Here is a 72,089-nt window from a genome sequence, read left to right as displayed (position 1 = left end):
TCCTGAAATATCAGTCCTAGACCCAGGATTGAGATTGCACTGTTTGTCAGGTTCAAAGGAAACTGCCATTCACCAGGTATAGTAATTCAAAAAGGTCTTTCCAAAATGAGTTCTCCATGAGAGATGCTCCTTTGGGACCCAATAAGTATACAAAGCACACCTTAAAATGGGCATATTGTTCATTTCAGCTACCAAATAGGCTTATGAACTTATTACAGAGGAACACAATACTAACAAAGGGAAAAGAATTTCTGCTTTCCCATTTGTTCTGTGAGTCTTCGTTTATAAAGGTGACTGAGTGGCTACATAGAGGACCACATGAAAAACATCAGATTTTGGACAAAACACAGAAGCAGGATCAGGGGAGAACTTATACCAGGGTGAACAGTTCAGTACAGGCTCATTTGAATAACAACAGCTGGCTTTGGGCTGCAGGGAGGAAAACATTCTATTTGACCCTCTTATGGTCCTTGGTTGGGTCTGAAAATTAAACTGACAAAGGCAGATTACCAGAAGAAAAGCATACAAATTTATTTAATATAAGTTTTATAGGACATCAGAGCCTTCATTAAAATATGAAGGCCCCAAGAAAGTTAAACCTGTGTGTTTTTATTCTAGGCTGCATTAAGAAGGGCAGTGGGAGAGAAATATAGGTTAAGGAGTATAAGGTAATTGTAGGAAACCAGGGGAAACAGCAAGGGCTGTTGGTTAGGTTCTTCTTGGCATCCCTTTGTCTTCAATGAAAAAGCTGCTGCTTTCCTCCAGGTTTACAGGGGACAACTTTCACATGAGGATTCTAGTGTCTGTTTTGGGGAAGAAGGGTGAGGTGGGGAGGTTCTTAAAGTGATCTTCCTGCTCCTGCTGTTTTCTCAAAACTCCTTCAGCTGAAAATTTTCAGTATGTAAAAGTGACATATTTAGGGAAGTATGTTCTGAACTGCATCAGGGCTATCGAGGTGCTCTCTAGTTGCCTGGTACCTGGCCCTGGGATAATGAAGGCAGAGGAGTATTGCCTCCTGAGGCTTCCCTGATAGCTCAGTAGGTAAAGAATCTGCCTGCATTGCAAGAGACCCCGCTTCATTCCTGGTCAGGAAGATCCTCTGAAGAAGGGCAAGGCTACCCAGCCCAAGTACTCTTGGGCTTCCCTTGTGGCTCAGCTGGTAAAGAATCTGCCTGCAATGAGGGAGACCTGGGTTTGATCCCTGGGTTGGAAAGATCCTCTGGAGAAGGGAAAGGCTTCCCACTCCAGTATTCTGGCCTGGAGAATTCCATGGACTGTATAGTGCATGCGGTCCCGAAGAGTTGGACAGTACTAAGTGACTTTCACTTTTCTGTGCAGGCTGCAGAGAGGAGGTAGGACTCTGGATTGGTTAGTTTTCATATCAAATAGCATGTTTTTTGCTACCTCTCAAGATTGACTAGCTTTGGAAGAGGCAGTCCCTTCCCTGCAAGAAACGTGTTTTAAGATGTCAGAACATCCAAGTATGCAGAAAGTAAAAAAAAAAAAAATTATTAATCTGTTTTTATTAAACAGGAATTTAGGAGTGAGATCATTTTCAGCATGTGCCCAAAGAAAGAGGAGAGTGGTAAGGAGCATTTCCAAAGTCGAAAAACTATTTTTAAATGAAGTAAAAAATAATTTTAAATGAAATGTTTCAAAATAAATACCTTTCTAGCAAAGAAAAAAATGCATTCATCACATGGTAGCTAACCAACTAAATTAGAAACATATCAAATTGGCTCTCAATCCATAGTAATTATATTCAGTAATCATTGCAACATTTTTTCAACTTTTTATTGAGCACCTATTCTGTGCCAGGAATTGTGCTGTGTCATAGGATCTCAGCACATGGTTGTGCCTTCACTAAGCTTATCTGAGAGTGGGGCGGAGAGAATACAGGTCAGAATCCCTAGAGCAGTGCAGCGTGAAGATACATGTCAAATAAATGTCCTCACCATCCTCAAACATCTAGTCACACAACAGTATTATGTGCCTAACTGTCCTCCTCCTCAGTGCTGGGTTATGCACCTTCTAAAGTGAAAGTGAAAGTCGCTGAGTCATGTCAGACTCTTTGCCACCCTATGGACTTCACAGCCCATGGAATTCTCCAGGCCAGAATACTGGAGTGGGTAGCCTTTCTCTTTAAAGACCAATAAATTTGCAAATTTATTTTTAAAAATTGAGAAATTTCTTTTATTGCCTCTACGTTATCAAATAAAGCTCAGAATTTTGAAAATACTTCTTGTTCCGTGGCCTTCTACTCTCCCTTTTATCATATCTACTCCTGTGGGCTATCATTTTCCTGTTAGTCATTTTTGTGTTAGCATAATCCAACAACTAATTTTCCTAAATGAGTATATTTATCCAAAGTTCACTCTTAGAGGTTTTTAACACTACATCTCATTACTACTTAATACCCTTAATTCATTGCATTAGTGAATGTCTGTTTACTTCCCACAATATTGAATTATATCTATGCAGTAAATCCAGAGGTCTATATATTATTCTCCTTTCAAATTCACTTGCAGAAATAAAAGCATATGTTCTCTGTATAACTTTGGGACCGAGCCCTCTGCTGGAAAGGAGACAGGTTTTGTATGTTAGCTGAAAGTTCAGAGATGCCATCTATATCTAACAAATTAATTCCCTATCTTTTGAAATGAAATTACACAATTCCTTTGTACTCTGTTAATTAGACGAATCTGTGTTCTCGTAGCACTTTTTTTATACTTCAGAATTATGCCACATTCTGTGGACAAGTTCTGTTTACACACCTAGCATTTCTATCATTGTGCAAGTTCATGAAGAGCAGGGGTACTGTTCTACTATTCTCTTTGTATCTCAGATACAAGGATGATTCCTGCAAAAATCCTGGATCTAAAGGGAAATACAACTTTGCCTCTATGAACCTAACCATATACAAAGTTATATAGAATATTCCTGCCAAGTCTCTTTCTCTGTTTAATGGTCTCTTTTCTCATGGGCTTCATGGCTAAGTCTGCCATGATGGAAGTTTACTGTTTGGACTTTCCCCCAACAATAGTAATATAAGCATCTTCCATACTCATTGAAAACATATCCACCCCTCCCACAGACATTTACTGTGTTATTTCTAAGGCCAAATGCTTTTCATGTGCTATTCAATAATCTCAAGAACCTCTAAAAGGTATAATTATTGCCATTAAAACCTAGAGAGCATATTAAAAAACAGAGACATCACTTTGCCAACAAAGGTCTGTATGGTTAAAACTATGGTTTTTCCAGTAGTCATGTATAGATGTGAGAGTTGGGACCATAAAGAAGGCTAAGCACCGAAGAATTGATGCTTTCGAACTGTGTTATTGGAGAAGACTCTTTAGAATCTTTAGGACAGCAAGGAGATCAAACCAGTCAATCCTAAAGGAAATCAATCCTGAATATTCATTGGAAGGACTGATGATGAAGCTGAAGCTTCAGTATTTCAGCCACTTGATGCAAAGGACCAAGTCATTGGAAAAGACCCTGATGCTTGCAAAGATTAAAGGCAGGAGGAGAAGGGGACAACAGAGGATGAGATGGTTGGATGGCATCACTGACTCAATGAACATGAGTTTGAGCAAACTCGGGAGAGAGTGAAGGACAGAGAAGCCTGACATGCTGCAGTCCATGGCGTCTCAGAGCTGGACATGACTGAGCAACTGAACAACAACAAAATATAATAGGAACTGATCCAAGTTAACATCAGGTTCATATAGCTAGTCAGTGTTGAAAGTTGGTATTTGCCCTTGTAACTGTCTATCTCCAAAATTCATACCTTTTTCAATTCATCTTGCTATCTCCATTCTATCACCTGACAATCATTTATGTATTCTAAGGAACCTAGTCCATATATAGCGTCCTTTTCAGAGCATTATCAAATTGTCTCTTTTTGTGGCTTACTTGTGAAAACATGACTTTCACAGTAGAATCATAATTGGAGAAAAAACTGAAGGACAGAACTAAGGAAAAGGGCAGCATCAGTTGAAGATGATTCAAGTGACTATGACAACTCCCACACTTAAAATTCTTTAGTGGCTCCCCATTGGCTTTGATTTGTTCAACAAATATTTTGTGGGCATCTACTAAGTCCTGGAGAAGGAGATGGCAACCCACTCCAATATTCTTGCCTGGGAAATCCCACAGACAGAGGAGCTTGGTGGGCTACAGTCGATGAGGTCACAAAAGAGTCCAACATGATTTAGTGATGAAACAATGATGACTGAGTTTCAGATGCTATTCATTACACTGTGAATTACAGCAGCAAGATATTTCCCTTATAGGAAGGTGATGGGAAGTAAAAATGGAGAAATATGTCATGCTATGATATATGTCAGAGAAGGCAATAGCACCCCACTCCAGTACTCTTGCTTGGAAAATCCCATGGACGGAGGAGCCTGGTAGGCTGCAGTCCATGGGGTCGCTAAGAGTTGGACACGACTGAGCGACTTCACTTTCACTTTTCACTTTCATGCATTGGAGAAGGAAATGGCAACCCACTCCAGTGTTCTTGCCTGGAGAATCCCAGGGATGGCTGAGTCTGGCGGGCTGCCGTCTATGGGGTCGCACAGAGTCGGACATGACTGAAGCGACTTAGCAGCAGCAGCAGCAGCATGATATATGTGCATGGGGAAAAAATGAGGTAGGTCAAGAAGTTTGGGAGCATCTTCCTTGTAAAGTCCAGACATCTTAGTATGTTTACAGCAGCCCTCACCAGGTGACTACCATCTACATCTACTGAATACCATCATAATAACCACATTCAGTATTCTGTTCTACTGAAATTCCATTTTTCTCATGTACTCACATGAGCTAACTGCTGTTCAACCTACAACGCAAAGGACACATCATCTCATGATGTCTCTGAAATCTTTCTTTTCTGACACCCTCAGATTCTTGTTTGTATGCCAGAGCATACTGAGCTATATCTGTGTTGTAATTTTCCACTTTCAATGTCTATCTTCAAATATACGGCAAACTCATTGATGGCAAGAAGTATACTATTTCACCTTGAATCTGGGACTCTTAATTTTATGCCTAGCAGAGAATAAACACTCAATAAATGCTCTATGAAAGATGCAGATGCTTAAATGAAATAAGACATTTTAATAAGATATACAAGATTGTCAAATTTGACAATCAAGGATGAAAAGAAAATTATAATAATTTATATAAGAATTCTAAAGACATATTAAACCATGTACAGAAGTTGACAGGGTAATCACTTTTTAAAGATTATCTTTTTATAAAACAGAACGAACACATTATCAAGGTAAAATAAAAAAACATGATTCCATGTTTCAGACAGACTAGTACACTTAGGATATTACATTTTAAAAGATAAGATATTGGAATTAATATTTTCTTGACAATTTTATTACATACTACAAACTACTTGTAAAGATATTTTATTTGCAGTAAATTGGTATTATTCACATCTTTACTTTTCTCAGAAGAAAATTAGGCCTCTAAGTATTCTAGGCCTTATATAATCAGTCTTTGGTAGAATCAAGAATATAACAGGTACCTCTTAGTATATATACATTCACAGTATGTAAAATATTTGCAATACACTCATGGCAATTGGGCTTCCCTGGTGGCTCAGCTGGTAAAGAATCCACCTGCAAAGCGGGAGACCTGGGTTCAATCCCTGGATTGGGAAGATCCCCTGGAGAAGGGAAGGGCTACCCACTCCAGTATTCTGGCCTGGAGAATTCCAGGGACTGTATAGTTATGAAGGGTCGCAGAGTCAGACACAACTGAACAACTTTCACATGGCAATTAGAAAATACAAAATTGGATATCTTACATAGCAAATTCTATCTTCTTTATCAAGTGTCTACTTTGAGTTTCAAAAGCAAAATGTGGTATGAGTGGATTTATTAACACTGCCCCAACTATGAGTTTGAAAGTTAAAGGCACTGGTCACAATTCTTTATCAATTAATAATAACTCCAAGTTCAATTTAATCATGAAAAACAATCTTTGCTCAAAAATTTAAAATACTCTCTTGGCCATGAGTTTTGATTCACATTTCAAATGTAAAAGTTTATATAGGTATCATTACTTGCCTAAAAAAAAATCATCTGGCTAAATATTAAATATAAAAATGTACAAAATATAAAAGCACAAAGCATGTAGACAGGAAACTTAAGTACTGAATTTAATTTTAATAGGTTGTTTGATTTTTAATATTTTGAATAGGTGACTGATAGGAAATGTTCTTCAATTTAACACTTTGACACGCCTTTTGGGTGACGTTGGGGATGACTTCCGAACACCTGACTTTGAGGCACTCAGGGGAGTGTTTCTCAGGAGTACATGGAGATACTGTGGCAGTTGTAGTGGAGGGTGAGATACTGCTGAAGGTGGTAGTAGATGCCTCCTGGCTGGAGGAATGATCACTGGGTTGTAACTTCACAGGGCTGTCTATACAAATGTCTTCTGCCATACACACGTTAACACTATGAACATTTTTTATATCAACTCTCTTCTTACAGTGGATGTTGGCATAACAACTGCAATAAAATGTATCAGAAAACTTTTGCAAGTCTTCAAGTGTGACTGTCCCAGGTACTGTGTATTTTCCACCTTCCCCAGTTTGAATAGCAAAATTCATTGGGTTCAGGTGAAGATAGTCGCTTGAATTCCAGTGTTTCCTTGTACACACTCCTTCATTGTGGCAAAGCACTTGGCTGCACATTTTGGCGGCTAGGGTGACGTTGATTATGTAAGGATTCAGTGTAGTGTTCAAGTAAGTGCCTAGGTTCATGCAAGATTGCTGTAAAATTATAAGATCAGATTATTAAGATCTAAGTAAATTAGTTCATATATGAATTAATTCACTACATAAAGCAATTTTAAAAAGGAAGTACCAAAAAATCAGTAAGAGGTAGGAAATATTTCATCTTTTTTGCTTTATCAAGACCATTCCAGCTATTTTTGTGTGTGTGACATTTGTAAGTAAGTTTCACATGCCATTTCATGTCACTAAATCACTGACCCATTGAGGTTTAATACATCCTAGCCACAGTCTCCTCAATAATTCCTACACTAACAGGGATGGAAGGGGCGGAATGGTACAGTGGAGTGGAGTGGGGGTGGAGGGCTTAGAGCACGGAGTCTGGAGCCCATCTACCCAGATTGGAGTCACAGTTCTATCAATGGCTAGCTATGTGAGCTTGGGAATCCCGTAAGCTTTCTAAGTCTTGGTTTCCTTTCTGGGTGACCTTGGGAAAATTAATTAACCTGACTATGCTTCAGCTTCATCATCTAAAGATAATTATAGAACCTACCTCATAGGGTTGTTGTGAAGATGAAAAGATGCAGTGTACATAAAAGAGCTAAGCACAGGGTCCAGCATATCATTTTTTACCTCAATGTGTAGCTAATATGAAGTACAAATAAAGATAAGAAGTATCACATTGCTCAGACACTTTTAAGCACTGGAAAGAGTGGTTTCTGAATTGCTAGCTCACCAGCTATCCCATCTTAACACCTGAGAGAGTGTGTATGTTGGTGCTGCCTTCTCCCTTCATCCCACTCTCTCCCTCCCCCACTGCATGCACAAGTCCATTCTCCACATCTGCATCTCCATTCCTTCGCTGCAAAGAGGTTCATCAATACCATTTTAGATTCCATACATATGCGTTAATATATTATATGTTTTTTTCTCTTTTACTTTCTTCAGTCTGTATAACAGGCTCTACGTTCATCCACCTCACTAGAAGGGGTGAGAAGTTGCTGTGTAGGTCAAGGAGCCCGATCTGACACTCTGATACCTGGAGGGATGGGATGTGGGGAGGGGAGGAAGGCTGAGGGAAGGGATCTATATATAATTATGGCTGATTTGCATTGTCGTATGACAGAAACCAACACAACCTTGTAAAAAAAAATTAAATATTTAAAAAAAGAAAAAAATTGCTAGCTCAAAACACCTAAACAGGTTCATCCGACTATATATTAAATGTTATATATAATTCAAGTATGGTTGAACTATGACAGCTGTTTTGCAGATATACTTATTTGGCAGAGTATGAGTGATGAGTCACTAAAATGATTCATCTTGAAATGGATACTTCTTAAAAGTAGGAATCCATCCTTTTCAAAACATAGAAGGTAGTTGCTTTCTTTCATGATCAACAATTCCATTGAATGAGTTGGCTGTGCTCATCCTTCATTAAGATCAAAGGAAGTGTTTGTTTGTGGTAGGCTGGCAGGCAAGTTGAGGAACCTTGGCAGCTTCCACTTGAATCTATTTCTTGTTACCTTCTTGAAATGATGCCATCAATGGTAGGCAGAATAAGATCCTTCCAAGGATGTTCATACTCGAGTCCCTGGGAACCTGTGACTGTGTTACTTTACATGGCAAAAGGGACCCTCTAGATTGGATTAAGGCTGTGGATCTTGAGATTGGGAAAGTCTAAGGCCAAACCACCCTGAATATACCTGATCTCATCTGATCTCGGAAGCTAAGCAGGGTCGGGCCTGGTTAGTACTTGGACGGGAGGAGATGGGGAGAATATTCTGAACCATCTGATGGACTCAATCTAACCACGAGTCTGTAAAAATGTAGAAACGTTTTCTATTTGGATTTTAAAAATGAGCTGGGAGAAAGAGGACAAACACAAAGGTAAGGGAGACTCAACCCAGCATTGCTGGCTTTGAATGTAGAGGAAAAGGCCAAAAGCTAAAGAATATAGTGACCTCATGAGAAATGAAATCACTTTAACCATAGCCAGACAGGAAATAGAGATCTTTATGCTATAAACACAAGAAAGTGAATTCTGTCAACAACCCAAATGAGCAAATGAGGGTCTTTCCCTAGACAGGAACGCAGTCCTGCTAACATCTTGATTTTAGTGCATTAAGGTCCATGTTGGACTTTTGAACTACTGAATTGTAAGATAATAATTTTCTGCTGTTTAAACCACTGTTTGTTGTAGTTTTTATGGCAGCAATAGAAAACCTCTTCTTAATCCTCTAATAGCTTTACATGGTGTTAAGAATATAATTCAACTTGTCTACAGCCTGCTGAGGTGTAACCTCACCCATCTCTTGTACCCTCACCCACTTGGCCTTAGACACACTAGTTGTTTCACAAGCATGGCAGGTTCATTTCAAGCTGCACTTACTGTTTCCTCTGCCCAGAATGCTCTTCCATCTCATTTTAAACATTACTGACTCCATCTTGTCATTCAGATTGCAGTTTTCATTAGACCAGACCCTTCTTAGACACCTTTCCTGTTCATTTTCTTACATCTCTCTATTTAAATTTTCTGCATAGAACTTACCACATAAAATATTTTTATTGTTTTGTGTTGCCTCTATTGGGCTTACCTGGTAGCACAGTGGCAAAGAATCTGCCTGCCAATGCAGGAGACATGGGTTCAATCCCTGGGTAGAGAAGATCCCCTGGAGTAGAATATGGCAGCCCACTCCAGTATTCTTGCCTGGGAAATCCCATGGACAGAGGATCCTGTGGCCTACAGTCCATGGGGTTTCAAAAGAGTCAGACACAACTTAGCGACTAAACAACAAGAACAATTATTTTTATCCCTCCAACTGTATGAGCTTCATGAAGGCAGGGACTTTGTCAGTATTCTTCAACACAGTATCACCAGTGCCAAGGGTATATGAGAATTTATACCAAGATCAAAGACATTGATCTGGGCTGCCTAGGTGGCACTAGTGGTAAAGAACCTATGTGCAAAAGCAAGAGACATAAGAGACAAGGGTTCAATCCCTGGATCAGGAAGATGCCCTGGAGAAGAAGATGGCAACCCATTCCAGTATTCTTGCCTAGAAATCCCATGGACAGTGGGGCCTGATGGACTACAGTCCATAGGGTCGCAAAGAGCTGAACACCACTGAAGTGACTTAGCACAGATGACATTAGAGTTGTCTACAGAGACAAGAACTAGGCAGGAAGAGGAGTGAAAGGATGAGAATGTTTGAGAGTCAGTAGCCTACACAAGATGCAGTCTTTGTAGGCTTAAAGTCTTTCTCTAAGACATAAAGTCTAGTTTATAGTATTCATCAAAATCCATGCTGTAAATACTCCTACCATGGCCAATTTTAAGCTACCAACATGACATCACCATTACATAGGACAGGATTATGGTAGGAAGAAACACACCATTGCATAATACCATTTCCACTTACACATATATGATTGATATAAATAAATCAAAAGTATGGATAATAGGACAAGTAAATAATTGATACATTTTTAGTATTTATTGCTTTTGTTTTTAGCATACTTAGCATACTTTTGTTTTTGCATACTTATTCTAAGTTTTTGTAATTTAATTTTTAACAAACAGTTCACAAAATTTCTGAATATTTAACAATGAGGTCTCATGAACTAAAGCCAGTAGAAGCTGACTCTGTCTCACAGTTGGGTCTAGTAAGATGAAATGGAAGGAATGATTTGCCTACATTTGATAACCATTGTTTTAAGTCAATTCCAATCATTGCAAGTAAACTTGGAATTACCAGTTTTTTAAGTTGTCAGTGGATCAGAGAAAACACAAGCAATCCATGACAGTATTGATGACATAGGAAAAAGGCAAAGTAATGATAGAATTAACATTCAAAATGATTGTAAATTGGGAAAGGTCTACAGGGAACAAGTTCAAATCAGTGTCATTAACTAGGAAGTCTTCATATTAAAGTTGAAGGACTGTCTCTATGTGAATACTGAAGGTGATTTGAGAGTCATGGTAGAAGAATGCGAATCTAAGATTGAAGTGCAATTAAAAAAAAAAGTGTAGCAGTTGAATTCTATGCCATGTCATACTGCTAATGTCACCCTACTAATTGGAGAAGGCATGATTCATTCCTTATCAGAGTAAGTGTGAAGTTCTCAATTAAAAAAAAATTATAAATGGGGAATTTATAAATGGTTCCATCAAAGAACTAATGGGATCCTTGAGAAGAGAGTTTATACATTTGAGAAAACAACTGATAAAAATCAGGAATATTCCTACGAGAATTATAATTCTTAAATAATTTTCTGACATATAAAAGATATTACAAAGGGGACATATCCCATTATCTGAACTTATAGTCTATATTATTTCCCTTTACTGGTGATCAAACCAGAGATAATAGAATCTACCAAATAGGTAGGAGGGCTCAGATAATCTTGAAACGAATTTCAAAAAGCTAAATACCTTTACAAATGAAGGAGAAATACAGCTAGTGTATCTGAAGGACAAGATACAAAAGATCTCTTTTGGTCTTAGAGTGTAAATTCTGTTCTTTGTAAGTCCTAGGATGAAACCTCTGGACCAAGAGCTTCATAAGACACACTCCATGGCACCTAGGTTACTAGTATTTCCACATCGATCAGAGAAGGAAAGTTCAGCTCCAACTCAGCAGTGTCCATGTGACAGCTCTATTCATGTTTTGAGTCAAGAAAACTGAAGAGGTAAAGGATAAAGACCTGATATGGAGAAGGAAAGAGAGAAAAGAGAAAGAAAGAGATAAAAGGAGTAGGTCATGATAGAATGGTTTAAGGCTTTTTGAAGTAAAGAAAATGCATTAGGAAAAAATGAATACAGTTCATACTATGTAGAGCTAAATAAGCCTTCCTTCCTGATAAAACAAGTTTTGCTTAAAATAGACACTATTAAACACAACCTGTGGAAAATAAAGTGTTCCTTTTCCTCTCCCTTAGGGAAGCTTTGAACAATCTAATACATTTTCAAAGACTAACTGCCAACTGCCCACACCATCCCAGTTGCTGACCCCCCACAGTAAACTGTCATCAACTTAGTAAATAAGTAAGTGCTTAATAAAACAGTAATTGGGTGAATGAAAGAATGAGTGAATGAATGTTGACTAGTTGAGCTCTTCTTTTGAGAAGCAACACGGCACAATAGAGTAAGTAAAAAAAAAAAACAAGAATATAGTCCTGTTTTTGCTACTTCTTAGCCAGGTAGCATAGAGAATTTCAATTAATCTCAACAAATTTCTGTTTCCTCACTGGAAAGCTGCCTTATAACACAACCATACAATTGATAGTTTGATTTAACCACTATTAATTGAGCACCAACTACTTTGTGCCAAAGATCATGTTTATTACTCAATCCCACAACAATTCTCATAAACATTCAAAGTAGAAATGTTTTCATCTGTTTCCACATCTATTTTCATCATTTCAACTTACCATAGATAAGCTTAGATTGAGACTGCCCCACATTATAATCCCAGAGGCACCTAGAGAAACGATCTCACCAACCGAATTCACAAGGTCACCCTGGCAAAGGTGATAGGGAGAGTTAACAGGGAGGAATACAATGAAGTGTTATACACAGGACAGTAACGCCAAAGCCAAGAATGCTAACCCAACAATAATTATGTAAGTATTTCTCCACTATTCATTTCTATCTTTTATGCCACCACTGTCCTACTATAACAAAAACATGAATTTTCTGCTACTATTTTAATTACTTTTATTGACAAGAGAGTAGGCCCATAAAAGGAGCTAAATTAATACATTGTTTATACTACCCAATTGTCTATGGTTGCTAAAATATTGTATGATTACATTAAAAATGAAATATATTCTTATTTTACATTCATATAAGGATGCAGAACTACCTGAGTGCATATTCCTAAAGATTATTAAAAGCTAAGTTTTACTCCCTTCAAAAATGGTGTTCCATTCCACTAAACACCATTTGTGGACAGTATTCCATAGCTTTCTTACCTTGCTTTATTTACTTACCTGAGAAAGATATGTTGAAGACCCATCAGTAAAAACTGGACGGGCATATACAAAAACCGGAAGTGGACTTTCGACACTCGCTATTTTAGACAACCGAATGGCTTCCTGGACACGATTACGAACATACAAGGCAGCATTTTGAGTAGATTTTAACCTGATATTCAAATAAACAGAAGGGAAAAGGGCAGTGCTTTCCTTCCACAACCACTCGAGATCATCATTTCTCCTTTTTTCTACATCAGGGCAATTTCCATTGTAAGTAGGTTGGTTATGATTATGATTGTAACAATCAGGAAAAAGATAATAACCCCATAAGTGATTTGGCCGAAGTAATTTTCCCAGTTTTAAAGTCTCTTGCATGAAACTCTTTCCTGCTGTCTCAAAATCCACTTTTGCAATCTTGGAAGCCTCTGGGAAACTGAGTTGCGGATTTTTTTGCAGAACCAACTCAACTGACTCATCCCTGTAAACATCTTTAGGTTTCCAGTTTCTTGCCCAGGTAGGCCTCCAGTTTTCCCAGTCAATGACCGCCAAGCCCACGCTGTCATTTGGTATGTAATAGGCAATGTCATTTTTTGCTTTCTCCAAATGACTTTTTAAGTTTCCCAACTGGGGAATTCCTCCGAATACGGTTTTGCCTGTTTTTTCATCTATATGAGGATAGTAGCCAAGTCTATCAGCATAAAATAATGTAATAAATTGTCCGGTAGCACTTTTCTGGGGGCTTCCTTTTACAGAGAAGAGTCTCAGATCTGGAGGTAGTTGAAATCTTCTGTTAACACAACGTTCAACTGGGGCATTCCAGGCCCAGAGGAAAGAAGTGTTTGAAATAAGAGGGGGTGCTCTGAAGTCCAGAGCCAAACAACACGGAAGCAGAAGGAAGGTGAACACTGCCTGGGGTGTTCCGCTAGACCCAGCAAAGCTCCGAAAGGAGATATGGTGGCGCCTCAGCATTCTCATCACAAAGAGCGATGACTGTGAAAGGCACTTTTTTCTCCTACACGCTTTGGTGTACCTAATATTTGATGCAAGATATGAACACAGAATGAAGCCACTTTGATGGATAAAAATGAATAATGATGATTTACATTTAAATATTCTTCTTCCTTCGTATTTAGGAATGTTTTGCAAGTTGCTTCATCTGTAACTGAAAAAAAAAAGTAAATGTAGAATATGTCATTACACTACATTTCCATGTCAGAGATTGTAAGCTTCACAGTCAAGTTCTTGACTTTAAGTGCAGGGAGTTTAATTCAGTGTTTGAAGATGAAGGACTCCTGTGTTTGAATTAATGAAATTATTTTCTCTTATGTGTGATACAGATTGTATAGTGACTAATGCTTGTCTCATGTTTCCAAATCACTGTTGAACCTACAGAGAAATGAAGGTGGCTCTTTTACCTTGTGCCTTCCTAGCTGTGCAGAATGCTGTACCAAACAATGCCTTAGCAACAAACTGTTAAATAAAAATAAATTCCAAGTTGAACCTCTCAGTTTGTTATTTCTTGAAAGAACATTTTTCAGTGTTCTGCCAAAAAGTGGGAAAAAACCTCTCATGGAAAGGTGAGATTTCACCATTATTTTTTTTTCCCTTTCTTAAGGAAGGCAGGTAGAAGAGGTAAAAGTCACTTCTGCCAGAGGAAATAAGTCAAAAGTTTGCTCGAAACTATTGAATCAAATAAAATCGCCTTTTGAGGGGTACGTTGAAGTGCTATTTTTTGTGCTCCATACTATATCAAAGTAATGTACATTTGTGTTTAAAGTTAATAAAATATTTTATGACTTTATATCTTCCAGTAAAAGGATTGGTTCTGGCCTACCTCATGGAAAGGAATACATGAACTTTGGCCTTTTATAGTCTTCTATAGTTGACATTGTATTATATCATTTTGATTGTCACAATGTGAAGTGTTAGGGCACATTTTGTGGTACAATAAAACATTCTGAGTCAAGGATAAGAAATTAAACTATGTATTATTTAACATTTGGTATTTGTAAAAATTACCTGCAAGAAGACGTATTTAAATGTTCTGTGATTCTAGGAGGAAACTAGAATGTTGAATTGGATTACTAGCATACTGCTATGTAACTGTATAAAGAGAATTTAACGTTTTTCCCAGGAACATGTGGTCTTACCATAAATATCCATTTATTCCCATTGCTGAAAAGCAGTTGCTCTAAAGAGACCACCACAGGCAGAATAAAATAAAATCTTAAGAACCATTACAGTCTCATGCTTTGAAGAAAATGGATTTTCCCTGCTAATGTTTAAAACATATAAAAGAACTAAAATTTTTCATAGTTTAAGCCCTTATAAACTTTCTTACTTAGGAGTTAGAAAATCTTCACCTTAAGTAGCATTGGAGGAAACACTCCTCTAAACTACCAATACAAACACCTGAATGGCAGCTGGTGAGACAACTACATGGAATAAAGAAAGGATTAGGTTAAACTTGTTGAAATAAGGTTCATACCTAATTTCCACATGATCATTTTATATAAAAAAAGCTTGGGGAAGAATGAGCCTAATGGGAAGATCTCTACTTACAGAAATTGTCAAAAAAAGAATGGACACTTCTATCCTTAATTGTGAATTTAAATTTTAAAAAGTAACAAAGCTATGACATTTAAAGGAGGATAGTTACTCTAATGGGTTGAACAGTGTGCCCCCCACAAATGCAATTCTACCTCAAACCTCATAAGAATATGACCTTATTTGGAAATAGAGTCTTTGCAAATATAAATAGTTAAAGATATAAGATGATATCGTCTTGGATTGGGGGAGGCCCTAAATTCAGTGACTGGTACCCATAGAAGAAGAGTAAAGGACACAAAGATGTAGGGAAGAAGGCCATGTGACTATGAAGACGGAGACTGAAGTAACACAGCTTCAAACCAAGGCATGCCAAGGTGCCCTGAGCCAACAGGAGCTAGGTAAAGACAAAAAAGACTCTTTTCTGGTGTCTTGAAAGGGAACACAGCCCTGCTGACACCCTGATTTAGAACTTCTGGCCTTCAGAACTAAATCATAAATGTCTGTAGTTTTAAGCCACTAAGTTAATTGCAGTTTGTTTCAGCAACCCTGGAAAACTCGTTCTAATCACCAAAGGTAAAAAGGATTGTAGTTTCTACAAGTTTCTTTTCTCAAGCCAGTTTCATCTTCAAGATTAAAAATTAGCATGTTTATATGCATCATAATGTAACTCTTTTACTCAAACTGACCTAATTATAACAAACCAGTGACAGAGCCAGAACCAGAAACTGCATTTCTGTGGAATAAAACCTTCTTGAAGTCTTCAGAGTTTAAGTAAAACTCCATCCTTTGGCCCACCTGATGATCATCAACCTAACCTCAAATGTCACTGTTTCATACATAGCAAGATGTTTGGTGTCTGTGTGAGCCAAGGCAATGACCAGAGGCAAAAGCCCATGAGGCCAGGAAGACTCACTTGAGCTTGAAACTGATTGCAGGTTTGAGTTTCAGTGGGAATCGCTCTGTGTGTGTGTGCTCAGTTGCATCACTCTTTGCTACCCCTCAGACTGTAGCCCGCTAGACTCCTCCGTCCATGGAATTCTCCAGGCAAGAATACTGGAGTGGGTAGCCATTCCCTTCTCCAGGCAATCTTCCCGACCCAGGGATCAAACGCACATCTCCTGAATTGCAGGTAGATTCTTTACTGTTGACCCACCAGGGAAGCCCTAGGAAGAGATCTACAGGAATTTAATTTTCCAAACAGATAGTTGGGAGACTGCTGTGTTAATTCATAGGTGAGAGAAAATAAACAGGAGCATTTTTAGGTCTAAAATACAAAGGCAAGATTGAGAAATCACAGATCAGAGGTTTCTGACTATAGTCAGAGAATTAAATGGATTACATTTACAGCAGAAACTTCGAGGTTCTCAACATTCACTTCTGAGACCCAGTTAAAGGAACTAGCCTAAGTCCAGAGCTTTATAAGTAGCAAAGAGCATATTTGGACTAGCTGGGATCTTCATTGTCATAAGCAACTCTTGTTAATAAGAATAAGTCATGATGTTTTATAAGTAATGTGGCTGGAAATAGGTAATAAAACTTGATTCAATAAGAGAAGTTAATGACATTTGTGGCTGCATTCCATCGACTCCTTTCCCTTCTCCCTTTATCATTATCATCACCAGTATTCTTTATTATTCATTCCTTCTCCTACTTTGTCTCAGGTTTGTCCGTATCTCCCACAGATTAAATTTACACAGACTGGAGACCCTCAAGGCTAAAGAAATTGCTAATTTTTAATCTGTGTATCCCCTGTAAGATAAGTTGCTTCAGTCATGTCCAACTCTTTGTAATGCTATGGACTGTAGTCCACCAGGCTCCTCTGTCCATGGGATTCTTCAGACAAGAATACTGGAGTGGGTTACCATTTCGTTCTCCAGGGGATCTTCCCAACCCAGGGATCAAACATCTCTTATGTCTCCTGCATTGGCAGGCAGGTTCTTCACCTCTAGCGCCACCTGGGAAGCTCCTAGCAAGCACAGGTAAGTGCCAAACAACTTCCAAACCCAGAGTGTTGGTCTTAAAAACAGCACATTACGGAACTTCTAATTTTTTTCACCAAAAGTCATACCTCATTTTCCCTATAAACTTATACAATACAATTTTAAAAGACAACTTATTTTTGAAGCACCTTTAAAAGTTTTCCTCTAAGAAGTCAGTAGGTTAGAAACTGTTTCAATCTATTAGCTCTGCAGTGTTTAACCTACTGGGTGAGAAAAGGCAGATCTTTGCCCAGTCAGTTAAAGACTTAAATCTTTTGAGATGTTATTGTATGATGGGGGGAAAGGGGCTTTTCTGTGTGTGCCTATACATGTGTGTGTATGTTTGAATATGTGTGTGTGAATCCTGGAAACTCAAGTGCCTCCTAACCAAGAGGGTTAGCAATGATGGTAAATTAACATAAGAATGCTATGAATTTTTCTATTAGCATTTGAAATGAGTTTAAGAATGCAATGATAGAACAAATTCTCATTTGCAGTAATTTTGATGTGTTTTGTTAAATAGTGACAAATTTCTGTAGTGTAATATAGATGAAGAATGGACTCAAGGCACCCATTTCAAGGAAGTACAGCATTCACTGCAAAGGTAATCTCTCCTTACAAAATTGGTAAAAATAATTAGATTTCACATTTTCAAAATGTAAAGCTATACTTGATATCTGTTAGCTAAAGGAAAATATTAATTTTCTGAATTCTGCTCCTTAAAATGGGAAGGGAGAGGAGAAAAAAAAGAGCCAAGTAAATAACAAAGTTCCTCAAGAGGAGTTCTGAAACTCTATTTAATGGCTGTAGTGGAACACAGAGATGTAATCTATACATGCTCACTTTATGCAATAAAAGTTTGTCCTATTGTGCCACGATAAAATCAGGGAGTAATATAGCTAAGAAGCTAGAAAACCACAGTATCGTTAAACATGAAAATTCTAAACATTAAAACTGTAAGCAAAGTTATATTGTTACTTTGTAAAAGATATAAATATTTCAGCTTTGGAAAATGCTTGGTAGGTCAATACCTAGGACAATGTTTAATTGAAAATAAGAAAGCAGTTTCATCTTATTCTTAAACAAAAATCCCTTTGGAAAGAATATGAATGTGCTTATAAGGACTTTCTGTGTCCAGAATACCTTTGCAAAATCCAGAGGCCTTGTAAAAGAAGTACATAATATACCTTTAACTGTAGGATTAGGTTATTGTCAACTTTCTAAGCCACTAGTTGATACACAATAGATACACACAGGGATTAGTTATTAAAGGAATGAATGACATACTTTGAATTTCAATAAGCTGAAAATCATGGCTTATGGTGACACTTTAAAGTGAAGATGTTTAAACAAGAACCAAAATGTATCATCCAGAAGCCACAGAACTATTAAATAAAAACCAGAACAAGACAGTAATTAAAGCAGTAAAAACAAATTTTGTGAAGACAAACTACTGCAATAGGGGAAAAGAGACCTCAGCATACAACTGGGCTCCATTTTTGAATACAGCAAGGACTCTGAGAATTTATAGCCGAGGAACAGAGGGCTGAGGGTGGTCAGTGGCTACAAAATTACTAAAGGAAACATCAGGGGTGAGGGGAGAGTCTGGCTAAAGACACCTGACAGGATTCTTGCTGAATGCAAGCCAGGTGGTCAGAGGTCATGTGGGGGACGGTGGCAGATGAGGAAGCTGCTACAGGTCCAGGGGACAGAGAAGGAGGATGGGGCATTCGTGGTAAACTGCCTTCAGAAGGTTCCTGCTAGAATTGGACTCTACAAGGAAGGCTACAGAAGAAGCCCAGCATTTGAGGCAATGACAAAAAGAGACCTTAGCGAGCCTGACACGTAGGGTCCAGTGGAGAATCTTTGTCAGCCCCCTGTTTGTAGATGCAGAGTGAGTTAACCAGTTAATGAAATAAATGACTTTAATGTATCTGAAATTCCAGTAAACTCAAAATCATGGCTTGTGGTGACACTTTAAAATGAAGATGTTCAAATAGACTAAAAAAGAACTGTAGCATCCATAGCCAGAATTCAAACATTACTCAGAAAACAAGTATGTCTTCTATAGCCAAGCATGACTTCCTGATACACTCAGATATGACTGAAATGAAGTAATTGAACAGTGGAATAAAGCCATGAAGAGTCTCTAAATCCTAGAGGCTAATTAGAAGTACAGTAGCTTCCCCAGGGGTGCTCCTGTCAGACTGCAGGCTGAGCGCCATGACGCCTGACTTGCAGTCATCCCACCAACATTCCATCACGTAAAGCTGGGACCAGGGCTGGTTCTTCTGTGGTTCCAGTGCCTCAGCTGCCTGGTACTGATGGACAAAGGGGGCTTAGCAGGTTGGAGTTCAGGGCACACAGCCTGCCCCCAAAGATGCCAAAGCTGCATATTGATTATTTCTAATTAATGTTACTTGAAAAGCAGCGCATATGTGAACCCTTTGATCCTTCTTTGTCTCCCTGAATACAGGAGATAAATCTCCCCTCTGAAGGCTGCTAGTAGAGATATCTTTATCACCAGAGATAATTCATTTCAGGGTTGAGAAGCTCATATACACAAACCCTGTTCCTTCTCTAATAATTTATTACACACATCTAAACTTTCCTTCGGAGAAGGCAATGGCACCCCACTGCAATACTCTTGCCTGGAGAATCCCATGGGCGGAGGAGCCTGGTGGGCGGCAGTCCATGGGGTCGCTAAGAGTCGGACATGACTGAGCAACCTCACTTTCACTTTTCACTTTTTATGCATTGGAGAAGGAAATGGCAACCCACTCCAGTGTTCTTGCCTGGAGAATCCCAGGGACGGGGGAGCCTGGTGGGCTGCCGTCTATGGGGTCGCACAGAGTCGGACACGACTGAAGCGACTTAGCAGCAGCAGCAGCAAACTTTCTTTAATTTTCTTATTTATTACGGCTCCAAACCTAAACTTTGTCCTATCCAATGCTCACAAATTTATTCTTTACATAAAAGATATAAAAGCTGCCCACTTTTGATCAATAAGCATCATTTTATGATCTCTGGTGTACACGAAATTAATTTTTCTCCTGTTAATCTATCTTGTGTCAATTTTATTACCTGTCCATGCACAAAAACTCAAGAGGGGTAGCAAGGAATAGTTTCCCCTTCTGGACAATACCAGTCAAGTTCAAATTCAGGAAGAATAATGAAAACCTCCAATCTTACCAGTGCTTTGCACAATGAAATTCACAACAGTAAAATAGATATAACATGGGCCATGAGTTTGCACTTGGCCTCCTATTAGCCATAAGCATTGTTTCTCCTCCCTTGACGAGTCAGATGACTTTTGGGTTTTATTTCTCTGAATCATCAAAGTCCCAGTTACTAAATCTTCTACATATGGGATTATAGCAGAGGTCCAAATGGTCGCTATAGTCTAACATAAACAGAAAACACCTGTCTATTCATAAATTTCCTTTCTCTAGAGACAAGAGGGACCCAATGGCATTAAATGTATGTGAGCACATTTACTCAGGGTGAAGATAAATACTGTTAAAGATGAGCTCAGCTTCAGAAGACAATACAACAAACAGATGTTTTCATCATATCTGTTTAAGATATCTGAAGCCTACAGAGATATCAGGCTTCTACATGGAAGACCCAGGATGCAGACTGAATTTTTTTCTTAGAATAGAGGACTGGTTCAAAAATGTCAGAATTTGAAGTGATTTAATATTATCACCCTAAAAAGCCACTCTCTTCAGTCTACCATAAGAATGCGTAACCATGCTTTGCTTTTGTGAAAGCAAAACCATTGGCTGAAGTCTCAAGCAGCTAGATGATTTCTCAGCAGGCACGTGTGACCATCCAGTCTAGGCCAGCTTTTCAGCCAAGATGCAAGCAAAAATAAAACTCAAATTTTTCAGTGTACCTGAAAGTTCCTGTTCCTTTGAAGGAGAAGTTTGGGGAGTTACAGGTTCTCACAGACAGAATTAATTCTATATGGAAATTCTATATGTCTTATTCCAGTGAGATCCTGCTATGTACCTTTCATGTTAATCTTTCTTAGATTTTAAAAATCTCTATTACAAGCCTAGGGATATAACTCTATAAGACTGTTCCCACTATGCAGCCTTTCCAAATATCAACAGATCTGACAAGGCTATTTTAAGCGTACCAAAGTGGTCAGAAAAAATGTACTTATTTCTTAGTACACCAGCCACAATTCCTGTTCAAATTTGAAATATCTCCCTCCCTGACAGACTGTAAATTCACTGTTATGTTCCAGTTTCCAGTAGTGTGCCTGTCATGTAGTAGGAGGTCCCTAAGTACTTAATTGAGTGGGTGAATAAATGAATCTATCTATCTGTTAATCATTTTATCAAATTATTTTTTTCCTTTGCCTAAGTTTCACTGCATCAGTTTTATTGTCCTACCATTCTCCCTGGCTTCCCTGGTGGCTCAGTCAGTAAAGAATTAGCCTGCAATGCAGGAGACCTGGGTTCGATCCTTGGGTTGGGAAGATCCCCTGGAGGAAGGCATGGCAATCCACTCCAGTAATCTCCAAACCTGGAGAATCCCTGTGGACAGAGGAGCCTGGTGGGCTATAGGCCAGGGGAGTCACCTAGAGTCAGACACGACTGAGCAACCAAGCACAACACAGCACATTCTCCCAGAGGCAAGTTATCTATTGGATAATATTCAGTTTATCTATAGCCACTATGGAAAACAGTATGGAGATTCCTTAAAAATCTACTTGGGAAAGGAGTAGGTCAAGACTGTATATTGTCATCTTGCTTATTTAACTTTTATGCAGAGTACATCATGCAAAATGCCAGGCTGGATGAAGCACAAGCTGGAATCAAGATTGCTGGGAGAAATATCAATAACCTCAGATATGCAGATGACACCACCCTTATGGCAGAAAGCAGAGAGAGGAACTAACTTGATGAAAGTGAAAGAGGAGAGTGAAAAAGCTGGCTTAAAACTCAACTTTCAGAAAACTAAGATCATAGCATCCAGTACTATCACTTCATGGCAAATCGATGGGGAAATAATGGAAATAGTGACAGACTTTATTTTCTTGGCTCCAAAATCACTGAAGATGGTGATTGCAGCCATGAAATTAAAAGACACTTGCCCCTTGGAAGAAAAACTATGAGAAACCTAGACAGCATATTAAAAAGCAAAGATATTATTTTGCGAACAAAAGTCTGTCTAGTCAAACCTATGCTTTTTCCAGTAGTCATGTATGCATGTGAGAGTTGGGCCATAAGAAAGTTGAGTGCTAAAGAATTGATATTTTTGAATTGTGGTGTTGGAAAAGACTCTTGAGAGTCTCTTGGACTGCAAGGAGATCAAACCAGTCAGTCCTAAACGAAATCAGTCCTGGGTGTTCATTGGAAGGACTGATGTTGAAGCTGAAGCTCCAATACTTTGGCCACCTGATGTGAAGAACTGACTCATTGGAAAAGACCCTGATGCTGGGAAAGATTGAAGGCAGGAGGAGAAGGGGAAGGCAGTGGATGAGATGGTTGGATGGCATCACTGACAGATGGACATGAGTTAAGCAAGTGCCAGGAGTTGGTGATGGACAGGGAAGCCTGGCGTGCTGCAGTTCATGGGGTCGCAAAGAGTCAGAAATGACTGAACTGAACTGATGACACAGAAATCCCGCTACTTGGCATATAAGCCTGAGAAAACCATAATTGAAAAAGACACGTGTATCCCAATGTTCACAGCAGTACTGTTTACAATAGCTAGGGCATGGAAGCACTCTAGGTGTCCGTCGACAGATGAATGGATAAAGAAGATATGTATATACAGTGAAATATTACTCAGCCTTACAAAGAATGAATTTGAGTCAGTTCTAATGAGGTGAATGAACCTAGAGCGTATTCCAAGTGAAGTAAGGGAATAGGAGAGCTCACTCAGTGCTTGCATAAGAGCACAGCTAATCTCTGCACTGAGATCGTCGCTGGTCAAAATCTACTCACAGAGAGCATTTCAGAGCAGAAACTAAATCACCTAAGTAGTCTGTGCATTTTAGGCACAAATGCAGGGTAACTGTGAGCATGATTATCTAAGAAAGTGATGTTGAGTAGGCTTATCCCTAAAATTTCCCTTACAAATTGTAGGTCGCAAACTAACAGTGGACCTCGGAATTGATTTAATTGGTTGGAATGAGCATTTAAAGAAAATAAGTGAAATAGACAATAATAGAGTGGAATACAATAAGATAGAATACAATGGGACAGAATAGGAAACTCAGAAAGTACTACACCCCCACACAGTAAGCATGAGTATGAATTTACAAGCCTTTTCTATATATATTATACATGTGTGCACTGGGTCACAGTGTAAGCTGTATTTTTTACTGTGGAATGGATCAAACCACTTTGATACTCAAAAGCTTTCAGTCTGACACACCTGGATACTGCATCCTCAGTCAGCTGTTTTCTAATTATGTGGTCTTGGGTAAGTTATTAATGCTCTTTAACCTCTTCAGCAACCACAACAGAATTCTGAGCTGTCTCAGGGCTCCTTCATGTCTGTAAATGAATAAACTACTGGACTAAGCAACTTGGTTTTCTATGTGAGGACCAGCAGGCCTGGAATCTGGCTTCTCAACTTGGGAGCAATGTGACTTTGCCCAAACTATTTAACTTCACTACACTTTAGTTTTTCTTGTCTTTAATTTTTTTTCCAACTACAAAAATGTGGGTATTAATAGCAGCACTTTTCTGGGTCTGTTGGGAAATTTTCATTAGGTAAAGTGCACTGACCACTTAACACAAAGCCCGTGAAGGGTTCAGAGCATGCTACCCCTAAATGTGCCACTTTCCCATATTATTGTGATTATTTTGAGCTGAAGGTGATGCAGCAACAGCAAATACAAACAGTCTCTCTAACTTCCCCCTTTCTTCCTGAAGATTTCCCATGTAAAATGTGTACTCTGTACCAGGATGCGGGGAACATCTTACCACCAGAGGAAGGTAGTTGATGCCAAAATGGATCTGCACAAACCTATGAAAATGACCCTTATCTTCCAGTAGTTTCCCTCAGATATTTCCTAGTCACAGTTACTGCTCATCAAAGCTCTTTCTCTTTGTCTTGTCACTCCTTCATAATTTATCATTCTCTATTGAAAAGATCTGTAAACTCTTGATCGTAACTTCTCCTTTGGGTCTCCCTTTTTGCTATGGAAGCTTCCATGTACATGTAAAAATATTCAATAAAGTTTATATGCTTTTCTTCTCTTCATCTGGTTTTTTTACCAGTTGAATTACAGGCCCCAGTTACAGAACCTAAGAGGATAAAGTTCCTTTTCCACTATTCACCAGACACATAGTACATACCAAATAAATGGAAGCTGTTCCTGTTGTCATTATTAATGAAATAATCCCTTGTCTACACCCTCTTGTATATGAAAGGAAAGAAGAACATGAAAGAAATGGAAACCCAAAGACCATTTACTGATTCTCAGACCTGCTGACATTAAAACTTCCCTAGGAAACCACTGCCCCCTCCCCCCAAGTTTTTAATGTAAATGTGTGACCCACAGGCAGTTGTCCTGGTGGAAATGAAATACTAAGCACAGTCATAGTACAGAGAAGCCAGATCTAATGGTGGCACTGTGCCTCAGTTTATCACTGTGCTATGTGCCCTGAGAGGGAGCCTACATGAGGTCTCCATGGATTCTGAGGTCTCCGTGTGCTTTATCAGCACATCAGACTAACTCAAGCCTTAGTGTGTGCTGTATGTGGCATTAATATGTCTTCCTCCCTTTTTCATTTGTTTGCCTCTTTGCAACTGGTGGACAAGTCTACTAAGTCTGACTGGAATGTTTTTCTGACCTGTCAAATATGACTTCAGTCTTTTAAATTGGATTATGGGACAAGCAAGTGGCATATAAGTAAGTAACATTTTAAAACAAATAGTAGCAGAACAAACAATTAGTATAGATTCCAGATCTTTTTACAATGTTAGGTTTTTAAATATTAGTATGGCCAAACAGTCTTCTATTTCACAGAAAAGAAGGAAGTAGTTACCAAAAACCAAAGCAGCAATAATTAACAGGAGTATTTCTCAACATCAAACCTACTTTGGCTGTTAGCAGGTTTATTACATCTACACAATAAGAGTCATCATTAATAACCATTATTATTGATGTTATAAAAATAAATAGTACACCTAGCACATCACATATATATCAAAACATGTAACAGGTGCTATTGAAAAACCAACTACGATGTCAGCCTTCTAGTGGCATTACAAAGGTGCGTGAATAGACCTTGTCATCTCTGCCCGTCTCCACTACTCCATAAAGAGCTGAGCACATTTACCCTCGCGGATGAGCACAGCAGTCAATTCTGTCTGTCTCCTCACCAAGAACAGAGATAAACAGGAGCCCCCTATGATTCCCACCTGAGACCAGAGAATTAGGAACACAGAGCTATTGTGACAGGCAACTAAGAATCTGGCCACTTTATGACAGGATAGGAGTGTCCTTGAGGTTCACCAACTGGGAAAAGGCACAGGGAAGACAGAACTCTGAGAAGACGGGGAAATCAGCCATAGACATATCCAGAAATATTCATTAGGATGGTAGGCTGTTCCGCCTACCATTCTAAAGAAGGATTAGAATTTTTGAAGAGTTTGAACCTAGTTTGAGATTGGGGGATGGATCAACTGAGTTTGAGGGATGGAGATAAGAGCTTCATAAGACCTATGGTTCTTGCAACAACAACAAAAAGCCAGAATAGATGGATAATAAGATAACTTCAAAGACTTAAAAAGAAATTTCAAAGGCATGTGCTTACTTGTCAACTTAATCATAAGGCAGTAGGTCTCCCAAGGTTGCATCTATTTAATACTTTAGCTCCTTAATGAATGTTTATAGTTTGGACAAAACTGTTTCTATTCATTTTTATGGCTTACTTGATTTTAATGCTTAACTTATAATAGTTTAAAAAAACCCAAGATATAAGTAGTATTTATTGATGGCCTAAACTGCTATCAATCAAGTGTGAAATATTAAATTTTAAGTGTTAACATGAGAATAGCAAGAGTTTCATCAAAATTAAAGAGAGTGTTTTCACAGGGAAGCAATTTCAACCAAATCTCTAAAACTCAATCAACAATCAGTCATGAAATTATCTAAGGACTCCCAGTAAACGGTTAATTATGGTATTTAAATATTTTAGTAATGCCCTGGTATAGGAATTATCCTCATTTCCCAAGTGAAGAAATAAGCATTAGAAAAAGATTAAATAACTGGCCCACCCATCCTAAAACTAGAAAACCCAGTTCTAGCTAATTCTAATGTTCAAGCTCTGCCCAATGCTCTCTATTATATGAGCTACTACTATAGAGATGAAAATATGAGACAAACACAGGACATTTTCCTGAATGGGTGCTTGAATACTTTAATTATCTAAGTATGTAGATGATGGACATCTTTCTGTTTGTATATTTAGCCATCATATGGCTATTAGAATTAACCTCACTTGAAAAAGGAACTAAAACTATCTAAATATCTTCAAAGGTATGCATTTAGTTAGACCCTAGTGCAGTTCTCTTGCCCCTAAACTATTATCTGCCTGGTTTTGGTTTAGATAACTTTTACAGAATTGTTAGTCCTTTTATTAATTTTTTTCACTCAGCTATTTGTGTCTGTCTGTGTGTTTGTGTGTGTGTGTGTGTGTATGCATTTACTCCAAATGATCAGGAGTGTTAGTGTGGCAATTATGTCTTACGTTTTAAGTTAGTTTACTCAGTCTTGATCCAGAAAATGGAAATGCTATATTCATATTTACTAACTTTCCACATCCTGGGACCCAGGAAGTTAGAACGCGAAGTCCTTTAAACTAAGAGACCAAAACTTTACCTAAAGTAGAAGTGAGTTGAATTATTAATCTTTGTGGAGGTCTTTCATTTCCTGGTTAATGTTGTAACCTTCTAACTCTGCCAATAGTGACTAATTAAAGTTATATATTGAAGCCTTGTTCTATCTTCAAAGACATAAAATAAAATTTTTATCATTTAAAAAATTTTGGCCACACCACTCACTTTGTGGGATCTCAGTTCCCTGACCAGGGATTGAACCTGGGACCATGGCAGTGAAAGCACCAAATCCCAGAAGCCTTGTTCTATAACTTTCTCAGAAAAAAATGCCATAGAGAACGGGCAAGTTTGGGTCATCACTACCGAGCCTACATACCTTGGGGGTATAAAGCACCACAAGGGAAAGGGAAAAGTATACTAGCTCAAGTCTGGTCTTAGCCCCAAACCTGAGAGGAGTTGAAGCGTCATTAATATTTTAACTTTTCTTCTTTTTTATTCCCTCCCTCTTTCTTCCTTCCTTCTCTTTCAGACACTCTACACATATTAATACCTTTAATACTAATAACAACCTTATGAAGTTGGTTGTCACTCAACAGATGTCACTCGATTTCTTTTTCCTCAGGCTGAGCAAATTTCAGTTGAATCCCTTGTATTCAGATTTCAGAACCATTCTTAGTCCATTGGGAAAGTCCTGGAGAGCCGTAGTACAGAAGGTCAGGTGAAGAAAAGAAACCAGTTGCATGAGGCCCTGTGGGTTCTTCAACTCAAGAGATTCATTTCATCAAAAGACTGGTTGGGGTGCTGTCTGAGAATTTCTGGCTATCTTCAAAGACATAGAATAAAATTTTTATCATTTTTAAAATGTTGGCCACACCACTCAGCTTGTGGGATCTCAGTTCCCTGACCAGGGATTGAACCTGGGGCCGTGGCAGTGAAAGCACCAAATCCCAATCACTGGACCACCAAGGAACGCTCCCTTAGAATAAATTTTTTTTAATCTGAGGAAGACAACTCAGAAAGTGCCTGAAGAGCTGTGACTGGAACCAAAATGCCAAACCAGCGGTTTGGCTGAACCTAGGCTGTGTCCGGAGCCCTCTGTCTCCTGTAGCATTGGTCTGCAGTCAAGTGTAGCCCTGGCAGCATCTGGACCATGACAGAGGGTCCTACAAGGAAGGACAGAGACTGCTCCATACCTCAACACTGCCCCTTCCATATTCCTACTAGTGGTAAAACTGGGGAGTCTCCTTTATTTCAGTCTAAAATCACTGGCACTTCAAATGCTTCCCCTTCACCCAGAAAATGGATTCTACTCTCAGCCTTGCTGTTCTCTCTAGGCTCTTGCTCTAATCTGCTGCTTCTCTGCTTAAATTGTCCCAATGCATTCAGTTTTCCTCTGTGCCCTCGCCTTCACTTCCCTGTTCAGAGCATCCTGATGGACACTGTAGTCTTCCATCTGCTTTGGTTTGGAATCTGGTTTCTCTTCTGTACTATCTTAAGACATCTTTTGTCCTACTTGGGTTGGATAATCTCCACAACCCAAGTGAGGCTCCCCACCCTCCCTCCAAGATCTGTCATCTACTTGTTTGCAATCAATTAAAATCTACTGCATGATTCTGATCTCAACTTGTCCACAGCCTCAGTTAAAGTTTACTCTTTTCTTGCTCCAGTTCCTTAGCTAATTTACTTCTGTTTATATTTTCGTGAAGGAATAGTTTAATAGGCTCTCTCTGTGTGTTCATTGACTGCCTAAATGAGAATTTCAGACATTGCAGGGGGCTATAGAGGAAGTGTTCTAGAATCACTGGGGCATGTCAAACAACACTACAAGTGCCAACTACTTAACGGTTCAACTATTTAAAGTGGGGCATTCATCACATCCAAGCACAGACATGGAGGATACCACATAGACCAGGATCTATTTTTCTGGAGTTTGCATTCTAATAGGAAGAAACAAACAATAAGAAAAACAGTAAACAAGTATTTTCAGACTGATAAATGCTTACTTAATCCATCTGATCTGCTGTAACAAAGTACCACAGACTGGGTAGCTCATGAACAACACAAGTTTATTTCTCACAGTTCTGCAGGTTGGGAGGCCCCAGATCAAGGTTCCAGCATGATCAGATGAGAGCCCTCTTATGGGTTGCAGTCCTCACTTGGAGGAAGGAGTCTTGCAAACTCTTTGAGCCTTCTTTATAAAGGCACCCATCCTTCATGATCTAAACACCTCCAAAAGGCCCACATCCTAATATCATCACAAAAGGCATTAGGAGGTCAGCATATGAAGATTAATGGGCACAAACATTCAGAATGCAGCAAATGCTGTTACAGAATTCAAAGAGAAAAATGAGAAAGGGCAGTCAGAGTTGAAAAGACAATTCTTATCTATATAAAGCTGACTCCTAAAGACATTGTACCAGTTAACAGTTCCTCCAAAAATTAGTGCTTATTCCCCATACCCAGACTACACTGTATTATGATGCTTTGCAGAGCCTCTGCCAATCTGAGTAATGTAAAAATGGTATCTCATTTAATAATAATGTATTTTATTTTGAGAAATTGGGCTATGCATCTTTTCTTTGCTTTAATTTCTGGTCCATCTCCTTTTCCCATGTTAGGTTTGAGATGTTTTGAATTGATTTGCTTAAGAGCTCTTATCGCCTGCAATTCAGGTTCGATTCCTGGGTCAGAAAGATTCCCTGGAGAAGGAATAGGCTACCCATGCCAGTACTCCTGAGCTTCCCTTGTGGCTCAGCTGGTAAAGAATCCACCTGCAATGTGGGAAACCTGGGTTCAATCCCTGGGTTGGGAAGATCCCCTGGAGAAGGGAAAGGCTACTCAGTCACTCCAGTGTTCTGGCCTGGAGAATTCCATGGACTACACAGTCCATGGGGTCACAAAGAGTCGTACAGGACTGAGTAACTTTCACTTTCAAGAGCTCTTATATATCAGGGAAATGAGTGTTTTGTCACATGTCCCAAATGTGTTTTTCCAATTTGTTTTGGCTTGTCTATGGTATTGTTTCCATGCAAAAGGCTAGCTTCTTTTTTTATGTTTGTTTGTTTTCCTAAATATTTGGAGAGTAAACGAGATTCAGCTGGTATTCCCCGTAGCAGACCCAAGGATGAGGTTTCACGTGCAAGTGATTTGTGAGGGAAGGTTTTTCAGGGAAAAAACCTCTTGGAGAATAAAAGCCACAGAAGGAAGGGCATGAAGCTAAGAAAGGGTGCAGCTTCATGTAAAGTCCTGCAGGAGGCAGCATTAGCCTGACTATATCAGGGATACATGTAAGGGCTGCAGGAAGCAAAACCACACTGAATGGGAGAGAGGGAGGAGGGAAGCACAGTGAATCTGGGGGAGGGGATACACAACAGGCAATAGTAGGGACCTTGGGGGAATCTGCCAAGTGTCTGTTAACATTGGGTGGGTCAAGAGTCAATGAAAGGATAGAATTAGAGAAGTTCAAGCCCACGTTTAATTTCAGTGTGGTTATATCTTAGTATTTACTTGTGATTAATTATTAAATGAGATGACAGAAGGAATCTACCCAGTCGGGACAGTTTAGTCCATTCCGCTTTAGCCACTAATGATTAATCATGTCTAATGAATTTTCTCCCCTTCTTCACCTCTTTTTGGATTTCCACAGTCAGGCCTGATGGTGACAAAGTTATTGGGAAAATCAGTTCTCAATAAGTTGAAGGCCAAATAAGTCACTGTAGATATTGATCTTGAGAGTTTACGCAAAGAGGTACTGGATTGAAAAGAAGATGCTTGGTCTCGATTAAGGTACATGGAATTTGGTCCTGAACTATCACTCATAAAGGACATCCTTGCTATATTTTTGGAGTAACTAGAAAATAGTCCCTGATACTGACTTTAATTAGTATCACAGATTATTTTCTTTCTGAAGGATGTGTAGGGTCCGCTAAGTAAATGTCTTTGTTTCCTTGTGGAGAAAATTTTGATCTGTAAGGTATTAAGTAGAGAGCATTGAAAGACTTACAGCTCTTTTAGTGACAAACAGCTGTATAGCAGAACACAGCTGTATAGCAGAACATATTACCCAATTAGGCCTGGTGGCCTCTCTCAAATGTCACTCCCACATATGCCCACGTGTGTTTATGCAGATAAGTGATTCCCTAAGGAGGCTGGGGATTGGGTACAATAGATAGTGACTGCTAATGGGCTTGGAATTTTTTGCTGGGAGTGATATCAGGATCAGTTCAGTCACTCAGTCGTGTCCGACTCTTTGTGATCCTATGGACTGCAGCACACCAGGCTTCCCTGTCCCATTACCAACTCCTGGCGCTTGCTCAAACTCATGTCCATCGAGTTGGTAATGCCATCAAACCATCTCATCTTCTGTCGTCCCGTTCTCCTGCCTTCAATCTTTCCCAATCAGGGTCTTTTCCAGTGAGTCAGTTCTTCACATCAGGTGGCCAAAGTATTGAAGCTTCAGCTTCAGCATCAGTCCAATGTTCCAAAATATGATGGGGTGATGAAAGCATAACTCTGTGAATAAACTAAAAACCATTAAATCATGCACTTTAAATTGATGTAATACGTGAGTTATATCTCCATTAAAATATTATAACTTTAAAAACTCTTTCTGAAGGAAAGCAACCCAAATTTTGACACTTAGAATTCCCACACACTAAGTTTAACAAAATACAAACTCATAATCAAAGGTTGGGCTTCCTGGATGACTCAGCAATAAAGAATCCATCTGCAATGCAGAAAATGCCAGGAGTTGCCATGGGTTTGATCCCTGGGTCAGGAAGATCCCCTGGAAGAGGGCATGGCAACCCACTCCAGTATTCTCATCTTGGAGAGTCCCATGGACGGAAGAGCCTGGCAGGCTACAGTCCATATGGTTGCACAGAGTCGGACACAACTGAAGCAACTGAACATACAAAAGTAGCCGAACACACAAATAAACAAACTACCATGACTGAGCTCAGCAAGAATTTAAGATGTGATAGCTACGAAGTCATTCAGCATCTTGAGAAGCAGTGAGTCTGACAACTCTTGTCCCTCTCTTCTTTGTAAAGCAGAGCCTTGAACTATCTGCCTCCAGAGGGAAAAATAAACTAATATTTTTTTAATTTTATTTTTAAACTTTACATAATTGTATTAGTTTTGCCAAATATCAAAATGAATCTGCCACAGGTATCCATGTGTTCCCCATCCTGAACACTCCTCCCTCCTCCCTCCCCATACCATCCCTCTGGGTCATCCCAGTGCACTAGCCCCAAGCATCCAGTATCGTGCATCGAACCTGGACTGGTGACTCATTTCATACATGATATTATACGTGTTTCAATGCCATTCTCCCAAATCTCCCCACCCTCTCCCTCTGCAACAGAGTCCATAAGACTGTTCTATACATCAGTGTCTCTTTTGCTGTCTCATACACAGGGTTATTGTTAGCATCTTTCTAAATTCCACATATATGCGTTAGTATACTGTATTGGTGTTTTTCTTTCTGGCTTACTTCACTTAAAAAGGGAATGAGAGCAGATTTCTTAAATCGAGGGGGAAATATGGATTGCTAGAATATAGGCAAATTAAAATTGACAAATGCTTCTAGGTGAAAAACTGTAGCACCCAATTATGGTTAGTTGTACAAACACAGTGCAATCATTAGAAGACCAGAAATACATCTGCTATATATATATTTTGTCTTGACGAAACAATTTTAAGTTATTTTCTTTCAGTATCTGAATAGAACAAAATGTAATCAGTGGAGGAGGTCTTCCCTGGTGGTCCAGTGGTTAAGAATTCGCCTTCCAGTGCAGGGGACATGAGTTTGATCTCTGGTTGGGGAACTGGGATCCCACACGCTGCAGGGCAACTAGGCCTGTGCATTGCGACTACTGAGCCCACATGGAGCCCATGCCAACACAAGTAGAGAGAAGTTTCAGTGCAATGAAAGATCCAGCATTCTGCAGCGAAGATCCAATGTGTCACAGCTAAGACCTGACCCAGGGGAATAAATAAATAAGTATATTTTAAAATGCAGTAACTAGTCTCAATAATGACCTAAGACTTCTACTTTCCAGACACAGAACAGAGTACCCTGTTCTAAGTTTGCACAATAAAAGTGGTATTTGAAATGAAAAATTGATGGTTCTTGGGCTCGCAGAGAGGAACAAAGTGTCAAGTTCATAAACGAACATTCAGTAACATTAAACATTTTCCAAGTTCTTAAGATTAGTAATAAAGACAAAGGAAGAAGTAACTTTTTATATATTTAGTCCTCTGATAGAAACGAAAGGGATAATATTAATATGAGCATTCACTTTGACAAACTATTTTCCCAGTATTAGATTTTATTCTGTAATTTTAAGTTATAATAACAATAGAGCTGCTGCTCAACATTTAGAATAAGCAAATAGCTTAAAAATTGATAGCTCTATATATCACTTTATATTTGATGTACATGGCTTGGTAATGTTTTCTTCTGGTTCTCTTTTCTTAATGAGATTATTATGTCCTTGAACTTAGTTGGCCAGTCACTTATGGCTTTTATATTTGTGTATTTTAGAGTTGCATACCCAAAAGATGCTTAAGAAACTTCAGATTAGTTTAACTATCTCTGGGAATTCTTTCTAAAATGTAATTGGACATGGGTAAGATTGAGTCTCCCTCAATATGATCAGAGAGAAGTCAAAATAAAACCTAAACAAAACACTTGTATTTTAGACTTCTTTGACATTAGCAGATAGAGAGCTTCCTCATTCCTTTTTAAGCTGAATGCTATCCCACTGTACTGTTGAAAGTGCTTGGCAATACATTTGGTAGGGGATTTCTATGTGCCAGGTATTATGCTAAGTATTTTATCTACTTGATATGATCAAAACTATATAAAAGGGGAAAGGATACCATTATCATCTTCCTTCTGTCAAGGAGAACACTGAAGATCAGAGAGCCTGAACACCTTGCTGTTTCCATAAAGGGAAGTTAGGACAGTCCCAAGAAGCTGTGGCCATCATTAAGCAGCTTTTAAAGGTGGACTTCCTGTCCAGGAGCATTGAGCCAAATTAAACAGACCATCTGCAGCTGGGAGATCTGGAGACTGACAACATAATCAGTAGTCACAGCCCAAATTAGTAAACACATATTAAGTTGATGGTCAAAAGCTGAATGGATATATTTGGATTGTGTTGCAATAAGAATTATGGTGAAGAGAAAATGTGGCAACTCAGATTTCATATTGCTCTCTTTTGCAAACTGGCTCTTTGACTTTGCTGAGTGATTTATTCTCTTCAGGCCTCAGCTCTTCACAGGGGAGTTGAACTATGTGATTTCAGAGGCTCATGCACTAGGATAAGAAGAGAACGACGCTGGAGAATGATTTGCGGTAACTATCAATGTGCAGAATTTTTTTTAAAAATCTGTAACATAACTTCCACTGATTCAGGTTTCTGAAACACTCATTTATTCATTCACTCAAGTACTTATTGGGCACCTACTGTGTGCCAGGTACTGTACCAAGCAGTGTTCTGGCAGTGAACAAAATGTAATCCTCATTTTCCTAGTTTACATTCTAGTAAGAGAAGACAGAAAATAAGCAAATATGTATAACCTGTACTATGTCAGATGGTAATGAATGCTAAAGACCAGAAAATGATAGGGGAAACTGATGGTAAAGGGAAGTATTCCACCACAGTGCACTCTAGGCTCTGCCTGAACATACCAGGCCCACTCCCAAATGTGCACTTCTGATACATTTGCCTGCAATACCCTCCCCCAAATATCCCCACAGCCAACTCTCTATCATTCAAACATTATCTGCTCAAAGCCACCCAACATATGAATATCCACCCTCCCCAACTCTGTTCTATTTTTCCCATAGATCTAACATCTGATGCAAACTGCTTTTTTGTGCATTGAAAGTCTGTCTTCCCAGAAAGACTATGAGCTCTATGAAGGCAAGGCCTTTTGTTTTGTTCAGGATATATTTCAAAGCCTGATGAGAAGTAATGTTTAATATGTTGATTAATGTCCAAATTAATTAATAGGTGAGTGAATGAATGAATTAGAAAGATGATACAGAAATTGTCTTCTCTAATGAGGGGTTGATGTTATTGTATAGTTGCTCAGTCCTGTCCGACTCTGCAACCCTATGGACTGCAGCACGCCAGGGCTCCCTGTCCTTCACCAATTCCCAGAGATTGCTCAGACTCATGTCCATTGAGTCAGTAATGCCATCCAACCATCTCATCCTCTGTCGTCCCCTTCTCCTCCTGCCTTCAATCTTTCCCAGCATCAGGGTCTTTTCTAATGAGTCTGTTCTTTGCATCAGGTGGCCAAAGTATTGGAGCTTCAGCTTCAGTCTTTCCATTGAATATTCAGGATTGATTTCCTTTAGGATTGACAGTCCAGGGGACTCTCAGGAGTCTTTTCCAAAAACCACAGTTCAAAAACATCAATTCTTCAGTGCTCAGCTTTCTTTATAATCCAACTCTCACATCCATGCATGACTACTGAAAAAATCACAGCTTTGACTAGACGGACCTTTGTTGACAAAGTAATGTCTCTGCTTTTTAATATGCTGTCTAGGTTTGTCATAACTTTTCTTCCAAGGAGCAAGCATCTTTTAATGTTATGGCTGCAGTCACCATCTGCAGTGATTTTGGAGCCCAAGAAAATAAAGTCTGTCACTGTTTCCATTGTTTCCCCATCTATTTGCCATGAAGTGATGAAAGGAATAAATAGTAAATGTTTGATATTTAAAAATCAAAATTTAAGGAAAATTGCTATATCCAGATATGACCTTAAAATAATTTAAATAATATTTATTAAGACTATGAATTAGCATGAAAACTGTAATGTATAGATAAATGAAAAACACAAGATGCAAAGGTATGCATGTATTTTTATTTACAATCATGTTTAAAAAAGCATTTTTAGAAGAAAGGTTAGGAGGAAATATACCAAAAGTTACCAGTATATATTATAGTGATTATTGGTGATTTCCATCATTTCTTTTAGTTACAAATTTTCTATAAGGTTTCATGTCTCTGATATGAAAATTACAAAATGAAAAATTTTTTAAAGTTAACCTACATGATGCTACCTGTCTTTAGTGGTATTATAAAATTTTTTATTTTGATTTGATTGTATTTTACATTTAGAAATTAGACCTTCACAGTGTCACAATGTCAGTAACCCCTGACAAGCAGGGACACAGAGTTGAAAAGGGCACACCTGTATCATCTTTCACAGAAAAACAACAGAGGCAGAGGCGAACGGTGAATCAACTCTCACGCCTTCCATAATAGCATCATACCTTCTTGAGTTTACCTTCCAAGTAGATCATCTCCAAAAAGGAAATCCTATCAACTGAAACAGGCCTTTCAAGAGAACACATGCATAAGTGATTATATATAGAACATAACATCAGAAAGACAAAATTGCCCAAGACTCTGCTTTTTCTGATGTGTTTCCATTACTTTGGTGATCAAGAAAGATAACTGAAGATCAGCAACATGTATTAATAGCTGAAGTATGCATGGGATGTGTTATCCCACTTATTCTTCAGAACAATTCACTGAGTTAGGAATTATATTAACAAATTTCAGATGAAAAAGGACTATGAGTAACCTGCCCAGAGTTACAAGGCCAGAAGGATAGTGAAACAGTGATTCAAATCAAAATTAAACTGATTCGAAAATCACTACTCTAAACTTACATATGGGGGCCAAAATATTGAATATTTCTTAGTAGGATCCCTTCACAACTGCACTTCTGGGTCCCTTAAATGTTGTTTACTAAAATATTTTTTATTAATGATTTTGGGTTACTAGCATGGCTCCAGTTTCTACATCTAGAGCAATGTCAGCCTAGGCAAGCATGAATACTATCCTGAAGTCTTCCACTGTATTTACATGACCAGCGGCTATGAGGGAGGGTCATGGTGGGTGAGAGAGGCACCACAATGGCATAGATGTCTTCACAGGGAGTTGACTACAGCTCCCCTTGCCTCAGTTCCCGTGCCCTTCTAAGAAGTTACATCAGTCACTGGTTCTGCATTCACTGGGCCCGGGCAAGGAGAAGAAGCTGGAAGAAGTTTAAACATAGGCTTGAATGGGAATTCTGCATTTGATCCTCTTCAATGGACCAGATGACCAGGTCACACCCTGAGGTGACCCCATTTGTTAAAGCAGATAATTGCTTAGTAATATATACTTAAGTAAATTGCTAGCTGGAAAACCAGTCTTTGAACTCAATAATTTAGTATTTATGTGTACACTTTTATGTATCTATATTCATGTGAAGACTAAAATATATTAGTTCTGGGTTAAATATAGCTTAAACATTCCAGTAAGGAAGAAGAGTGCATTGGTTTTACTCCTGGGTCTGGCTTCTTAGCCAAATTGGAGCCAAAGAATGCAATGTTTCCTGTTTATATCAAGTGACACACATGTCTACTTATAGTGCCTCTCAATGGATTTCATGTGAGAAAAAAACTCACAAGTTTCATCTCTTCCCTAAGTGATGACTCTAGAGGCCACACAATTCCCTTTAAGCTCAATTATCTCACCACTGACGGCTCTGATAACCTGTGGAAACCAGCAGACACAGTGTGAGTAGTGAGCCCGAAAAAGAGGAAGGCCCAGAGCAGCCATCAGCCGTCTTCATTTCCCTGCAGTCAGCCCCTTGGTATCCCTGATAACAATGACAGGAGAATCTCTCCGCCAGCACTGCCAGGTCTGTATCAGATGCTCTGCCTTTCACAGTAAATTCTCCATCCTCAGAGGCCTCTATGTGGTAACTCGCAGGGTTCAGGTGAAGATAATCAGGCATTTTCCATACCTTCCTTATGCATCTCCCGTTATTCCTGCAGACATGAAGGCTGCACACCTCAGCGGCTCTGGTCACATTGACTATGTAGCTCCCTAAATCAGAACTCACAAACTGCTTCACCTTTGTACAGTTGCCCTAGAAATGTAGAAACAAATGGGATTTAGTGTTTTTTCTAGTACTGGTAGGGTGGGTGCATCTAGACCCACAAGGCAGCTCTTTGAACTGGATTGAAACTTAATGGCTTGGTTCCTGCCTGTGAAGTCTTAGGCTCAGGTGCTGTAACACAGGGGACCCAGACCTGAAAACGTGAGAGATGGTCACGACAGGAGATGGACATCAGGTTACGGTAGACTAACTGAGCTTGGAAATGGGCCCCAGCATCAGCATACGTGACCATGCCTTCTTAAAATTTACATCCTTGTTTCTTCTTCCTCCTAGATCCCAAGTTAAGCAGTGTGAAAAAAAGAGGAACAAGCCGAAATTTAGAAATCATGCCAGAGTTCTGTCTTCTAGCCACCTTTCAGGTGTGTGTACCCTTCAGCGTTGTGTTAGAACCTGAATCCTCCTGTTCTACCAAATTATTGTTGACTGTCAACCTGAGCCTTCCGGATTTTCCTGTTAGTTATGCTGTAATATCTAACGCCCTGGGATCAAGCCACCTCTGCATAATTCAAAGACAGGGATGCCTAGAAGGCTGACTGGGTCATTTGTGCATTCTTCCTATTGTGTGTTCCAAATGGAGGCCACCTGGTTGTGTACCCAGCTTCCTGATGACCATCTTTTCAGGAACTGCATGGACTGGAGGGGAAATATCACAGCTGGAGAGTCAGATACTGATCCTCTCAGTGTCTACCTAATTCTCATAGGTGGACAGAGGAGACTTAAACTTTATATGGTCACAAATAGTTTCATGAGCAGCATCTTAGGAGCAACAACTTGAGCATGTGAAATTTAAAAAATATCAAATCACCATGAACTTGCAAAAATTCAATTTAATAAAATCATTGAGGAAACAAATAGTATAATTCAAAGCAAAATGTATTACACTATAGAGATATGAACAGACAGCATTTGGAAATACAGAAGAGATTGCAATTACTGTGGACTGGAGAAAACTAGAGAGACAGAGTAGATAGTATTTGAGCTGGAAGAAATTTGAAAAAAAAACATACACCTTACTTTAAATACTATTAATTTTCAGCTAATTTCTCCAAAGAAGAAAAATAGGTTCAGTGTAGATGTTAAAAATTACTATCTGATTCCATTTTTCAAAATACGCTATCACACATTTTATATAATGGCTAAACGTAAGGGCTCCAGAGTTGTACCATTTGTGGTTAGTGGCAGCTTCACCGTTAGCAAGCCTAAGTAGCTCTTATAGTTAGATTTCCTTCCATTTCCTCATCTATAAATGAGGATGCTAGTCCCTACCTCATTAGGGTTTTATGATTAGTGAGCAAATCCAAAACAAAAAAGCACTTAGTACAATCCTCAGTTCAGTTCAGTTCAGTTGCTCAGTCATGTCCCACTCTTTGCAACCCCATGAATTGCATCATGCCAGGCCTCCCTGTCCATCACCAACTCCTGGAGTTCACCCAAACTCATGTGCATCGAGTCGGTGATGCCATCCAGCCATCTCATCCTCTGTTGTCCCCTTCTCCTCCTGCCGCCAATCCCTCCCAACATCAGGGTCTTTTCCAATGAGTCAACTCTTCGCATGAGGTGGCCAAAGTATTGGACTTTCAGCCTCAGCATCAGTCCTTCCAATGAACACCTGGGACGGGTCTCCTTTAGAATGGACTGGTTGGATCTTCTTGCAGTCCAAGGGACTCTCAAGAGTCTTCTCCAACACCACAGTTCAAAAGAATCAATTCTTTGGCACTCAGCTTTCTTCACAGTCCAACTCTCACATCCATACATGACTACTGGAAAAACCATAGCCTTGACTAGATGGACCTTTGTTGGGAAAGTAATATCTCTGCTTTGAATATGCAATCGAGGTTGGTCATAACTTTCCATATAGTAAGTATTCAACAATGGTCAGTATTATGATTAATATCTTAGCAAAATTTCCCCTTTATTGCACCTTCTATATATCAGGTGCTAAATTGGACTTTAATCATAAAACAGGTTTACTATGGGAGACCTGAGAGATCTGATTAAAGTTTTATTGGAGGACAGAGCAAGAATTTAAATAATAGTAACTACACCCCTAAGGTACTATCTTACCTTAGATGAAGTCAAATTCATGTCTCCCCAAATAACAATGCCCGCAGCTCCCAAGGCAGCACTTTCTCCAATAGTACTGATTAGATCTTGCTAGATTGAAGACAATAGAGTTCATTATTCATTTAAATATAAAACAACATGCCAGGAATTAGGATTGGAAGCTAAATTCAATAAAATAGGATGACCCTATTCTCCAACTTCTTAGAGTAATGCAAATGTTATAAATAAATGAACCAGGGCTCAGAAATTATACTCTATAATCATACAGAAAACATATTAAACATATGTTTTTAAAACATATTTTGCCAAACAGGATATTATTTTTAAGACATGTAAATCCAAAACAAACAATCCATTACATGTAAATGTAAATAGCCATTAAAAGTTGTTTAATCAAGTTACATGAACAGAGGAACCTGGAGAGCTACAGCACATGGGGTCTCAAAGACTTGAATACAACTGAGCAACTAGTACTTTCCATCAAAGTTGACCAGGGCCACACACACACAAATCAACAATAAGTCTATGACCTGGCAACAGAATCCAAAGTTTTCCTTCTCTAAATGTGAGGAATGCCTTGCAGTCATCTCAGCCAAGTTCCCTTTTCAGTTTGCAACTCTCCTGAAAACTTTGCTTCTGCAGTGGCCTGGGGTGGAGGGTGGGGAGAGTTGGGTTTGTTTTTTTTTTTTTCTTTTTTCTTTTCTATTGGAGGGGTTTTGTGTCATTTAGATTCCCTGTCTAGGCAAAGGAACACAGTGTTATAGATCCGCAGGATCTGATTTGATCTGGCGCTTATATTTGGTCCCTGAAATTATTTGTATTTAATTATTTGTACCTGATTAATGGATTTATTTATGATTCATCCAGTCAAGGTAAGGCCACTGGGATTTTTCTCAATATGGTTAAGATAGATTAAAACAAAATTTCAGCAGAGAGAGTTTTGGTTTTGTAATCCTAAAGGATTACTGTTTTAGTGTTTAAAGATTAATATGAATCTAGGTAATTTCAGAGGGAAATTAAAACTTGAGTGTGTACAGTTGGCTTCCTAAATTAAGTTTCTGCAGTTGATTTTCTAAATAAGTTTGCTATGTTATAATATATTCTCTCATTCTTCTGAATGCTAAGCATTAACCTTCTACTTCAAGGATTAATTTCCATCAGTTATGTGCTGGAAATATAATTGGGCAATCTGTAGAAATTAAAAGCAGAACTTTTAAATGGTGTTTTATCTTAGGCATTTTATATTAATATCAATAGCTGAGAGAGATGTCTCCTTACCTGCACTTTTATAGTCCACCAAATGAAAGATTTTACAATCTCAGTTTTCAAAAAAAAATTTTTTCCTGGGCAATTTTCTGGTAATTTTGGTTTAATTTGTTTTCAGGTGCACATCTCTTTCCATTTCCCAGGACCACAATGTCTGCTGAACAGATCAGAGATGACATGACAGGAAGGGGAGGAGTTTTTGTGAGGTTCAAATGAGATAGTGTAAGTGAAATGGTTTTGAGAATTATCTATGATTTGAGAAATATTGGAAAGAGGAGGAGTAAGTGATGCAGAGCCCAGAATGAGGACTCTGCTGGGTCCAGGTCCATTTCTTCTTTTAACAAAGACCTAAAGGAGCAGAGCTTCTCCCTCCACTCACTTTGAAACTTTCTTGAATATAGAGATGTCATAGTCACATATCATGATTAGAGGGGCAAAATCCCCTAACAGTCTCCCATGATTTCCTGTAATGGGTATGTTACACCTTAGCTCTCTCACAGTTCTTAGATATTCTGTTCTGTTGTGTTTTGTTTTGTTTTGTTTTGTTTTTTTCTGTCTTTGCTCTCTCTGCTTTTTCAGTTTTGGAGGCTTCTACTGAGATATCTCCAAGGCCAGAGATTCTTTCTTCAGCTGTGTCTAGTCTAATAATAAAGCCGTCAAAGATATCCTTCCTTTCTGTTACAGTGTTTTTGATTGCTAGCATTTCTTTTTGCTTCTTTCTTGGAACTTCCATCTCTCTTATGTAGCTTATGTTGTCTGTTTTTGCATTCGTTCTGCTTCATCCATTAGAGCCCTTAGCATATTAATCATAATTGTTTTAAATTCCTGGTCTGATAATTCCAACATCCCCGCTGTATCTGAGTCAAGCTCTGGTGTTTGCTCTGTCTCTGCAAGTTGTGTTTTTGCCCTTTCCTGTGTCTTGTAATTGTTTCCTTGATAGCTAGATATGATTTGATTTTTCTCCATAAGTAGATAGCTCATACTAGGTAAAAGTGAAAGTGTTAATCATTCAGTTTTGTCTGATTCTTTGGGACACCATGGACTGTAGCCCGCCAGGCTCCTCTGTCCATGTGGGTTCTCCAGGCAAGAATACTCAAGTGGGTTGCCATTTCCTTCTCCAGGGGATCTTCTCAATCCAGGAATCAAATCCAGGTCTCCTGACTGCAGGTGGATTCTTTACCCTCTGAATCAAGAGTAGCTGCTATAAGTAGACCTTTAGTAATATGCCAGTAAGGTGTGGGCATAATGGAAGACTTTACAGTCCTATGATTAGATCTCAGTCTTAGTGAGGTTTTGCCTCTGGACTTCACAACTGCTTCTCAGTTTTTGCCCCCACTGCCTGTTAGATGGGACAGGCTGGCTAGATGGGGCTAGAGATGGGTATGTTCCTTCTTCCAAGTGGAAATCTAAAATCAGATGGAGTTGAGTATTTCCTTTTCTGCAGATCAGTTAGGTTCTGGTAAAACCTCAGCAATTTGGCTGTGGTTAAACAGTTTCTCCTGGGGGTGGACCTTGTGCAGAAGAACAGAATGCTCTGGAATACTCAAATGCTTCCTTTTCTCCTTCACCTATTAGATACATGAGGGGAGGGTTTCTCCAATATTCACTGGAGGACCTAGTGAGCTCCTGCAGGTGAAAGTGTGCTCCCCCAGTCCCCATGGCTGGGTGCCCCTGGAGTTTTTAATCTCTCAGTCTTGTTGCTGCTGAGCCACCAGCAGTTTCCTAATTACAGTTCAGCTTTCCATACTCTGTCAGTGGTTCCCACAGAGGTTTCTGCTTAAGAGTTTCTGATCTGGTAAGCTGGGTTTCTCTGTATTTACCTGTCTGTCTCTCCAAATTTGAAGGCAGCAATTTTCCCTGTGTGTCCATACTTCTCTTATTATTCTAAGAAGAGCTGATTTTTTTTTTTCAGTTTGTTTAGCCTTTTATTTATTAGGGCCAAGTGGCAACTTTCAAGTTTCTTGCATGCTGAACTGGAAACAAGAAATTGTCCACAAATTCCTTTAGTTTAAGGCTTTGTCATCAGAGGGAGGGGGGAGACACAGAATTTACTATTCTTCTTTATATGTTGTTGACCCATATGCAGTAACTAGGGAACTACAGATGTTCGTGGTAAAAGCTACCCATTTTGAGGCTGATATTAGGAGGAAATGTTGGTTTCTTTCCAATGTGTCATTGAGTCATTATCAAAGAGAGTTTATTGGGAAGGATTCAAAATGGAAAGTCTTCTAGCATGTTAACTGGAGGTAAGGAGTCATTGGTAGATATTTAGGCCATACCCTCTCAGTGACCAAATTAGCTCACTGTCACCTAGTGGAGAGCAGGGTGCTGAATAATCACATAACAGCCATGTTTAGGGGACCAGAAAACCAAGGACAACTCAGTGGTTGAAGTCACAAGTAAGATGCCTCTAGGAGTAAATTGGGACCACCTGAGAGCCGGGCCACATGAGTGATGTCACACGAAAGGAGAAGTAACTGAACAGCATCGTAATAGCAACACATCTTTCAGGTCCCAGCATGTTGTAGGGCTGCCATGCCCCACCCACGATTCTCTGCTCAAATCAAGGTTTTGGAAATAGAAAGCAGGGGCACACAGAGGATTTATTCTTTTTGTTGTTGTTGTTAATTTCTCCTTTCATACTTGTTAGCATTTGTCTTACATACTGCGGTGCTCCCATGTTGGGTGGATATATATTTATAATTGTTATATCTTCTTCTTGGATTGATCCTTTGATCACTATGTAGTGACCTTCTTTGTCTCTTTTCACAGCCTTTGTTTTAAAGTCTAATTTATCTGATACGAGTATTGTGACTCCTGCTTTCTTTTGGTCCCTATTTGCATGAAAAATCTTTTTCCAGCCCTTCACTTTCAGTCTGTATGTGTCCCCTGTTTTGAGGTGGGTCTCTTGTAGACAACATATGTAGGGGTCTTGTTTTTGTATCCATTCACCCAGTCTTTGTCTTTTGGTTGGGGCATTCAACCCATTTATGTTTAAGGTAATTACTGATAAGTATGATCCCATTGCCATTTACTTTATTGTTTTGGGTTCGAGTTTATACACCATATTTGTGTTTCCTGTCTAGAGAATATCCTTTAGTATTTGTTGGAGAGCTGGTTTGGTGGTGCAGAATTCTCTCAGCTTTTGCTTGTCTGAAAAGCTTTTGATTTCTCCTTCATACTTGAATGAGATCCTTGCTGGGTACAATAATCTGGGCTGTAGGTTATTTTCTTTCATCATTTTAAGTATGTCTTGCCATTCCCTCCTGGCTTGAAGAGTTTCTATTGAAAGATCAGCTGTTATCCTTATGGGAATTCCCTTGTGTGTTATTTGTTGTTTTTCCCTTGCTGCTTTTCATATTTGTTCTTTGTGTTTGATCTTTGTTAATTTGATTAATATGTGTCTTGGGGTGTTTCGCCTTGGGTTTATCCTGTTTGGGACTCTCTGGGTTTCTTGGACTTGGGTGATTATTTCCTTCCCCATTTTAGGGAAGTTTTCAACTATTATCTCCTCAAGTATTTTCTCATGGTCTTTCTTTTTGTCTTCTTCTTCTGGAACCCCTATGATTCGAATGTTGTAGCGTTTAATATTGTCCTGGAGGTCTCTGAGATTGTCCTCATTTCTTTTAATTCGTTTTTCTTTTATCCTCTCTGATTCATTTATTTCTACCATTCTATCTTCTAATTCACTAATCCTATCTTCTGCCTCTGTTATTCTACTATTTGTTGCCTCCAGAGTGTTTTTAATTTCATTTATTGCATTATTCATTATATATTGACTCTTTTTTATTTCTTCTAGGTCCTTGTTAAACCTTTCTTGCATCTTCTCAATCCTTGTCTCCAGGCTATTTATCTGTGATTCCATTTTAATTTCAAGATTTTGGATCAATTTCACTATCATTATTTGGAATTCTTTATCAGGTAGATTCCCTATCTCTTCCTCTTTTGTTTGGTTTGGTGGGCATTTATCCTGTTCCTTTATCTGCTGGGTATTCCTCTGTCTCTTCATCTTGTTTAAAGTGCTGAGTTTGGGAGTCCTTTCTGTATTCTGGCAGTTTGTGGAGTTCTCTTTATTGTGGCGTTTCCTCGCTGTGTGTGGGTATGTAGAGGTGGCTTGTCAAGGTTTCCTGGTTAGGGAAGCTTGTGTTGGTGTTCTGGTGGGTGGAGCTGTATTTCTTCTCTTTGTTCAGTCGCGCTGTGGGGAGGGAGGGAGGGATGCTGCAAACAAATGACACTGGCGTGCGCTCGCAATGCCTCAGCCACACTGGGTCTGCCCCCGCTCACGGCGCGTGTAGCCTCCCTGCCCACACTGCTCGGGCTCTAGGTTGTTCCGCCGGGAACAATCCGAGGCTGGCCCTGGGTTGCATGCACCTCCCAGGTCCAAGCCGCTCAGGTTCAGGCACTCAGGTAGTCCTCAGAGGCGGAGACTCAATTGGGCCTGCGTTTTGTGCTCTTCCCAGGTCCGAGCAGCTCAGGTGATGAGGTGTTTGGCGAGCGCCAATGCTGCGACTTATCGCCTCCCCGCCACTCGGTTATCTGGGTGTAAAACCGGTGCACCTTCTCAGGCAGATGTTGACCGTCCAGACCCCCAATAAGTTTTAGTTAGCAAAGAAGCCAGTTTTATAGATAATGTCTCTCTGGGGCTGCGATTGCCCCCTTCCGGCTCTGGCTGCCTGTCACCGGAGGGGGAAGGTCTGCAGCCGGCTATCTCTGTTTAGTCCTTTGTTCCGTGCGTGGGCTGGCGGTGTCTTAGGTTAGGGCTGGCTTTTCGCATGGTAGATATCCCACAGTCTGGTTTGCTAGCCCAAATTATTTCGCTCAGATAGTGCTCAGGGTATTCAGGCCAGATTCTTACTCTCAGCGATGCAGCCCGCGCCACGCATCCCTGCCCAGCCCCCTCTTGCTAATGGCGGATGCAGGCGTCTGCGCTGCTTCTCCGCTGGGGGAGTTACCGTAGGGCTCGCAATCTGCGAGTTTTAATTGTTTATTTATTTTTTCTCCCTGTTAGGTTGCCCTCTGTGCTTCCAAAGCTCGGCACGGATTCGGCAGTGAGAAGGTTTCCTGGTGTTTGGAAACTTCTCTCTTTTTAAGACTCCCTTCCCGGGACGGAACTCCGTCCCTCCCTCTTTTGTCTCTTTTATTGTCTTTAATATTTTTTCCTACCTCCTTTCAAGGAGTTGGGTTGCTTTTCTGGGTGCCTGATGTCCTCTGCCGGCATTCAGAAGTTGTTTTGTGGAATTTACTCGACGTTTAAATGCTCTTTTGATGAATTTGTGGGGGAGAAAGTGTTTTCCCCGTCCTACTCCTCCGCCATCTTGGCGCCTTCCCGGATTTATTCTTTACACTTGGGTTTTAGTCCCTCGAGTTTTACCGCAGTGCATGTAAGTAAGGAGCCCACTGTGGGGAGCTGGAGCATCACTAATGAGCTTCCTTTGTGTGTTACCAGAGGGAATTAATTCCCGGGAAAAACACCTTTAAATCAATAACCAAGAAAATCCCTTTTGTTATTTTTTTTTTAAAGCACAGCTCAAGTGATATCAACATTGCATTTATATATGTGGTTTAGGCAATCTGTTGTGTGAAATGGGATTTTACAACCCCCATATAATGGCTACTGACTGAAATTTCATTTTTACATATTCCTCTTTCAAGTTCAAGGCTCTGATACTTATTAGAAAGTGAGCGGCTACACCATATATATTTTTCTAATGCTTTATATTTTCATTTTTATTTTCTCACTTTTCATTATGTTTCTCCTAGGTAGGTAAGGCAGGTAATATCATGCCATTTTGTAGATTAAGCAGTGAGGTGCTGAGGTCTGGAGAGATAAAAGATTTGCCACTTATTGATAAGTTGTTTTTCTAATCCTAATTATATTTGTGTACACATGCACACACACATTCTAAAATTCAGATATCTTCAGACAGTCAGAAATGGAAGTCATTACTAGTATTTACAATTTGGTATAAGTGAATATCAGATTTGTAATAATTTATGGGCAGATTTTTATGGAAGATGAAATAAAGTGGTGGTTTGATGGTTTCAAACATGAGGAAATGGCTTGCCATCCAGAAAGTTTACAGAGTGATACCATGGGACTCAAAAAGAAAATTGTTTTGGGGTGAGACTCTAACTGTTGTTCCTTATTCCCTTAGAACAGTATGTCTCTGAGGCTGTAGTTATTCAAGAAGGAGCTTACCATCCGCTTGCAGAATGCACAGAATGTAGCAGTTGTTTAATCTAATCTTTTAAAATGAACACTTTGTCCTTTAAAGTTTATTATTTCTTCCAAAACTTAATGTGTTATCACTAAAGAAAGGAACTTGCTTGAGGCAAACATTGAAAAGCAAAAGAAGTTTCATAGATAAGAAGGTGTTGTTCAACTTTCAATTCTAGAACTTTTCCTATCATTCTCAATCACTTGTTGCTGATTATTCTAGGTAGTATGACGATCAGTTTACAAGAGAGAATTTTTTTCCTTACTCATCTCATCAACAGTGTCAGAGGCATAGTGTTTACCAAATCCTGATGATTTGTGTCATTTTGCTTTCTGAGAAGTAAGCTCTACTCTCTCTCTGCTCCACAGATACCTACTGGTCATGATAGAGCCCTCACTAGGGTGTTTTCTGAATCTCTTCCTTTGGATGCTTAATACCAGAACATCTTTACAGTTTAATACATGCTGGTGAATTGAAACTCGTAATGGTGGAGGAAAAAGAAAAATGATCCACCCCTAGTTTACAGCAATATCTAAAGACACCTCTATTCTGCAAACGTGAAGGTGAACTAGGCTCAAACCGCCTCATCATAAAAAGTTTATGCCTGGAGAAATTTATTCTTTTGCCTAGAGAATCCCATGGACAGAGAAGCCTGGCAGGCTACAGTTCATAGGGTTGAAAAGAGTCGGATAGGAGTGAAGCGACTTAAGTTTAGCTAGCTTCATCTATCTTAAAAGTGACACAGTTTGTGTGAGGTCTTTGGCTACATATATGACTTGAGTAGAGTAAATAGAGCAAAACTTCTATTTGTAAGTTTTAACCTAGAGTTACAAAGCCATCTACTAGTAGTGACTTTATTATTGAATTCAGAAATTCATACCACTCTTACCAACTTTCCATGACTTGTGGTCATAGACTCAAGAATAAATCTATACAGCTACCTACTTTTAGCAGATTCATAATTCCCTTATACCCTTAAAAATTATTTTTAATTTTATTTATGAAGAAAAACATAAATTTACTATCTTAGCTATTTCTAAGTGTATTCATATTGTTGTGGCTCCCTTATGCCTTTTATCAAACCTGCTATTGTACATTAAAAAGAAAATACTTTTATTCTCTTAAGATTTTTAATGGTGATGCCAGCAGCAGAAATGCCTACAATTCTGCTTCCATACATATGAACAAACTATTCCATTTGACACTATCCTCTCTGATTTTCCAACCTGTTCACCCCCAACCATTTCAATAATCTTTGCAAGAGAGCAATCAAAGTCGGGGAGCAGAAGTAGTTACTGATATTGTACTTTAACCCCCTTCCCTACATACTTTGTTCCTTGAAAGACTAATAATAAATAAGATAATCCAAATTCAGTATGTATAAATGGAGGATCTGAGTGGATGACTACTCAAAGGAGGAATTATGCTCCTAATGGACTACTAGAATCCTTAAAAGAACATAATTAACAAAGCACTGTCTCTTTCAGAAATAAGAAGATATCTTACCTTTGGCAAGAGGCATCTTACCTTAGAAAGAAAAAGTAAAGGCTGGTCTCTGTAGCCCAGCCTTGTGTAGACAAACACAGGTAGGGCATGATCACGGGATGTCATGATAGAGATCCTCATAGATTCATGCACCCGAAATTGCGAGAAACGCAGGACGTTTTCGCTGTCTCCGAGAGACCTCCTGACACCAATAGAAGGATATAAAGCAGCACTGATGTTCCAGAGCCAAGAGAGCTCATTGTTCCTCAAAACTTCTTCTTCCGGGCAGGACCCAGTATAGTTTGGGCCATAAACATTATAATTGTGACAATCGGGATATAAATAGTACCCCCAAAGGCCTTTGGGTCTGCTCTTAATCCCCAGTTCAATGGTTTCCTTCATGAAAGCTTTTGCACTTTCTTCAAAGGTTGCTTTGGCTAAATATTCAATATCAGCAGCTGATGCATTCTCTTGCGTCTCAGAAATAAGCTTTCTTGACTTCTGTCTGTAGATGTCTTTTGTGTTCCAGTTCCTGGCCCACTGGGGTCGCCAGTATTCCCAGTCTATAACAGCAAGTCCACTGAAATCTTCAGAAGGGATGTAATACCTGATATCTTGGTCGGCTTTTTCCAGATGTACCTGCAAACTTATGTTCTGGGGGAGACCTCCGTTAATGGGAACTCCCTGGGGTGTATACCATGGATAGTATCCCAACCTGTTGACATAAAATATAGTAACGTTTTGCCCCCTGGCCCTGGCCAGTGGACTTCCAATCACCTGAAACATTTTCAAATTCAGCCTTATATTATATTTTATCAAACACTGATCTGTTGGAGCATTCCAGGCAGCTATAAAGGGCTTTCTTTGATAAACTGGAAGTCGGGCAGGTTTCAGGGAAGAGATAGACTTCAGAATGAAAAGTATGAATAGCCATGATATGAGATGTATTGCTTGAACAACATAAAACCTCAGCTGTCCTTCAGATAATGGTTTCATGATGAGATAAAAATCTTATCTTCCACTTTAATATCACTCTGGAAGACCTGTGGAGAGATTTAATTTTCTGTTAGTGATAATTTTGAGGAAAAAGACTTAAACACATTAGCTGGTTATTATAGTTTTTATATTGATATCCAAGTGCATTTTATTTAAAGGTCTTAAAGATCCCTATAAATAAATTGAGACACAAAAGTGATTGCAGTGACCCAGTTTCTATTCAAGGGCAAGCAATGCAATTCAACAAACATTCATGGAGCATCAGATGCTGTGTCCAGAATACAAAATGACTAAGATGTGGTCCTTGCCTTAAAAAAAATCTTTAAAAATCTTTAAAAAATCTTATGATCAAATAAAGATGTAAAATAGTATTCACTACCATTTTGGAAAATCTATCAAATCTCAGGTTCTGTTCTTAGGTCTTGAATAAATATTTATTTAATCTTATAATATCTCTCATCATTTCATTCAATAAGCCAAATGTCTGGTTGCTTTGCTGGCCTTCCTTGCAGCTAGGGTGCTGATATGTGACTGTGGCCAGGTCACTTATATTTATCCCACTTTAGACTTTGAATTGAGATCTTGGGATTATCAAAGGGGCGAAAAGATGGTGCCAGTGATAACAGAAATTCCTGTGTCCAGGAGTGGACACTTGGAACATTCAGAATCTGATATCCACAGTGTGAATATTAGGTGGCAGCACTGTGCTCATGGAACAGTGCCTTTCTGCTCAGGTCAGAGAGACTTTGTTTTGGTTACTTCCAAGCAGGAACTCAGAAATGCTTTCTAAGGAAACTGTGGCTTGTATTTCTCACAGTAAAGCTGATCACCACGGGTTACATGTTGTATGTAATTATCATTTTTAACCACCAGGTGTCACCAGCCAAACCTCATAAGATTTCTCAGACCTAGGACACTGAGGTAAACAAAAATTGTAAGACTTTATTCAAAGATATTTAAGAAGTCTTAAGGAATGAGCTTCCCTGGTGGTTCAGACAGTAAAGAATCCGCCTGCAATGCAAGAGACCTGGGTTTGATCCCTGAGTTGGGAAGATCCCCTGGAGGAGGGCATGGCAACCCACCCCAGCATTCTTGCCTGGAGAATCCCCATGGACAGAGGAGACTGACGGGATACGGTCCATAGGGTCACAAGAATCAGACACGACTGAGCAGCTAAGCACAGCACAGCACAAGTTAATGAACATGCACAAAATATCAGTTTTTAAGAGCTCACCCATTCATTGAATAAATATCTGTATTCCTCTTCACTGCACAAATGAGTGAGATTACTTAGTAACATGAAATATACTGAAGGCATAAATTATGGTTGGAAGAGAATAATATTTTCAAGGGAGTGTAAATTTATGAGTACAATAAGAATTGTAGTCTTCAAAACTGCCCCTTATCTTTGAATTTTTTTATTATATTTTGCCTCAGGATAACAAAAAGTGAATGCACATAAGGTAGTACATTAATAGAAAAAAACTTTTTCTCTCAGGTTATGTTAGCGAAGTTTACATATGTATACAGAAAAAAAAATCTGTTCTCCCAGAATGCTTCTGGCTTTTGCATTTATTCAAAACATCACCTTCCACTGATTATTGTTCCCCTTTGCTCAGCTGCCTCATCACTGTCACACTATGGTCTTCATTCATTTACTACAAAGTTACCAAGTGGTTCTTGTCTCCTATCCTTTGTTCATTGTTCATGAACATTGTTCATCTTTTTATTCCAGTTAATGGGAGGTGCACATTCCATGGCAGTCAGCTGGCAGACCTCCTGATAAAATGTGCAGGTGGAAGGGAATACAGGCAAAAAAAAATAAGGAAAATTCACTGCCTGTGTCTTCTGTTTGCTGTTTGTCTTCCCACACAGGCAGGTCATGGCACTGGTGTCCTTCAGTCACTCTCCTAATAACCATGGCTTGCTGAGAGGAGACTCCCTCACTGGGCACCTCCAGACACTTTTTCCTATTCCCTCCCTGCACTGTGCAATCATTATCTGTGTGCTTCTCCCACCCTCCTTCCTTCACAGGGGAACCTTTCCAGGCCCGCCCTTTGCTTCAGAATCTCCCTAGACCACTTCCCCTCACCCCACTCAGGCCATCAGAATCCTAACTGCCCAGTCCTACCTGTATCTTGACTAGTCGTCAGAGCATAGCAATCTGTGAATTATCCACACTTAACCATGAGTCACCAGAAACACCTTCCTTGTTTTTTTCCCTTCCTCCCTCTCACAATCTGTCCAGGAAGTTTTACTCCTTTAAAGAAATCCCTAAGTGGTGACATTTTAGGAAGAACTGGCAGGACATTAGGAGTGGGAATGCAAGAGTAGTTCAACCTGGATTCTTCCCCTAAATTTTATCAACCAGTTTTCTCTTTTTAGGTTTGTTCTGGAGCATGTATTAAGGACAAACTCCTTTCCTCCAACTGGGAAGCTTCAATGAAGGCACTTTGAAGGGCCCTGGATAAATGATCCCAAAGTGACATGTACAGGAAAGCCACAGAGTAAAGAGAAGTAGTTTTCTCCTCAGAACCTCCTCTGGTAGAAGGAAGTCACAGTGATGAAGGCTTAGCTGCCACTGCTTTGACCTTCGCTTCACAGTTCTGACCTTCTTCATCCACTGAGAGGAGAGTGTGACACCAGCAACAAGAAGGTGGGGAATGTTTACTATCAAGCAGGCTTCAGCCTTCATCTCAGTAAGCCTGCTCTGTCCTGACTGTGAAGGATGGTGAGGAGGGAGAGGGCCGCCCCTGGGGAAGAAGGCCCGTTATCAGTTCAGTTCAGTTCAGTCACTCAGTCATGTCCAGCTCTTTGCAAACCCATGGACTTCAGCACTCCAGGCTTCCCTGTCCATCACCAGCTCCTGGAGCTTGCTTAAGCTCATGTCCATCGAGTTGGTGATGCCATCCAACCATCTCATCCTCTGTCGTCCCCTTCCCCTCCTGCCTTCCATCTTTCCTAGCATCAGGGGCTTTTCCAAGGCCTGTCATGTACAGATGCAAGAGTCTGAAGAGAAGTCTCTCTGCTCTGTGTATCCCTATGTCCTTTCTCACGCCTTCCTCCCCCAAAGTTTACTTGCTTGTGATACATTTTTTAAAAAGCATTCCCCTAACCACCGCTGATTTCAGAAGTTGTCAACACTCACAACTAGGCCTTGTTATTCTCCTTCTAGTTATAAACAATCTCACAGAATGCAAACTTCAAACGTGTCTACTCTCACACCATAATAAAATGAGACTAAGCAAGGCCACTTTTTCATCGTGTCTAAGCAGAGATAAAACCAGGAACCCGGGGCTACCCTCAGAACATCAAACATCCCTCTCTTGCTAAATGAATGACTTCTGTTCTTTATTCAACATAGAAGTGTCCCTGTGTCCTGACCACATCCAATCCAGAGCAAATCCCTGTTTTCTCAGACCCTCTACCAAATCACCCAACTCAACCTAAACTCAGTCTGACCCACTCTCACTGAGACACTCCAGCTCCCACTGGTGCATCTTCCTTTGCTACACGTGTCATCACCCAACTCACGGAACGACAGGTGTGTTCCTGGTGGTCTCTGGGGCCCCGGCACCTGCATGAAAGCAGAGTATTAGTGTTCAGGAAACTTGTATCAAGCACCTTCTGTATACCAGGTTCCCGTTCTAAGTACTAGGAATACAGTAGTGAGCAAAACAGACAAAAGCCCTCTGCCTTCACAAAGCTTAAATCCTTGCAAGGGAGACAGACAATAAACAAGGTGAGCAAATAAATATACAGTCCATTGGAAAGCGTTAATAGCAAAGAAAAGAATTAAGGAAGGATTCTTTTTAGATGGGAATGCCTCGGCAATCTGAAAAGAAGTGATATGAAAAGAAGATAGACTGTAAGCTTGGAGGATGTCTGGGGAAGTATGGGAGCAAAGCAGATACAAAGGCCCTGAGGCAGGCACATGCCTGCTGTGTTTCAGAGACTTCAAAGATCCCAGTGACTAAAGGCAAGGGACAGAGAGATAAGAGAAGGGTCTTTTCATGTGTTTGTTAGCCATCTGTATGTCTTCTTTGGAGAAATGTCTATTTAGTTCTTTGGCCCATTTTTTGATTGGGTCACTTATTTTTCTGGAGTTGAGCTGTAGGAGTTGCTTATATATTTTTGAGATTAGTTGTTTGTCAGTTGCTTCATTTGCTATTGTTTTCTCCCATTCTGAAGGCTGCCTTTTCACCTTGCTAATAGTTTCCTTTGTTGTGCAGAAGCTTTTAAGATTAATTAGGTCCCATTTGTTTATTTTTGCTTTTATTTCCAATATTCTGGGAGGTGGGTCATAGAGGATCCTGCTGTGATGTATGTCGGACATCACTCATTATCAGAGAAATGCAAATCAAAACCACTATGAGGTACCATTTCACGCCAGTCAGAATGGCTGTGATCCAAAAGTCTACAAGCAATAAATGCTGGAGAGGGTGTGGAGAAAAGGGAACTCTCTTACACTGTTGGTGGGAATGCCAACTAGTACAACCACTATGGAGAACAGTGTGGAGATTCCTTAAAAAACTGGAAATAGAACTGCCTTATGATCCAGCAATCCCACTGCTGGGCATACACACTGAGGAAACCAGAAGCGAAAGAGACATGTGTACCCCAATGTTCGTCGCAGCACTGTTTATAATAGCCAGGTCATGGAAGCAGCCTAGATGCCCATCAGCAGATGAATGGATAAGAAAGCTGTGGTACATATACACAGTGGAGTATTACTCAGCCATTAAAAAGAATACATTTGTATCAGTTCTAATGAGATGGATGAAACTGAAACCTATTATACAGAGTGAAGTAAGCCAGAAAGAAAAACACCAAGACAGTATACTAATGCATATATATGGAATTTAGAAAGATGGTAATAATAACCCTGTGTACGAGACAGCAAAAGAGACACTGATGTATAGATCAGTCTTATGGACTCTGTGGGAGAGGGAGAGGGAGGGGAGATTTGGGAGAATGGCATTGAAACATATATAATATCATGTATGAAACGAGTCACCAGTCCAGGTTCGATGCACGATACTTGATGCTTGGGGCTGGTGTACTGGGACGACCCAGAGGGAGGGTATGGGGAGGGAGGAGGGAGGAGGGTTCAGGATGGGGAACACAGGTATACCTGTGGCGGATTCATTTCGATATTTGGCAAAACTAATACAATATTGTAAAGTTTAAAAATAAAATAAAATTTAAAAAAAAAAGAGAGAAGGGTCTTGCAGGACCTTGTTGAGGCTCTGGCCATCAGTCTAAATGAGATGGGAAGGAATTACAGAGTTTGGAGAGAAGAATGACTTGGGTTTAACTGGATTCCTCAGGCAGCTGTGCTAAGGCCAGCCCAAAAGGGAAAGGGCACAGGAAAGAAGCAGGAAGCCTGGGAGGAAGCTCTTGTCAATCCAGGACAGAGATGAGAGTGGCACGATCCAGTTATTTGGAAGAACTTCACAGTATTTTTAACACTCACCAACACAGAAAAATAATAATATTATACCTCCAGAAATTAATCCTGCTAGTTTTAATTTTGATTGCCACTCTAAATTTCTGTTATACACTCCGGGTAGTTTTTTCTTCCATAGAACATGGTGATTCATACTAATCCATAAGATTAGAGGAAATACTCTGGGAAGTATTCCCCTAAAACATACACATGCATCTCAATATTAATGTATTAGTGAAAGGAATTAATTTCCCTAATCTACAACTCTTCTATTTCTTTTTTTTTTTTTTCTTTTCATGCTACTGGTATTTGTTTTCAAAATCTTTAAGACTCCAAGTGCCTGCCCCTAAACCCACAGGGTTTAAACAGATATCCTGAAGGTCATGGTTCCCATTTTTGTTGGAAATTTTAAAATGCAGTGTTTTACTTCCAAACCTTTAAGGGAAGTATTTTCTGAGTGGTATTTTGTTGCCATTAATAAATATATATATGCTAAATGTTTGTCAGAATGGAAAACAGAGCAGAGATGCTGAGTTCAAATCAACTCTGTAGAAATAATTGTTAACCTGCTAATTAGAGAAAAAGCCTTTTTCCTCTGAAGGATATTATTGCCCTAGTCTGTTAATCACTGTCTTATCCTGATGGTTCTTAAGTTATTCTCTCATGAAATATCAGTATTGTAAAAGCTAGACCTAATTGTTCCAGCAGAAGAAAATATATATTGTAATGGTAGAGATTTTCCCCTACATTTTTCTTAACAACTTGATGCATATAAGTTTATAATATAATCTACTATATGATAAGATCGCTATACGTTTCACAATTCATCACTAGGTACTGACTTTTATTATAACTTTATATCATGATTGAAGAACACAAGTATTCTTCCATCTGCACAAATTTTAGAACTACTGGACTTTCCGGATTGTACAAAACTGCTGCCCTTCCTAAAAATGAACTTAAGTTTTGTAAGTATATGAAAAATGCCTGTTTCAATGTTATTTGTGTTAACAGGAAATTCACTCTTCAGTGTGAAAGGCCATGGTTTTTATGAAGCAGGAACATTTTACAACCTGAAAGAGTAATTGTCTTTACATAAGCATATACACTTAGTCATTGTCAAAAAGTGTTACTTCTGCTTCAGAAATTGAAATTTCTTGCAGGCAAGATCAACAGCTTTCTTGGAAAAGCACACAAAATCTTAGGACCACATTTTGAATAAAATGTTCCCTCTGTCAAGCCATTTTTAACTAAGCTCCTTAAAATAACATTAGGTTGATTTAAATCCTCAGTTTTCTACTCAAAATTTTTGAACTATAAAGCAATTTAGTGGCCTATGAAATGTTACTAAGATTGTTTTCAATGTCCATGGTCAAGATTATAACTTAAAACACCCAATTACCCCAAAATATTTTGCAAGTCATTGACCAGAAGAGCTGGGATATAGGCAGAATAAGCAACAGAAACAAGGAACAAGAGCCTGAGGCCAAACCTCAGGTCCAGGGACTGCAATGATATTTAAATAGGAGTTTGATCTACGTTCTGAATGTCAGATACCAGATCTGAATGTCAGGCTACACACTGGAGAGGCAGGACAGGCATGTGGAAGGACAAAGGTTGTGGCCAGGTCATATTGTTTTGTTTTAGACATGCATGACTTAATTTCGATTTCTGCCTTTGTCTTGGAATGGCTTGGAATCTAGGGTTGGCCTGGTTTTGCTTGCAGCACCCATTTCTCTGTACAAGCACACATATTTTAGCAAGGTAGGAAATTTGAGCAAGGTGAAATGTGCAAGCACTGGCTCCAAACTGTTTGTAATGAAGAAACAGGAGGCTGGAAATTTCTATCTGAATTACAAATGCACAAAAACTTTCCCCTAGAAATCACACTTCGTTATTCACTGCAGCCTTGCCCATCATTTGCAATTTGGAGAAAAATGTCCATCATCAAGGGACTGGTTAAATAAACCATGGCTTTCCACACAATGAAATACTATCCAGCTGAAACAAAGAATGAGGTTTCTTCTCTTTATCAATAAGGATATTCACCAGGTTTCATAATTATTCTTTAAGGTATGTATTTGTTTTATGTATATGTCTTACAATATACTTAACATTTTTTAAAAGCTAGCTATGCATATAGTGCTGCCATTATTTTTCTGAGAAAATGATATATACCTGTATATATAAGTATGTGTAGGCCATGGTGTCTGAAGGTAAAGAATCTGCCTGCAATTGATCCCCTGGAGAAGGGAATGGCTACCTACTTCAGTATCCTTGCCTGGAGAATTCCATGGACAGAGGAGTCTGATGGGCTACAATCCATGGGGTCGCAAATTACTGAATGACTAACACTTAATATATGTAATGTGTATATGTAGATATGTGATGTGTGTACTATGGAGTATCTCTGGAAGAATACTCAATTATATTGGTTGCCTCCAGGAAAAAGACCTTGTGGCTGAAGGAGAGAAATGGGCAGAGGTGGGATGAGATTTTGGTGGGAAGGAAACTTCTGTTTGCATTTTGTACTATGTTGATTTAGCAGCTATTCAAAACCATTACTCAAATTTAAAAAAAAAAAAAAAAGATCTTTGGAAAAGAAAGAAGTGGTACATTAATACTGACTATAAGGAATCAGGCATAACAATAAAAAAGGTAACATTTGAGTTGATTTTACTACAGAGATCATTTTTTATGAAGTTATTTGAAAAAATGGTAGGTTTTTCTGCAATATGACAAGAAAAAGCCCTTTTCAGTAAATAAGAGGGGCTTTTTTTGTAATTGTAGTAAATAGTATCAGCCATGTAACTTAACTTACCAGTCTATTCTGACACATGAATATTAAAAGCTAATTTTGGGTTAAATATTTGTGGTAAAGGAAAACTAACAGTAGACAGACCTGAAAAAATTGATGAGTGTTATTACTTTCTACAAAAGGCAATGCACAGTACCACTATACCGTTTATTACAAGTGAGAAAATGTGTTGTAGAGTAATAGGCCTTCCCTGACTGTAAACAATGCAAAGCTGTAGTCAGAATGATAGACGTATTCAGAGAGAGACTGGAGACGAAAATGATGCTTGGGGCGTTCTTTTTATTTCCTTGCCTATACTTTAACTTTGGTGATTTACCCAACCAATTTTAAATAACACAGGAAATTGGATTTTACCTATTCAACTTCAGATCATTTTTTTCTTGTGTTTTTTTAAGCACTTCAATTCTGTTGTGTTTTGTCCAATTGTACCTTTTTGAGAGAAATTGACTTCCTTTTTTCAAAAAACTCTTCAGTTTTTATGGCATTATTTTTATTTTTTATTCTTCCGCATGCCTCTCTTCCATAAATCCTTTCCCAAACCATATTTCTTTCCTTGAGTTCTGTCTAACTACCCTGGTGTGTTTACAACACAAAATAAGGAAATCTCTGTGCAATATAACAGAAGTCAAGATGGAGCAGAGGTTAAAATCTTAGATTCCAGGACCAGTTACCATCAGTCCACTAGGAAAAGTTTCACGGTCTCACCTGTTTGATTTTTATTTATATCATTTTAATTCGTCTTCACAGCGTATCACTGTATTTCCAGGAGGGTAGGGACAAGGGTATGATGATAAACAATGATAGCACTTTATATATCTAAATATAGTACTGATATCTATCCTCTGTTTCTCAGCTTTTGAAATTTATTCTTGTGAACATAAACTCTAATTTTTAAATATGTGAATATGGAATGGAATCTAGCCCATCACCCCTTCCTCCATGCCTCTCTGCAACTTGGTAGCCTTCTGGTTGACATTTTCACACGGGACAGGTTTTCTAACCAAGATGGCAATCCCTCTGAATTGAATTGCTCTCTGGACATCTCCACTACGGCCTGACTTCCTGATACTCAGTCAACACATACCTGAATTTGCAGTGCCCTTTGGCATTGCAGCTAACATCCTAGTCAACATTCAGTAAACTTGCCTATAAAATGTCAAACCCATTACAGTTAAGCTTTCTGAAAGGACTGTGGCACATAAAAAAGTAAACTTGGGAGAAATTATGTTGGCACATATTCTTCACTTTTCAGGTTTGGATCATACATGCTTAGCCACCTAGATATATCTGCTTTTAAGGCTCCAGGCTTCCACTTCAGGTACACCTGCTGGATGAAAGATAAGGTTCTTAACATTGCAACTGAATGTGCCAGTCAGCCTGAGCTCCATCAGATTTTAATAAGAAATAGTATCTATAATTGTGAAATTGCAGAAATTATGCTTTTTAAAAAAAATTATAATAAACTGTTGAAACACCAAATGTAGTAACTAATTAGTCATTAATTTGTATGAATTTGTAAAAGATCATTATAGAACTAATTCTCCACTGTCGTTGCCCATTCACATGATAGAAATGTGTTGCACTTTAATATTAGTAAAGAAAGTTGAATTTATACATTAATTATAGTAGTATATACTAACCATAAATGTGAAGTAAATGCTTTTTTATACAATGAATTTTTAGTTCCTTAAAAAGTGTATTTGTTCAAGACCATCAATTGTATGCAATTACATAAACCATAGAGGCTTCCCCAGTGGCTCAGAGGTAAAGAATCTGCCTGCAATGTAGGAGAGATGAGGGTTTGATCCCTGGTTGGGGTAGATCCCCTTGAGGCAGGCATTGGCAATCCACTCCAGTATTCTTGCCTGCAGAATTCCATGGACAGAGGAGCCTGGTGGGCTACAGTCCTTTGGGTCACAAAGAGTCGGACACGCCTGTAGTGACAGCGTGCACACACCTGCTTAACATAAACCATATAACTTGAAAATATTTTGAAATACATTTTAGTTTCCAAATGTAACCTTGAGAGAATTTCCTAATACTATAAGGAAATTTGGAAATATTCCAGTCTTAAGATCTGGGTTGCACTAAGGCTGCAACAAGTTTATTCTGGAATGCCTATGACAAAGGCAGAGTCATATCAGCCTAGGATAACAGCCAATTCTTAAACCACCCAATATAATGCATCTAGGAAATGGTGGTCCTTGAAAATTGAAATGTGGTTTTTTTTTTAAATATACTTGAAGAGAGGGAACTCGATCAAGAATTTATTGATTTGGATCTATTATGAACATTGGACCAATGCTTAGGTGAAAAACTTCAGTCTGTGAGAAAGACTACTGAAAATTGTTCCTGTTAGAAATTCATAGCATCTGCAATTCTATTATAGGTAAGAAAAATTCAAGGAATGTGCTTCAGGAGACTAGGTTCAACAAACTAGTAATTATAGATGATTATGTAAGTATAATAACTATAAATCTAATTACTGAATTTGCTAAAGGTTTTCACAAAAAAGAATCAGGTTCCCATGGAAGTTTATTGCTAAGAAAATATGGTATATATTATGATTCTCAAAAACATTATAAAGGACATTAACCCTGAATCTCTGAACATGAAGTTTTTTTATAACTTGTTGTTTTTTAAATATTTTTTACACTCTCCACTTAACATCTTTCCAACTCTTTGCTCCTGATTCTATTTAAACATTAAAAATATATGGGTAAAACGCCTGCCTGAAATGCAGGAGATCCAGGTTCAATCCCTGGGTTGGGAAGATCCCCTGGAGAAGGAAATGGCAGCCCACTCCAATACTCTTGCCTGGAGAATCCCACGAACGGAGGAGTCTGGCAGGCTACAGTCCATGGGGTGGTAAAGAGTCAGACATGGCTGAGAGACTTCACTTTCTTTTTTAACAAGGAACCTACTTTCTGTCATCAGACTGAATTCTAACTTATAGATGAGGCTGAAATAAATTGTATGATTAAACTCTCAAGTATTTTTACAATATAAGTATTTATTAGTAACATAAATATCTTACTAATGGTTCTAGACAGAAGTTCATTGTTCAGGAGCTGGCAATGAAGGAGTTAAAGAGGTCATATTTAACTTCATTTGTCTTTCTCATATTGTTTTGGAACTTGTTCTTTCCATCCTGGAAAATCTAAATCTATCTATCTTTATGTATGTGTACATTTACATCCTCTTCTCAATTACTGATTTTCTTATATGAAGTGCCTGTTGATTTTTATCTCTAAATATTCAGTCCCTTTATTAGTATTTGGAAAGAAAATTTAAAACCTATTTTTATTCTTCCAAAATAACCATCTTCTGAACCATTTTAAATGTCATATGTTTCCTAAAAACTGCAATACATGTTCCAAATAACAGTTCTCTAATACTATCCAATATAGTAAGTATGATAACTATGTAATATATCTTTTAAAGTACACTTTTATTAACAATCATGCAAAAATGAAATCTTCATCAAATAAAGAAATACACTTATACTCTAAAGAAAAACATTTAGGTGTATAAAGTTAGCTTGAGGAATTCTTCACAGCTACTTGTTATAAAAAGTATTAACACTGTGGCTGTCTCATAAAGCCATATGTTCTATGTCTTATATAAGTTAGTTTACTAACCTGCTTCAGAGAATACATTCTGATGCTACTGTAAGTGAAGTACTAGGTTATGATAACCCAACATAGTGCAAAAAGATGCTTTTCAGAGAAATTGTGCATGTAGAAGAAAAATGAAACAATTTTGAATAGTTATTAATGTGAAAATAATCCTCAAATACAAATTTATAGTAAATAAAAAATGAATTGGAGTTTAAGTTCTATGTATCAGTGACAAATGTATTTTTTACAATGTTAGGTTCAGAATAGCAAGTTCATGTTCTGAAAGATACTGAATTTGGAAAGTAAACAAAAGTAAGTTAGGCTGTAAAAGAAATTATGGTATGCCAAGAAATGAAACAAAAGTCATTTTCTTCTAAACTCCTCTGAGAGAGCATGTTTCTAAAAACAGTCTAAAATTTTTCAAACTAAACAAAAACTATATTTTTACCTTTGCTTTTGTTTGCTGCCAGTCCTTTAGTCACCTGATGCAGAGCAGAGATTCAGTGGCAAAAGGATGCCCTGTGGCTATTCAGAGAAACATGTCATTACAGAGGTGACTCAGTCCTCCGAGGTAAACTGGAGGCTGGCATTATATCTCTTTATAACCAAAGTCAGACTCTCTTAAAAGCACATAGGTATAAGTGACCACTGCTTTCTGAAAGTACCCAGTTTAAATTCACTGACTGAAGAGGGTGAAAGAAAACTGATTGACACTTTAGTTGGAAAATGAAGAGGTAAAAATAGCTGTAAGCTGGAAAGATTTCCAAACGTCCTTGATGATAATGGAATGACAACCTCTTAGGGGGGTCTTAGTTATCATCCTGAGTAAAAACACTAATTTACCAGAACCAGTGGTTCAAGATGAACTGGGAACATGGGTTAACTGTGTTATCTGGAGTAGATGTCCTTAGAAAAAGTACAGTTAAAGCTGAAAATAAGAAGGGGTGACATAAGTCAAAGATTGAAAACAGAAGGAATTGAATCAGAGAATTTTTAACAGTAGAAATTTACTTTAGAGGTGTGAATGCCACTTCCACTGGGGAGACACTCCTTAGGCGCAGAGACAACAGATCCACAAACAAGTGCGTGGAAGACCAATTGTCTGAGCAACGAACTACAATACTGCTTCCAGGAGAGCAAAACCAGTCAGACCACTCAGCTTCCCAGCGTACTAGAAGGATAAGTAAAAGAGACATGTGACCCCAGGACATTTAAACATAGAGAAAGATCTTCCCAGGGAGGGTTCAGAGGGGCTGTGGGGCCAAATACAAGAGCAGTGCTAAACTGAGTACAGCTGATCTCCCCGCAGGCATGGAGGGGACAAGAGGGAGCGGCTGCTCAGTCCTTGAGGGAGTTATACTGCTCTTCCAAGGTAATTTTCTCCTTGCTTTGATAATTGTGAGGGTTCCTAGCAACCTGCCTGTTTTCTGCTCACTTGCTCCAGATGGAATCTTACTTGTCAGCATACCCCAGCCCCTTTCACAGTCTACAGCCCATTCTCCCTTTCAACATAAGAGTCCTGTTGCGTAAATATATGTCCAAACAAATGCAGGTTACCGGGGACTGGGGAGATCCTTAATGACAGAGAATCACTCTGTTTCTTCATAGCTATAAATGGATAGCCAAGGATCACATTACACACACAAGAAAAGAATTCTTTGGGATTAAAAACATGAGTGTCAGAACATAGCGAAGACTAAAGTAGTATTCTAGAAGAAAAAGTGGGCAAATCTATGATACAAAGCGAAAAAAGACAAAGGCTTAGAATACATGAAAGAAAAGCAACACCAAGCATAGATCTAGAAGGACAAAGACCTATCGGATAGCAATTTCTTATATGAACAGAGAGAATGAAAGAAAGGGAACCATTTGAAAAATTATGAAAGAAAATTATCCTGTGCTGAATACAAGAGTCTAAATTAGAAGAGAAAACTAGAAGGCTTTGTGAAAAATAGCTCCCATATACAAATAAACACAATGACACGAATATGCTAAAGACCAGGAAGTACAATTATGACATAGTGCTTCTGAGATGAAGACATATACTCCTTCTGATTTAAAAATGCATGGCATAGAACAACTACAACACTGGAAGAGAACAAATATCTCGTGTGTCTCCAATCAAGCGTGCTGTGATTTTAACAATTAATTAAAGGTAAGAAATAACACTGAATTAGAGAACAGACAAAGTATCTTTAATTCAGGAAGGAGATGGGAGCTCTCAGGGTTTCTAACAGATATTATCTATCATCTTAGAAGGTATGTTTCATTTACTAAAATGGTTTGTAGCATTTATAAGATATTTTGCTTACATTTGTAACCTTTATTAATGTCTCTTGGAGAATTATGCCATAGGAATGATATTTAAATTCTAATCTTTAAGAAAAATAGAAATGTTTGTTTTTGGATTAGATATAACTGATAATATAATTTAGATAAAACTTTTTGTGAGACAGTTGTCTGTAAACCCAAAGTTACACAAGTCAAAATAAATAACAATAATTCAGTGTTTTCCACAATCTATTTTTAACTTGAGCAGATTATTTTTAACAAACAAAAAATTTGAAGTATCGATTGTTAGAAATATGCCATCCTTTGGTTTCAGTTTCTTTGGGTTGCTATTAAAGTGAAGTAAAACATTTTTAATTTAGAAAAACTTAAATGATGATTTGTGGGTAATAGAATTGAAGGTCATATTTTCTATGTATTTTCCATATGCTTTCCCTTTTTCTTTTATTTACCTTAATTCTTCTTCTTACGCCTTGACTATTTTGGAGGCACCGCTAAACAATGGAGAGCAGTCATGTGTATGACATCTTTTACATATTCACTGATTTGTGGGTAAAATTTGCTATACCTCTAATAGCGCTATATCATATTTCTTATTTTCTTTATCTTCAAAATGGTGATTATATATATTAATATATACATTTGCCTGCCTTATTAGAATTCACTGCATATCAAGACTCATATAATTGTTGAAAAAGTTTTCACTGTAAGGATAGAAGGAGATATTCTTTTTCACTTATCATGACTTAGCACCAACTTATTAACAGTGGTAAAAAAAAAAAAAATTTCTTGCTTGGGCACAAGAACCTAATTACTTCAATTGCAGCTTTGTGACAGCAGGATACCAACAAAATAGGTGAACTTAAAAATAGCCCCCAATATGACTCACTGCCCCTTTAACTTTTACTTCTCTTGAAAATTAATGAATACACAAACAAATGAAGTTTGAATCTGAAAGGGATCTACCTATCTATGTTCTATATGCCTGGATAAAATACATACAAAAGTCTAATATTTGGAAAGAATCAGGCAAGTTAACACATTCCCTAAATTAAGGAGGAAAACAATATTTGAGATTATAATTTCTTTGGGGTCTTTATGAAAGAAAATGATCTGAATTACAGCTAGGTCAGATCAAAGGGCATTGAGAAATTTTCAAATGGCTTGCCATGAATTTCAAACTAAGAGAAAATCAATTGCCTAGATATAGTATACTTTAATAAACCAACAAGTATCACATCAAGGAATTTCCTATATAAAACCCAGGTCTCTCACACTGTAGACAGACGCTTTACTGTCTGAGCCACCAGGGAAGTCCTAAATTCCATCTTATGAGAGTCTAACAGGACTTACCTTCTGACACTGATGATTGCCAAATGAATTATTTGGAACAAAATGGAGCCCTGTAGTATTCAGTATAGATTCCTTCTTGACCCATGATTTGATAACCTGGGGTCTCTTCTGTCATGTAGAATTCCCAATCGCTGGAGTAGAAACAGCTACAACACAACAGGTGCCTTCCTTAGCTCTCATGTTATTGTGCGTTCCATATCTCATATGGCCTTATTACAAATTTCCCAATTTGTGGTTAACAACTGAAATCTCAAGACCATTGTCGCAACATCTAATCATATTATATGTTCTATCCAATGTACAGGAGACAGGAATCAAGACCATCCGCAAAAAAAGAAATGCAAAAAAGCAAAATGGCTGTCTGAGGAGGCCTTACAAATAGCTCTGAAATGGAGGGAAGTGAAAAGCAAAAGAGAAAAGGAAAGACAATCCCATTTGAATGCAGAGTTCCAAAGAAGAGCAAAGAGAGATAAGAAAGCCTTCCTCAGCGATCAATGCATAGAAATAGAGGAAAACAATAGAATAGGAAAGACTAGAGATCTCTTCAAGAAAATTAGAGATACCAAGGGAATATTTCATGCAAAGATGGGCTCAATAAAGGACAGAAATGGTAGGGACCTAACGGAAGCAGAAGCTATTAAGAAGAGGTGGCAAGAATACACAGAAGAACTATACAAAAAAGATCTTCATGACCCAGATAATCACGATGGTGTGATCACTTACCTAGAGCCAGACATCCTGGAATGTGAAGTCAATTGGGCCTTATGAAGCATCACTATGAACAAAGCTAGTGGAGGTGATGAAATTCCAGTTGAGCTATTTCAAATCCTAAAAGATGATGCTGTGAAAGTGCTGCACTCAATATGCCAGCAAATTTGGACAACTCAGCAGTGGCCACAGGACTGGAAAAGGTCAGTTTTCATTCTAATCCCAAAGAAAGGCAATGCCAAAGAATGCTCAAACTACCGCACAATTGCACGCATCTCACATGCTAGTAAAGTCATGCTCAAAATTCTCCAAGCCAGGCTTCAGCAATATGTGAACCGTGAACTTCCTGATGTTCAAGCTGGTTTTAGAAAAGGCAGAGGAACCAGAGATCAAATTGCCAACATCCGCTGGATCATAGAAAAAGCAAGAGAGTTCCAGAAAAACATCTATTTCTGCTTTATTGACTATGCCAAAGCCTTTGACTGTGTGGATCACAATAAACTGTGGAAAATTCTGAAAAAGGTGGGAATACCAGACCACCTGACGTGCCTCTTGAGAAACCTGTATGCAGGTCAAGAAGCAACAGTTAGAACTGGACATGGAACAACAGGCTGGTTCCAAATAGGAAAAGGAGAACATCAAGGCTGTATATTGTCACCTTGCTTATTTAACATCTATGCAGAGTACATCATGAGAAACGCTGGGCTGGAGGAAGCACAAGCTGGAATCAAGATCGCCAGGAGAAATATCAATAACCTCAGATATGCAGATGACACCACACTTATGGCAGAAAGTCAAGAGGAACTAAAAAGCCTCTTGATGAAAGCGAAAGAGGAGAGTGAAAAGGTTGTCTTAAAGCTCAACATTCAGAAAACTAAGATCGTGGCATCCAGTCCCATCCTTTCATGGAAAATAGATGGGGAAACAGTGGCTGACTTAATTTTTGGGGGCTCCAAAATCACTGCAGATGGTGATTGCAGCCATGAAATTAAAAGACGCTCGCTCCTTGGAAGGAAAGTTATGACCAACCTTGACAACATATTAAAAAGCAGAGATATTACTTTGCCAACAAAGTTCCATCTAGTCAAGGCTATGGTTTTTCCAGTGGTCACGTGTGGATGTGAGAGTTGGCCTGTGAAGAAAGCTGAGTGCCGAAGAATTGATGCTTTTGAACTGTGGTGTTGGAGAAGATTCTTGAGACCCCCTTGGACTGCAAGGAGATCCAACCAGTCCATCCTAAAGGAGATCAGTCCTGGGTGTTCTTTGGAAGGACTGATGCTGAAGCTGAAACTGCAATACTTTGGCCACCTGATGCGAAGAGCTGACTCATTTGAAAAGACCGTGATGCTGGGAAAGATTGAAGGCAGGAGGAGAGAAGGGGACGACAGAGGATGAGATGGTTGGATGGCATCACCGACTTGATGGACATGGGTTTGGGTGGACTCCGGGAGTTGGTGATGGACAGGGAGACCTGGCGTGCTGTGATTCATGGGGTCGCAAAGACTTTGACACGACTGAGCTACTGAACTGAGCTGATACTTATTTAAAAAAAAAATAATATATAGATATATCTTGACTCATTTTCCTCCAGAAATTTCTCTTAAATTATTTTTTTTAAGTTACCTTCACTCAGACTCTAGTTCAAATAGAGTTAATTAGTGACCTGACTCGCTCTTCCTCCTGCATCAGTCACACTGGCCTTCTTGAGGACTTGAAACCCTCCACACCTGCTCTCACATAACGCCTCATGCATTTGTTCTTCCCTAATCCGAGAATGCTCTTCTCAGACATCTTGTGATCCGGTCCTCCTAACTTCAGGTCCTCTTATTAGGGAGCTCTGTCTGACGACCCTGGATACAGTGCTCTCCCCAGTCCTTTTACCCTGCTTTGTTATTCTCCACAGCACTTAGCACCATTTGATATAAATGTATTTGCTTATTTAGTATCATTCATTTTCCTAAAAGAAGCTAAGCTCCCCAAGGACAGAGACTTTGGTACTTCACATCCTTATCCTTAGTGCCTTACATGAGGTAAGCGTCCAATAAATACTTGCTCTATCAATGCATGAAACCAATGATTACCTGTTTTTTAAACTTCAAAGGTAACAAATATTTTAGAAGTAAATTGAAGTTAAAAAAAATCAGCACTTTCTACTCTTCAGTATTTCAAGGAAAAATTGACATGCCATAGGGGGTGAAAAATAATGAACAGAATCACAGATAAGGTCATGCTGAGAAAAACTGATAATTTAAAGTTAGCCATCGGAGCCTTGCTCTTCTCTCTCAAGACATCTGAAGAATGTTTCTGGCAAGAGTCTCTACGCCAACCATGACAGTAACAGCAGTGACACACAAATCCATCCTTCATGCTCTTTATTGTCTTCAGTTTATTGACTAGAGAAATGGTGACCCTCAAGCTCTTATTTAGGATATATTTCTTACCGCTACTTTCAGGCATATGGAGACAGGAGGAAGATTCAGCTGTTTTTCAAAAACATCCCCTATTATTGTTACATAGACTTTGACTGCATATTAACATAAACAGCATAAGCCCAATGGTCCTTGAATAATATTTTGCACAGACAAGCAGTTCCCCCATAGGGGAAACAGAGATCTCATTAGGATCACTTTCAAAATGTGATTCTATTATCCATGTGTTTGCATGCTAAGTATCTTCAGTCGTGTCCAACTCTTTGCAACCCTGTAGACTGTAGCCTGCCAGACTCTTCTGTCCATGGGATTCTCCAGGCAAGAATACTAGAGTGGGTTGCCATACCCCTCTCCAGGGGATATTCCTGATCCAGGGATTGAACCCACATCTCTTAAGTCTCCTGCAAGGGCAGGAACGTTCTTTATCACTAGCGCCACCTGGAAAGCCTAGTATTACTAATACCTGACTTTTGTATTTTGGTAAGACTCAGGAGAAAGGTGGAGAAGGCAATGGCAACCCACTCCAGTACTCTCGCCTGGAAAACCCCATGGACAGAGGAGCCTGGTAGGCTGCAGTCCATGGGGTCGCTAAGAGTCAGACATGACTGAGCAACTTCACTTTCACTTTTCCTTTCATGCATTGGAGGAGAAAATGGCAACCCACTTCAGTGTTCTTGCCTAGAGAATCCCAGGGACGGGGGAGCCTGGTGGGCTGCCGTCTATGGGGGTCACATAGAGTCGGACCCAACTGAAGTGACTTAGCAGCAGCAGCAGCAGGAGAAAGAGCCTTAACAAAATACAAAGAGGATTAATCATTTAAATGATAGACTAATCCCTTATAAAGTCCCATAAGAGTTTTATATCCAATATGAAGCAAAATAGTGGAGACTCATACACAGGGATAAGCCTGGTCCATCCAGTGAGGTGCCAGTAACTCTTATGATAAAAAGTACAGAGGAGTTGGGGAGAAGTAAAGGCATCTGGATCGTTGTATGTAAATAGAATCCAAATACAGTGTCTTTTATGCTATTCTTTATTAAGCCATTTTAAAGTATGAGGGCTTAACTATAAGAAAATTTTGGTACTGCAAGACCACACATTTGCAATCTTGATAGATATTTGACTGTCCCATAAAGATATATTGGAGGAGAAGTCAAGATGGCAGGCAGGGACCCCAAATTAAGAGACTACGTAAACCATTGGGGGAGAAATGATAAGGGTCTCAACAAAGACAAGGTCAGTCTGTGTAAAGCAGAGAGGACAGATTGAACAGTTCTTTGGAAATCTAATGGATATCTAATGGATAAGATTTAGTTACCCACTGGATAATGGAGAGAGAAGGGAGGCATCCAAGTGACTCTCAAGTGGGATGACTAAGTAGATTATAATTCACCAGGATGAGAAACAGAGGAGGTCATGTTCATGATTATAGACCAAGGGCAAAGAAGCAGGAAATAGGGAGAGATGAAAGAGAGAAGGAATGATAGATGGACAGTCTGCATTCTTTCCTTCCCTGCAAGGTATGGAGAATCAGAGATCCAGTACAAAGGAAAAGTGTTCAAAAGGCAGAATGAGAAAATGGCCATGTTACAGCAAAGCTCCTCTGCATTATATGAAGTCTCCAGTAACCTAGCACTGTGTTTCACAATTTGTCTATGTAATGAAATGAGAAAGAAAATCATTCTTCTGTTATAGTAACTAGCATTTTGTTCATTAAATGAAATCAAGTCTCTCATTCAAATTGAGACACTGGAAAGAAAATATCCAGCAGAGTTAGTTTAAAGTGATTTCATAATTATATTATGGAGAACATAGAAATGATATTATGACATAATAAATGTTATTTAGACAGTAAATGAGAAAGATCCATGCTGTTTGTTGATATGTGATACACGGAAGGCAATAAGATAGCATTAAGGCATTTCAATATACTACTACTCAGATAATTCTATATTTTGGTTTTCTGAAGTAGAGCTCAGAGGTGATATTTAGCCCCTAATTTACTTTAAAAATCAAAAAGTACCCAAAAAATGGGAAAGTTATAAATAAGACTTTCATTAAGATGTAGCTCATCCCATTATCTTAAAACAAACTATCTGACTGCATGGATTATTATTTTCTACTCATTGTTACTAATAATATATTGTATCTAACACGTTGTAAGCACTCAATATATTTTTTGAATGAATAAATATAATCTAGTCTTTTTCCAAAAAGGATTTAAGAATATGACATCAGTAGAGAGATTTGTTAGTTGAGAAATAGCTCATTGAGACAACTTTGGTAGGCATGACTGACATCATCAAATACCTGGAGAACTGATTTTTGAAATAAAGATTTGATTTATTCACTGTTGCACCAGAAATTAGGATTAGAATTAGTAGTGGTATGAAGTTAGCTAGAGGCAGAATAGACTCAACATACCCAACAATTTCCAGGAATTAGTGTTGTTCCCATATGGCAGTTTTCCTTCTGAAATACAGAAAGCCTTATCAAAAAGTGCTACAAAAAGGTAAGAAAAGATGCATGTTTGAGTGAGAGGCAGATTAGGTACCTCTGACACCCTCAACTTTTTGTCATGGTACTGTTTCTTTTCCTCCTAAATCTGAGTAATCCTAAATTTTGAGTAATACTGAGTAATCCTTCAAGGATGGAAATGTCAGATCTAATCAACAGTGTTTGGATCAATAGATTTAATTCTAAAATATGTGAGGAAGAATTGATACTGCATTTAAATGTTATCTCAAATATAAGTGGTTCACGAAGGTGACCTATCTATTGTCTATTCAATGGCCCCACTTTTGTGTTAGTTCAGTCGCTTAGTCATTTCCGACTCTTTGCAACCCAGTGGACTGCAGCACTTCTGTGTTAGGTACTAGAACAGCAAAATAATGAGCTCACAGGTATGAATGGAAATTTAAGGAGTTTCTCACCTACCCACCCCATCAAATGATTGAATTCCTACCACAATGTCCTATTTAAATGACAATCTAGCTAAAATTTGAACACTTTCAAGTGTCTGCAAATTCATTATCTTCCAAAACAGCTCATTTCCACATCTTTGTGCTTCCCACATTGTGTTAAGTCAAAAAATAATATTCAGTTCACTTCAGTTGAGTTGCTCAGTTGTGTCCGACTCTTTGTGACCCCATGGACTGCAGCACACCAGTCCTACCTGTCCATCACCAACCCCTGGAGCTTGCTCAAACTCATGTCCATCTAGTTGGTGATGCCATCCAACCTTCTCATCCTCTATTGTTCCCTTCTCCTCCTGCCTTCAATCTTTCCCGGCATCAAGGGCTTTTCTAACGAGTCAACCCTTCACACCAGTTCAGTTCA

The 72,089-nt window shown here is 38.9% G+C and overlaps 2 protein-coding genes and 1 long non-coding RNA gene across 7 annotated transcripts in view; 1 reads left to right on the top strand and 2 right to left on the bottom strand.

Moving 5' to 3' along the window:
• Positions 1 to 2,238, top strand: part of LOC132345126 (uncharacterized) — a 6,756-nt gene extending 4,518 nt beyond the window's left edge. Inside the window, exon 2 of the long non-coding RNA XR_009494258.1 lies at positions 1 to 2,238. This exon is cut by the window's left edge and continues 1,580 nt beyond it. This is a non-coding gene — a long non-coding RNA (uncharacterized lncRNA).
• A 3,927-nt stretch (positions 2,239 to 6,165) lies between these two features.
• Positions 6,166 to 25,695, bottom strand: SPAM1 (sperm adhesion molecule 1 (PH-20 hyaluronidase, zona pellucida binding)). 5 transcript variants are annotated; one of them, XM_024990500.2, is made up of 4 exons: positions 25,578 to 25,695; positions 12,752 to 13,898; positions 12,191 to 12,280; positions 6,166 to 6,796 (listed from the first exon to the last, which is right to left on the bottom strand). In XM_024990500.2, exons 2-4 carry the CDS (start codon positions 13,709 to 13,711, stop codon positions 6,185 to 6,187), a joined length of 1,662 nt encoding a protein of 553 aa, XP_024846268.1. In that variant the 5' UTR covers positions 13,712 to 13,898; positions 25,578 to 25,695; the 3' UTR covers positions 6,166 to 6,184. The 5 variants fall into 5 exon arrangements, with proteins under 5 accessions (XP_024846268.1, XP_059741399.1, NP_001008413.3 ...); XM_059885416.1 differs by having other exon boundaries at positions 12,752 to 13,892; positions 25,578 to 25,663; NM_001008413.3 differs by having other exon boundaries at positions 12,752 to 13,892; positions 25,526 to 25,640.
• A 10,254-nt stretch (positions 25,696 to 35,949) lies between these two features.
• HYAL4 (hyaluronidase 4) lies at positions 35,950 to 50,295 on the bottom strand. The gene is made up of 3 exons (XM_003585994.5): positions 49,131 to 50,295; positions 40,120 to 40,209; positions 35,950 to 38,025 (listed from the first exon to the last, which is right to left on the bottom strand). The coding sequence occupies exons 1-3, from the start codon at positions 50,082 to 50,084 to the stop codon at positions 37,624 to 37,626; spliced, it is 1,446 nt and encodes a 481-aa protein (XP_003586042.1). The 5' UTR covers positions 50,085 to 50,295; the 3' UTR covers positions 35,950 to 37,623.
• Between the last annotated feature and the right edge of the window lie 21,794 nt (positions 50,296 to 72,089).

The sequence above is a fragment of the Bos taurus genome, chromosome 4, assembly GCF_002263795.3.
Source record: "Bos taurus isolate L1 Dominette 01449 registration number 42190680 breed Hereford chromosome 4, ARS-UCD2.0, whole genome shotgun sequence".
Lineage (NCBI taxonomy): Eukaryota > Metazoa > Chordata > Mammalia > Artiodactyla > Bovidae > Bos > Bos taurus.
This window is presented reverse-complemented; position numbering and strand designations above follow the sequence as displayed.

Bases quoted from the DNA above. Each gene is read 5' to 3' on its own strand.
- SPAM1 (XM_024990500.2), bottom strand. From the start codon at position 13,711: ATGAGAATGCTGAGGCGCCACCATATCTCCTTTCGGAGCTTTGCTGGG. The intron at 12,281-12,751 runs GTAAGTAAATAA...CACCTTTGCCAG, and splicing joins CTTCAACATATCTTTCTCAG to GGTGACCTTGTGAATTCGGT. The intron at 6,797-12,190 runs GTAAGTTGAAAT...ATAATTTTACAG, and splicing joins TCAATCTAAGCTTATCTATG to CAATCTTGCATGAACCTAGG.
- HYAL4 (XM_003585994.5), bottom strand. From the start codon at position 50,084: ATGAAACCATTATCTGAAGGACAGCTGAGGTTTTATGTTGTTCAAGCA. The intron at 40,210-49,130 runs GTAAGATGCCTC...TCTTCAATCTAG, and splicing joins CTTTACTTTTTCTTTCTAAG to CAAGATCTAATCAGTACTAT. The intron at 38,026-40,119 runs GTAAGATAGTAC...CTACATTTCTAG, and splicing joins TGAATTTGACTTCATCTAAG to GGCAACTGTACAAAGGTGAA.